At 37.1% G+C, this 72,089-nt stretch overlaps 3 protein-coding genes across 4 annotated transcripts; 1 reads left to right on the top strand and 2 right to left on the bottom strand.

Annotated features, from left to right (window-relative positions):
* Positions 1–3,852: 3,852 nt before the first annotated feature.
* LOC141836694 (uncharacterized) lies at positions 3,853–6,099 on the top strand. Its single transcript, XM_074724204.1, has 8 exons — positions 3,853–4,139; positions 4,203–4,264; positions 4,361–4,441; positions 4,531–4,604; positions 4,698–4,780; positions 4,867–4,970; positions 5,765–5,907; positions 5,972–6,099. Exons 1-8 carry the CDS (start codon positions 3,853–3,855, stop codon positions 6,056–6,058), a joined length of 921 nt encoding a protein of 306 aa, XP_074580305.1. The 3' UTR covers positions 6,059–6,099.
* A 10,860-nt stretch (positions 6,100–16,959) lies between these two features.
* LOC141836478 (uncharacterized) lies at positions 16,960–42,029 on the bottom strand. Of its 2 annotated transcripts, XM_074723981.1 has the most exons (11): positions 41,659–42,029; positions 35,407–35,450; positions 28,799–28,925; positions 23,979–24,111; positions 22,771–22,844; positions 22,246–22,581; positions 19,246–19,576; positions 18,805–19,060; positions 18,570–18,662; positions 17,905–18,369; positions 16,960–17,439 (listed from the first exon to the last, which is right to left on the bottom strand). In XM_074723981.1, exons 1-11 carry the CDS (start codon positions 41,831–41,833, stop codon positions 17,086–17,088), a joined length of 2,388 nt encoding a protein of 795 aa, XP_074580082.1. In that variant the 5' UTR covers positions 41,834–42,029; the 3' UTR covers positions 16,960–17,085. The 2 variants fall into 2 exon arrangements, with proteins under 2 accessions (XP_074580082.1, XP_074580081.1); XM_074723980.1 differs by having other exon boundaries at positions 22,246–22,844.
* Positions 42,030–54,865: 12,836 nt separating this feature from the next.
* LOC141835871 (putative lipoxygenase 5) lies at positions 54,866–58,543 on the bottom strand. The gene is made up of 8 exons (XM_074723265.1): positions 58,145–58,543; positions 57,769–58,049; positions 57,445–57,682; positions 57,001–57,324; positions 56,838–56,923; positions 56,642–56,749; positions 55,970–56,541; positions 54,866–55,888 (listed from the first exon to the last, which is right to left on the bottom strand). Exons 1-8 carry the CDS (start codon positions 58,509–58,511, stop codon positions 55,132–55,134), a joined length of 2,733 nt encoding a protein of 910 aa, XP_074579366.1. The 5' UTR covers positions 58,512–58,543; the 3' UTR covers positions 54,866–55,131.
* Between the last annotated feature and the right edge of the window lie 13,546 nt (positions 58,544–72,089).

Below are 72,089 nucleotides of genomic sequence, written 5' to 3'. Positions count from 1 at the left end.
TAGAACCTCGTTTTGGGGTCCTGGTGGGTTAAATCAAAGGTACCTAGACCATTAATAAAAGGGCTACTTGGGTGGTCGACATAGAGGAACGCTTTGGCGGTTCAGGGTTCGAGTTTAACGTTGAGGGGTACAGGACATAGACCACTGATGAAAAAAGCGACTTCGCTGGTAGAGTTACAGACGAGCAAAAACTGCCCTGCTCTAGTTACAGACGAGCTAGAAGGCCCACCGAAGGGGCAGAAAGGAGGGAACACCTTCCTTATTGAAGCTAAAGAGTACAACCTGTTGCTAAAGCAGTAATAAGCACACGAGCGGAGGTAGGGAGGTAACGGGCAGAAAACAAAGGAAAGAGTTAAGTACAAATTGGGGTACAGCCCAGGGGAAAAAACCAATTATAAGGCCTATGCCGCGCGAGAAAACCTAGTTTAGAGGGCAACGCGGGACCCCTAACATCAGCAGAATTTTAAGTAAATGGCTGAACGCCATTTACGTAATACCAGTAATTTGCTTTGATGGCCATTCAAATTCTGCTGATGTTAGGGGGCGGGGCAAAGGACGCAAAGGACGTAGACCAATAATAAATTTTAGGTCCTGCTGGGGCAAAGGACGTAGACCACTAATCAAAAGACAACTTTGGGGGTGTTCCAGATAGAAGGAACCCTTTGGGGGTACTACAGATATCCTCGAGTTAGAGGAACGCTTTAGCCATTAAGGTTTCCAGTTTCACCAGTGATACCTCTTCCTTGGGTTTCAACTCCACGTAAAATCGAGGAAATTTATACACCCATTGCTTAAGGACGTCCGGTAACCCTTAGTAGTATTGGGGGGAAAGAGGATTCGTTAAGAAGACTCTTTAACCCGGAGTAGGCTTTTGAACCCGTAGCTTTAACACTTACTAGTAGTAGGCTCCTTAAACCTTAGTACGCTTTTGAACCCTTAGTAGGCACTTTAGAGTTGTTTGATGCTTTTTGTTCTTAGAGGCTTTGAGTGTAAAGAGACTTTTCTAAGTGTACAGATACGACTATAGGATAGAAAGAGACCTCTGTCCTGATACCTCAGACTGACGTCCTGGGGCCGGTGAGAGGTCCCCCGAAAGGGCCAGGTAGGAGCTTAATTCTAGAACTGTCTATGATAATGTACGATGGACTGACAGTGTTGTGTTCTTCAGCCATTGCTGTATATATCTTCAACTACAATCAATGTCTGCCCTGCCATTTCTCTATCTATTCACATCCTCAATCTGTCCTTTCGCTAGTCGCTTTGTTTAGAACTATTGATAATTGAAAGTATAGTTCATCAGTAAAGTAAATCAAAATGTATCAACTTGATTTATCTATGATCAATATATCTAGACTGCCATTTCACTGTATCTTGGCATTTTCAATGTGTTCCTTTCGTTACTCACTTTGCTCAAGACTGCTGATAGTTGAAATTTTATTAGTAATGCAAAAAACATGAAATATTTTCTGTTTTTTTTTTGGTCTTGTATGTCATCTTCACAATGTTTCAAGTACTTTGTATTGTTTCTATATTTTTATCATTGTTGATCTAGACTACCAAGTAATCTATAAGATGTAATTATATGCTACATTGTTTCTCGGCAAAAAAAAGTTTTTTTTTGCCTAAATCATTTAGCATTTTTATGCTCTATGCCATTTTCATGAACATAAACTAATATACAAATCAGCTGCATTATACAAATTACAAATTGATGTCATATTTAATTGCATCTCAAGTTGATCCTTTAAAGCTTAAACAAAGCAGCTGCATTTATAAAATTACAAATCTGTGTCATATTTGACGACTGCGCGCGTCTTAAGTTTATCAGTTTAAACTTTTTAATTGTTGAAAAATATAGTTCGATCGAGTATTTAAATCTCACTAGCTACAAACTGTTTTATAAATTAAATTCCCATTTAAAAAACTCAACTTGGAGTATAATTGGAGAAAATAAGATCTGAAGCATCTTTTCGTAAAGGCCTAGAAGAAAAAAACTAAGGGAAAATTAATAGAGATCTTAAACATCTTTCATTAGAAGAAATAGAAGGAGCATGTAAATATCAATTATGATAGGCTTTTTGGTAAAGTGCTAATTAAACTATATATATAATTTGCTTCATTTGTCTAACTATTTTGCTTCAATAATCAATCGCACATTGCTATATCTACTGCACGCCGCTGCCGCTTCTGCCCACGCGATCGTCGCCGCCTTCCACCCGCGACATCGCCTTCTGCTCGCGTTGCGACTCCGCTGCCGACGATGTGACGCCGTCTGTCGATCCGCCACGACGCCCCTTTTCTTTTCTTCTCTGCTCGCCGCCGCCGCCGGTTGGTTGATTCTCCGCCGCCGCGTGGAGAAGACCAGCACCGCCTTCCTTGGGCAATCGGAGCTCGCCGTGAGCCGCTGATCGCGTGTGGCGATTTCTCCTTCAAGGCTTCGCGATTGAGAGCCTCAGTTTATTGGACCAGCGCAGCCTTTCTTTCTCACGGTAAAAGAAATTTCTTCTTATGGACTCGTTTTGTTTGCAAAGATAAGTTAGGGTTTCCATTGCCTTCTGCATGCTAGGTTTAGCCCAAAAAGTACCTAGATTGAGTTCTCCTGTATGTCTGTAAAATGTATTTAGTTTCTCCTGTACTTCGTTTTTGGGAGTACGACCTGTATGGATTGGGGGTTAGGGATATTAGAGGTTAAGGTGACGTTGACATGGGATTTTAATTTCGATTGTTTCCTTATAGGCTTAGATTTTGAAGTTATTATTTTTATCCGATAATATTTTGATTATTTAAATTATTTAATATTATGTGTAGATATTGGTTCGAGTGGTGCATGCTGATTTGCTGACACTCAGAGCTTGGTAGACACAAAAGTGGGTACATTCTATCTTTGGATTTTATAATTTTCCCTGTGCATGAATAAATAAACATTAAATAGATATATATAGTTATATGTGTTATAATTATTTTCGAAAAGGGATTAAAATGATTCTTAAAATATTGAAACCGAGTTAAAATGATTAAATCACTAAAGGGTAAAGAATTGATTTTATTTCCTGTTCACATATAGAGTTCATCTGGGGTAAAATGTAAACGGGAGCTTTAAAAATTCAAATAGATATTCTCATTTACTCTGTTTATTGATACATGTCTTTATACTGCTTGATCTTTTATTTCTTGTCACTACAAGAAAAATGATTTTAGAAGACACTATCTAATGAGGCATTTTAGTTAAAATGCATCAAAATGTAATTTTTGAGGCACTTAAAATTTGAGTGGCATTTTTGTAATAAAATCATGAGAATTGCAATTTTTTTGTTTTTCTTTTCCTTTACTTTTTCCCTCTTCTTACTTCACAGAACCCTATTATTACGGTAACAAAAATAAACAACACTCTTTTAATTATTATTGGCTGTTTTCTTTATCTATTTAAGTATTTTTTTTTTCTTTTAATATAAAAGTTAATCGTTTATCTATTTAATTGAACGATATCTAGCACGATTTAAGTGATGATAAAAATATTTTATATACTCTAAAACTAACCATTAATAGTCGTTAAAACTAATCGTTTAATAAATATAATTAAAAAATTATTTTCTTTTCCGTTTGTTTTCTTTTTTTTGGGGAAAGGTAAATATGTATGGATGAAATGAAAAGAAATACAGGAGCTGTGCTCCTACAAAGCAGTAATATCGCCCGGCTAGCTAATGAAACACTCGTCGCTGCCACTCCATCATTGAGTTTGCATCTTTTCCCTACTTTAATCCGTCCGCGAGAGTAAACAGAGCTGTAGCACGGCTCTCTTCGAAATTAGGGCTTTATTTTTCAAAATCGCCCGGTTCCTCTGGCTCAAGCTCCATGACTCTGGCGCTGGAGGCGACGGGCCTCGAGCGGCTGCCGGCGGCTGCGGAGGAGGAAGGAGAAGAAGAGGGAGTAGAAGAAGCGATCGAGCGGGAAGCGGCGTGGTGCTGCCAGTGGCCAGTGTTTAGGTTCGATCAGGTGCCTCGCCGGCTCTACCACTTCTGCAGTCAGTTCCGGGACGGTTCAAACCCTGAAGCTAACTTCCTGAAAGGGGTCAAATGGTCTCCCGACGGTTCCTGCTTCCTCACCAGCTCCGACGACAACTCCCTGCGTCTGTTCTACTTGTAAGTGCCCTCTACCTTTCTCTTCGACGAATTTCCATCATGATATGCCTTTTATCCAATTAGACCGGAGGATGCTTTTATTGCGGATAAGGTGGAGCCTTCTGCTGCTGGGATTGACGGGCAAGGTATGGATGTCGGTGCATACTAGGAACATGATCCACGAATTCACTTTGCTATTTTTTTTCTCGCGATTTGATGCTTCCTGGTGCTTGTTGGAGTAGATTCGTACGGTTCAAGTCTCATTGTGAGGGAAGCGGAGAGTGTCTACGACTTCTGTTGGTTCCCTTACATGTCTGCATCAGGTGTTAATCTTCTTACTGGTTTATTGACTTGCCGTTGGATGATTACAGTACTAAGGATAAATTCACCAGGGTCTAATTAAAAATTTCAGATCCTGCGAGCTGTGTATTTGCCAGTACCACTCGTGACCACCCAATTCATCTGTGGGACGCTAGTTCTGGTCAGGTGCTTTTCAATATATGAGCTGTTCTGCTGCTCCGTTTGACATGATGCGGACATGTTGTTGATTCATTTGTCTTTCCTGTTGATAATTGACAGCTTCGTAGCACTTATCGAGCGTATGATGCCATGGATGAGATAGCAGCTGCACTTTCAATTTCATTCAATACTTCGGGATCAAAGTATACATTCTGTATATCATATATAGAGGAATACTTCCATTTACCACCCCTTCATTGTTACAGAATCAAATCTTTTCTTCCTATAGGCTTTTTGCTGGATATAATAAATCCTTAAGAGTGTTTGATGTGCATCGCCCTGGTCGTGATTTTCAGCAATATTCTCTGCATAAAGGAAATAATGGCCCATCAGGTAATCTTTCTAAAATACTAGGACAATCTTCGGTATGTGGTTGCTTTGCAGGTAATGGCCCATCAGGTAATTCTTGTTGTTATATGTTTGTGTTTATCTCATGTCTATAACCACACATTTTCAACCACCTTTCAACCGGTCAGTAGTCATCATCTCTATGTTGTCTTACTAATTTAGTAATGATTGATTTTCTTATCAAAATAGTAATTGGTAGTATGTAGCTAATGTCTTTGATATTGCTCTCCTGCATCCAGATGAAATGAGTGTGAGCATGCTCATGACAAGTGAAAAGATATCAGGTCAAGCTGATAATGATCATAAATGACAAAATGTTAGATCCAATATCATCTAATCCTTCAAATAGATAACATAATGAAACAAACTCTTATTAAAGCTAAATATAATTAGTGAATTTCAAATTCGGACCAAGGTATGTCCCTTAGGTCATAACATTGTATGTTTTGACCATTAAGGGATGTGTGCGAGAGCTGGTTCAAAGAAGCTTCTTTGAGTCTAATTTTTCTTCTCACTCCTTTCCTATGGTTATATTTCACCTACTCAATGAACCTGAGTGATATTTTTCCTCATGACTTTTGTTTTATTAACAACATTTCAATTGATTAGAGATTTTAAGTCATCTGCCTATTCTTTTTTCGTATTTTTTCATGTGCCCCTTTCCTTTGTTTTTTATGGGGTCAATTTTTTGCCTTTTAATTTTTTTGCTCTTCCAGCGCCTATATTTCTAATATAAAATTCTTAAGCTGTCAATGTTTTCTTGTTACTTTATTCTTCAGGCATTGTATCTTCTATTGCCTTTTCTCCTACTCACAATGGGATGCTTGCTATTGGCTCTTACAGCCAGACCACTGCTATCTACTCTGAGGATAATATGGAATTACTATATGTACTACATGGTCAACTAGGGGGTGTTACACAGGTTAGTAGGACTATGCATTTACTTAAACACCTCTGACAATTGTTGATGGTAATTATATTTCCAGGTACTATTCTCAAAAGATGGATACTATCTCTATACAGGAGGGAGGAAGGTATATTGCATCGATTTGCATATACCAGTAATGTTGTAACTATGATTTGCAAAGTATGATCATCCATTGATTTCCAATATATTTTAAAGTGCAATATTCTTTTTTGGATGATAGTTTTGACTTTGCGATTAATGGATGATAGTTTTGTCACATTTCAATGTTTTAAAGTTAAAGTGCAATATTCTTTTTTGCAGTGGTATATACATGTAATAATTTTTGTCTTTTAAGACATTGTAAAAGTCATAACAAAAGCTAGCGAGGCACAAGCAAATGCCTCAACAAATAACAAAAGGGGTCCATAATAAAGAAGTGCCTCAACAGATAAATAATTGGATATTGAAGAAAAAAAGTGCCCCAATATATAGCAAATGAGTTGTTTTTTGTAAAATTTATTCGTGCCTCAAAATGAAATTTATGAGGCATAATAAAACGCCTCAACATATAGCAGATAAGATATTTTTTCATGCCTCAAAATGAAATTTAAAAGGCATAATAAAACGCCTCAACTTATGACAGATGAGGCATTTTTTTGTGCCTCAAAAGGAAATTTAAGAGGCATAATAAAACGCCTCAACATATGATAGATGAGGCACTGTTTTGTGTCTCAAAATGTAATTTAAGAGGCACAATAAATTGCCTCAATATATGGTAGGTGAGGCACTGTTTAGTGCCTCAAAATGTAATTTAAGAGACACAATAAATTGCCTCAATGTATGGCAGGTGAGGCACTGTTTTGTGCCTCAAAATGTAATTTAAGGGGCACAATAAATTGCCTCAATATATGGCAGGTGAGGCATTGTTTAGTGCCTCAAAATGAAATTTATGAGGCAAAATAAAACGTCTCAACATATAGCAGATGAGACACTTTTGGATGCCTTAAAATGAACTTTAAAAGGAACATTTAGTAACGCCTCAACAAATATCTGTTGGGGCGCTAGTATTTGTTGTGACACCTGCTTGTACGACGTTTTATCCTAACGCCTCAACAAATCAAAGTGTCACAACATAAATCTATTGAGGCACTTTTTCAGCGTCCCAACATACAATTTTTGTTGTAGTGTGTACTGTTAATATTTCATCCTATTGATACTTAACCTTTACATGTAAACTCTATTGTGATACCTTAAAGAATAAATAAGATTTAATTGGATTTAAGTTGGTCGTTTAGACCAAATCCAAAAGATATATACTGAGAATGTAACAATTATGATAACTGATGAAAAAGATATAACGTAAAATGAGATAAAATAAAATGATAATTATTAAAAGGTGTTAACTATGAGCCTAGTTTTTGTCACACCCCGCACGAACTAGGCTTGCCACAATGCTAGCTTCTCTCGCCGCGCGTGAACTGTAACAAATGTCAAAGCAAAATATAAAGTAAAACTAAATAACTTGACTATATGCATACCTCTGGAATAACTCCCTTAATATTATGTACATATCTCAACAATTAACCTGAAGTCAAAGAAAAGGGAGAGTGAGCACAAAGTGCACAGTGGAGATACGAAAGACGTGCATGAAAATATTAATAAAAAGATCAACAACATCATGTGTCTTTTATAATTTTCATGTCATTAGTCTTTTATTTTTCTTTTTTTATTTAATAACATCCGTTCCCATTATTGTCTTATTTTATTCGATCACTCAATACGATTTCTTGAATGGGTAAACGACATTCAATCTACTCATCTAGAATGTGTCGTTTAGAAAAAAGGTGAACAACTTGCCTTGCTTCCACCTAATACAAACATATCACATATTTATAATTATTCCTTAACATTCATCTTGTATTGTCTTTTGAATTATATTCATTAGTTCTCCTTAATTTCTCATTTTTCACCATTACACATTATAGTCTTATTTTATCTATCACTCAGCATTAGTTTGTTCAGTGGGTGAACCACATATAACATCCTCAACAAAGATGTGTCGTATAAGTAACGATGAATGACCTGCATTCCACCTAATATGAACACATCCTGTATAAATGAAAATCTCAAGGTAAGATACCTGCAGCTCATTCGAGAAGGATGCATCGTATATAAGAGTAAACGACCTATAATCCACTCGTAATGAAAAACATTGTATGTATGCACATATACATGCATAAGTTGGGTGAACAACATGTAATCCACCCAATACGAATTACATCATATGAATGCACATATACAAACACATAGATATATAGGATGAACGACCTGTAATCCATCCGAAAAGTGTCTCACATAAAAATAGGATGAACAACCTGCAATCCATCCCGTGAGATGCCTCACATAAGAATAGGATGAACGACCTGCAATCCACCCTATGAGGAAAATTTCATCTCAATTTATTCGAAGTTTAGGCACATGCAGAAAGATTCGAAGGCTCTTTCAATTTGCGGAGAAAAGAGTTCTATATTTATAGAGTTATTTCCCTCATTACTCTGATATAATTAATCTCAAATCTTCTATAATAGAAATAATTGAGATCCATGACACGAGAAGTATATTCACTTCTTAATTTACTTAATTTGAGAAGTCATATATCTTCTTACGAGCATCGAGCCGAAGCTTTCTCTCGTATTATTCAATTTTTTATAATAATATCATTTATATTATTTATTTACTTTAAATTCTCATGAGGTTTGAATTCTCTTTTAGGAAATTATCTTAAATTTCTCATATCTCTCAATTTCCAAATCTAAATGGCATTGATCTAATTTGATAAACAACACATTGTTATATCTTGAAATAATTAAAAAGGGCTTGGTAAAAAAATTAAAACTTATTGGACCTTTATGCAAAAATGCAAATAAAGGGATTAACATGATTTTTTTATTCCTTTCTTTAAAACCTCTATAACCCTAAACCCTAATATTCTTTTCTCACCCTCAAACTCCTCACGCCGCCGACCGCCGTCCTTGCTTCTTATCGTCGTTGTCGCCAACGCCGCCATCCTTGCTCCCTGTCATCGTCATCGTCGCCGCCGTACGTCGTCGCAGCGCTGCCAACAGTCCAAGCGCGAGTGGATATTTAATTGAGGTGGAGTTCTCTTGCTTGATCTCTTTCGATCTCCTTTCGTACATAAATAAACAATTTAATGAGATTCCCTTTTACCTTGATCGTTATATGGATTTGGAACACAATTAACAATTCAAATTTCCTTTGCTATTAATTTCGTGGAGACGGCTAAAAGTTGAGAATTTGGAGATCTTCCTTTGTCATGGAGTGACTCTTTGTCATTTCAGACCCTGCATGGGTGTCCTCGAGTTTTTCCTTTTGTAGCTTCCTTATCTGCTTCATTGTTCGATCTACGCTTTCGTTCGTTTTTAAATTTGGTAGTTCACCAAAAATGGATATGAAACATTGTTGCAACTGCATTTGAAGTTCTTGCCAGAGTAGAGCTATGTTTGAACTATTGTTGATTACTTATCTTGAGTCTCTAGTTGCACTGCTTTCACAGTCGTTCATTTATCTTTGGTTTTTGGAATGAAATTAATTTATGCAGTTTGTGAATGTCCTCCAAGACTAAAACCTTCCATGCTCCTTTGATTACAATTCAACAATTTCTTATCTTCGATTAGCATCTAGTGTTTTTTTTACTTGATCCTGCGAAATTTATATTTCATGAACTCATTGAATATTTAATGCGCAAGCTTGAAATTTTTTTTATGCCAGATACACCATCCAGTGTGAAAAAAAAAAGAATAACATCATTACTCTTATGAACAAACTTTCTGGTGATTTGTGAATTAACATATGTTTGTCACAGGCTTGATTTTTGAGATGTTCTTAATATCATGAACTTATGGAAGGCTGAATTAACTTTGTTCAGATCATATACGATCTATTGTTGGTTGTCCAAACATTTGATCATGAAACTTACAAAAAAGAAAAGAAATAACCTGAATTATTATGAGGAAATAAAGAGTAGATGAATATCAAAAATAAATTTTATTCATTAAATTCTTATAACTGAAGCAAGCTATATAATCATACGAGAGAGCTTCGACTCAATACTCGTAAAGAGATATATAGCTTTTCAATGCAGTTAACAATGAATGAAGAAATTCTCTATACATATAGAGCGCTTTGCTCCGCAGCTTGAAAGGAATCTTTGAGTCTTTCTACGCGTGCATAAATTTTGATCAAATTGAGATAAAATATTTCTTACAGGATGCATGGATTGCAAGTCAGTCATCCTATTTTGTTATGTGAGGTATTTTCGGGTGGACTGTAGGTTGTTCACTCTTTATATGTATTTGTATATATACATTCACATCATGTATGTCGTATTGGGTGGATTGCGAGTCAATTAGAGAAGGGTTTTATAGTGCAACATAGTGAATAAAATATTGCAAGGTTTATTCTCTTCTGATCTAGTTGTGTTGTTGACCAACAAATACTTTTTGTTGCAAAATTCAAGTGCAGGTAATTCCCTATTCCCATCTGGTTTTTCATAATGTTAAACCAAAAGACTTATCCTTTTTTCTCTCTTTTTCTTTTACTACTTCAAGCATTTGTTAGTGGGAGCATTATATTTATGCTCAAGGAAGAAAATGTTAAAGATGCAGTTGTGGTGCTATTAGATCACTGTTGTATGTTAATAACATCTTTTTCATCTTAAAGGTTTTGCATAACCTTAAGATTTTTTTTCAGACTTTTAAGGAATCAATGGAAAACAAAGTAAAGCAACCAGAGGTGTATGCATAATGGATACTGAAATTAAATATATAGTCAGTGTGGTAGTCTTTGTGGACCGATCTGATATACTTGAGAAGGAGGTAAATAACATATTTTTTTTCTCTTTTTCATTTTGATATCGTTCTTATCTGCAGAGTTAATTAAGCAACATAAATAATAAAACGAGTATAAGAACGATAAGAGACACATCGATTTATTTGGTTTATATATAATCCCTCGAGATTGTTATGTCTAAGGCTATGTACGAAACATCATCCACTAGTACTTTTCCTTTCCGAACACCTTCTGATGGCGAAGAAATATCTTATAAGTTTGAGATAACAAATGCAAACATAAAATATTAATAAAAATAATAATAACAAGCAATAAGAACGTTATTGGATCTTTTGGAAGCCCTAAGTCCACCGACACTATTCCTATCGCTTCCTGGATCACCCAGGCTGACTCAATTGCTAGTTTGATCCTCTTTGACTCTAGATCAAGCTAAGTTTTCGACTTTCAATCACCTGGATCAGCCCTCCGATCACCTGAAACTTGCTCAAAACTCATCCATTGACCGAATGACTCATAATCAATCAAACCTAGAGTTTTCGATTGATCGAACATGTTCCGATCACCCGAACTAGTTCGAGTTGCCCGGACTTGGTCTAGTCTCTGGACACATTATGATCTTTTCGAACCTTGAGTCTTCATCCAGTCTTCAACTTCATGCAAGTCAAAAATGCAAACATACAATATATACTAAATCTAGTGTCTAGTAACCTGATCTAGATCGGACCCGAGCTCGTAATTGGGTACTTGTTGACCCAATTGTCAGGCTAGAACAATAATCGATACGGTAGGGTGTTGAGCCGGTTAAGGTTTACATGCTTGGTTAAACGGTGATTAACCACCGGTTCAGTGGTTTTTTTATAATTGTTGTTATATGAAAATTTGGTTAAAACAATTCCATAGTCAAGACTCGAGCCCAAATCTTCTAGATGAGAGCTAAGTATCCTAACCAACTAAACTAAAACTTATTTACATTTTTATGTATTAGTTAATTATTTATTAACTAATCAATAATTTTCTTTTACTATATTGCTATTCTTAATAGTTGAGAAAAAAGTGAATAATTTCTTTCAATGATGTAATAGTTCGTTTATACTAGAAGGAAAGAATAAAAATAATTTCAACCGTTGAGAAAGGAGGTTTTTTTTAACGATTGAGATTATTTAATTTTTTATCAATAATTATAATTTAGTATCAGTTATTCTCCAAACTCTATAAATAAAGAGTTTATTCCTCATTTTTCACACCATCTTTTCTACTCTCATCTCTTAATTTTGAAATGTTGATCATTTTCAACTTCAATTCTCCAATTATAAGTGTGTGGACTTTGATTCTCATATATCCTAAGGGATACATAAGCAACTTAAATAAGTACAATAAGTACAAGTTATTTTTTTATGAATTTACAATTTTAATTTTTTTTATACAATAATATTGAACCGTTATGAACCGTGGCAAATCGTGAATTGACAGTTCTGAATCATGAACCGTAATCATCATGGACGGTTAAGGTTAAGGGTCGACCAACCAAGAACCGTCGAAGTAGTGGTTCTGAACCATTGAATTGTCGGTTCTGAACCGAGGTCGGGTCTAACTTGATTTATTGGGCTTTCACTTATGTGGAATTCACTCCTCCAAAACATCTCACTTGCTTGGAGTTCACTCCTCCAAGACTACTCACTATCTAAGTTTCACTCCCATAGGATTTTCTCTTTGCTCGGAGTTAACTCATCTAAGACTTCTCATTACCTAAGATTCACTTCCCTATGATTTTTCCTTTGTCAAGGATTCGGTCACCTTTGACCTACTTGAGTTTTTTCTTACCAGACATACAATCAACTTTAACTTGTTTGGACTTTCCCTCGTGCCTAGGTCAACCTTGACATGTTAGGACTTCTAATTTGATTGTCAAGCATCGGTCACCCTTAACCTACTTGAATTTCTCACCAACTATCAATTGTCTGGTCATCCTTAATCTGTTCATCCTTGATCTACTTGGACTTTACCACTCAAATATCCAATCAATTTTGAATTGCATGAACTAAACACTAACTTGATCAACCTTGACTAAGTTTATTTGGCTAACCTTGACCAGACTCCCCATTAAATATATTGGTCAAACAAATATTAAAATTCTAATGGCCAAATTGCATCAGCAATCTTCTAATTCTTGATTATCATCTTGTTGGAAAAAAATTACATAAATAACCTTTTTTTAAAAGTGATGAGTGATGTTGTGAAAGATTTTCAAACAAGTTATATATATATACAGGTTTGATATACTGCGCGACGAAAAAACGCGATCCCGTGCGTGATCGATCCACGCCGTCCACGCCCGATCGCGATCCCGCAGCCGTCCCCGCGATTGCACAGTGTTTCTCCTCGGACGTTCGTCGCTTTCCGACGTCCGTTCATCGCTGTCCGACCACCTATTGCCGCCGGACCGGACCATTGGAAGCGCAACTCGACCGGCGGTCCGGTGGGTGCCGGATTCCGGCCCCGATTAGGCCGGAATCCGGCCGAATTCCGGCCGAAATCGGCCGTCGACGCGCTGGTGGCCGATTTAGACCGGAATCCGGCCGGATTCTGGGCGAAATCGGCGTTCATCGCGTCTGCTGTGTTTCGGTCGGAATTCCGTCGGATTCCGGCCCAATCCGGTCGGAATCCGGTGCTGATGTGTGCGCCGTCGAGTTGCGCTTCCAACGAGCCCGGGATGGTGGCCGGCGGTGACCGGACGGCGAAGAACGGCGGCGATGAACGTCGAGAGGTCGGCGGAGCGTACGGGAGTCGGGATTTTTCGTCGCGCGGGATATCAAAACTCTCTCTCTATATATATATATATATATAGATTTGCTATTCTGGGCGACAGCCTCTTGCGCGCCCCGTGAGCGCCTCCATCCGAGCCGTCCATCCGTCCGATCGCCCGATCCGAGCTGTCCGATTGCACAGTGTTTCTCCTCGGACCTTCGCCGCTTCCCGCCGCCCGTTCATCGCCGTCCGACCACCGCCGGCCGCCGGACCGGGCCCGTTGGAACCGCAACTCGCAGGCGGTCCGGAGGTGGCTGGAGTCCGGCCCCGATTCGGTCGGAATCCGGTCGAAATCGGGGCCGGACTCCGGCCGCGGTCGACGCGCCGGCACCGGGCGCGTCGACCGCGGCCGGACTCTGGCCCCGATTCGGTCAGAATCCGGCCGGATTCCGGCCGACAGTGGCGCCAGGCACTGTTGCCTTGTTTCGACCGGAATTCCGGTCGGAATCCGATCCGATGCCGGTGTGTGCGCCGTCGAGTTGCGCTTCCAATGAGTCCGGGATGGCTGCCGGCGGTGACCGGACGGCGATGAACGGCCGCCCGTGCGCGGGGGTCGGGGGATGCTCACGGGGTCGCGCACAGTGCCGTCGCCCAGAATAGCAATTATATATATATATATATATATATATATATATATATATATATATATATATATATATATATATGAAAAATGATATCCTGCGCACTTTAAAACACGTGATTGTGCACGACATTAGAATCGGAGCGTTGGAAAAAACTCTAGATGCCTGGAACAATAAATATATATATTTTTTATATGTTATTTTAAATTTTTTTGTATGTTAATACTATAACCCAACTCCTAAACTCTAAATGAAAAAAATCTTAAATGGCTTAATCGTAAGCCAAAAGAATAAATAAAAAATAATTTTTATTTTAAAATTTTTTTATGTTTAATACTATAACTCCAACCCCTAAATCTTAAAAGAAAAATCTTAAATGACTTAATCGTAAACTTAAAAAAATAAATAAATAATATATATTTACTGTTCTAGGCATCCGAAATTTTTTCGAGCATCCCGATTCTGATGTTGCACACAGTCGCGTGTTATATATATTTGAATAATTAGCAAAATACCTATTCTCTAAATATATTTTTTTACTTGAAATTTTATTTTATTTTTATTTTTATTTTGCCAAACAAACATAGAGGGAAACATGTCTCTAAAGAAGAGGAGAAAATTCCTCATCGTTCCTCGTAAAGAAGATGAAAAAGATGAATCCTAAAGAACTAATAGTTACTAAAGATGTCACTAAAGGTAAAAATAGATGACCAACCAACCCTAATTAACAACCACCTGTGACTTAACTTTAATGAAATATATGATATTAATGGGTTGCTCTTCTTGCTAACATCAAAGAGCAAATCAAAATTTGTGCTTAACAAAGTGGATGAAGGAAAAGAGATGAGTGATGTTGCCATTAATACAAGGGTAATGGAGATTAAATGAGAATGACCAAATGCAATATCACAAGGAGGAGATCTAGGAGGGTTGTTAGTAACTCAACTAATGCAAATGGTACTAAAGAGAAAAGAGAAACCTATGTCGAAGGAAACAACAATGATGATGACCTCTACACCAAGGTGAAGAAAGGAAAGGCATTGATAAGCATGAAGTGTGGGACTAATTAAGGTGCCTAGTGAAAGAGGATCCACTAGGGTTAGGATTAGTCGCGATGTAGTTTTAGAGTGCCTATGCAAGATAGTCATAGCTTTCACAATGGAACAAAACATATAAATTTGATAGAGACAAAATGTATACAGATGGTGGAACAAACATAATTTTTATGAGAATGATGGTGATTTTAGCTTAACTATGAGTTAATGACTAATTAGTTTTGTACAAACTACAAAATATGTTTTGTTTTTTCATCTTTATTAGCTTCCTTTGATGCAATGATACCATTATTTCTTAATCAAATTATTTTTTGCTGCATTTTGTTTGTTATTGAAGAATTTAATATAAACGAAAAGTTATATATATGAATTATAATTAAAACAAAATAACACTATTTGAGGTGATTATAAAGATTAAGAAGACAAATGCAATTATTTTGATATGAACATACAATCCATCTTGCACAGAACTGTGTTTTCAAGTCCTCTATTATATCAAGGTTTAAATAGTTAGGGTTTCAACTTTTGTAGATAGTACAAGGATTCATCTACTGTTAATGGTTATATATAGCTATTTACTTTAAGATTCTAACTTCCAATTATTTCACCTTTATTCATATATACTGTACATTTCTGGATATGTTTTTTGAATGGGCGTATCCAACATTTGACATAATGTAGTGCATGCTTTTATGGGTCACAAGCTTCTGTGTTCATTTCAATTTTGGATGCATGACTAGCCACAATGTGTTCTTGAATTCTCAACTTTGACAAGTAGGAGCTCATTTAGTAATTTTGGCTAATGCAGGCACAAAATCGACAAATTATGACACATTGATACATCAAATCTTAGGGAGGTTGTTACAAGTGATTCAACTAGAAAAAAAAAAAAATTAGATGCACGGCTCATCACAATGGATTCTAGGGGCTCAATGATGTGCTTGATTCTCAATTTTGTGCACTGGAAGCTCTTGTAGAAATTCTAGTTAAAACTGCTATGTGAGCTCAAAGTTATCAAATTGATAAATAGTAACCCACATCGACCCATCAAGTCTCGAAGAGTCGAATAGTATGTTTGTTTGTAAAATTAGAATACTATCGACTCATAAGCCTTAATTAACCTCCCTTCTCTCCCAAAAAAGTTATTAGGTTTAGGCCTATACAACCATCTCTCACATCATTTATCCCTATATGATCACACTTTATAGGTTAAGATTGGATTCAATTTATCCAACATAATTTTTTAAAAATATTAAAATTAATTATTAATTAATAGCAACCCAAAATCAAGGAAAAATTCTAACATGAGATTCTCACTGCCTGCCAAGCTATAGCAAGCTAGATGATGTGGGAGACCTCCAGCCACCAACAAAAGATGAGAGCATCAAAAATTTTAACTCACTCAGTGTAGATCTCTAGTATCACAACCATCAAGCTCATACTTGCTGTTCGATTGTGGTAGCCCAACTCACTCAGCTAGCTCACTTGATCAATCTTAGCCCATTTAATTATCTCTTCCTGAACATCCATACTTGTTCCCATCTAACCCAAATTGTCCCACACAATATGCCCATCTCACTCAGCCGGTAAGGCCAACCCAACCAATTCAACCTACCCTATCATTTGACACCCCCGACATATTCATCCTGCTCAAGTCACTCAGTTAATCCTATACAACCTCAGTAAGCCATAGCATTTTCCATCTCAACTTTCACTAACTTTATGAACTAGAGTAGATTATACTCTGGAGTTGCATATCAATAATGCGTAAGTCTGTTACTGTATTGTTTTAAATATACCTGACAGTCATTTAGCTAAGAAAATTCCTTCCAATTACAGACAATTGCCCACGCCTTCCTTTGAATGAGGCAGATAGTGCATCTTCAAAAGTTTCCAGTCCAATTTAGATGACCAAGACCAAGCTGTGACTGTTGATAGGTTCCAACCTGGGGGCCTGGAGCTGCCAGCCCAACCCCGACACCTCCACCAATGGCTGGTGAGACCTGATGGTGCAACAACTGATGAGGTGTTGCTATGGACGCTGGTTGAGTTGGATGGTACAGACCAGGGTACTGGACATGTGGAATCTGTGCTGCAGCACTGAATGAAGCATGGCCAGCATGTGCAGCGGGCATAAATGCAGCATGTGGTGATTGTGCTGGTAAATTGTAGTAAGGAGCCGACTGCAAGTTTGGAACATCTCTGGGTGTCTGAATCCATAAATCAGATGCCTCTGCCTGCAGGAAATAAAATAACGTTAGGATAACCATGTTTAGAAATAAAAAGCAGTTCAACTTTTTGAACAAGATTTAAGCATTCATAAAGCCCAGGGAGAAATTAGTACAGTACTGAACATTGCACAAAAAAGTCTAGTGATAATAACATGAAAACTATCTTTAATGCCTCTATAAGGTGAAAATCCTGTATTGAAACCATTGTCCAGACAAATACTTGCAGACAATATAAAGATGTCCAGAAAAGTGTGGCTTCTGTTCACTTGAGTTGATTAGACTGCGCTATAGAAATGCCATTAGAGACACAAGGTGGCGAGAATACTTCATATCATATCCACAATAAAAACATAGTCAAAGCATATCCAGAAAAGTAACGAGTTCAGCTTGTAAGGGTTATGGAACACTCTTGCCTTCCTCTCTATTACATCAGTGAGATTAAAAAAAAAACATGAAGCTTTCAAATAATACCTGTTGATTCAGCACATAGAGACTGTTGTCTTTATACTTGACCCTGCTGAAATCTTCAATGCCTGTTGTACTGCCAACAGCAACAGGAGAACTAATACTAAAAGCAGAATTGCTATAACTGGTATAGGCAGTAGGGCTACCAGTGGGAAGTGGTTTATACTGTGGCTGGGCATATTTCATGGTGTCAGGAGAGATCTGAGAGCTTCCTCCTGGCATCAGAACAAAATTATTTCCATTTGGCGGGTGAGGATATGCAGGATTGCTAGAATAGTTTGGCATTGCAATTGGAGGAACATAGATTGGCGAAAATATGTGACGATATGGAACAAAGTTAGGGTAATGTGGCATGTGAACTTGGGGATACATCTGCGGAAGTGACTGCTGAGGCTGATGAACAAATTGTTGCTGCTGTGTGACAGCCACATTGGATAAAGGACTGAAACTAGCAGCAAGTGAGTTCAGCACCTGCAGAAGAAAAATGCAACCAATTAAATAAAATTAAACACAAAAGAATAGAGGCAAACACTAGTAAACCAGAAGCACAATGCAATCAGGCATCCACGCAACAGCAATGGCAAAACAGGGCATCAACAAACCAAAAGGTATATTATGTAGTAATTAGCAATCTGACATAAGTGAGACTTGTCCCACACATAAAAACCAACCTCGGAAGATGAAGCCAATTCGTGAATGTGTGCATTGTCTTCCATAACTGTTCTTAAAAATGGCGCATCATAACCATTTTGATTGTCATAGGCCTGTTCGAAGTAAAAACAAAATAAGTTAGAATATCGCCACAATAAGATCAGCTATTCTTACTACTAAGTGTTATGAATCTCTATTTCAATAGTTATCAGCCTCACAGTTCAAACTAGAAGCAATCTATGTTGCCAAACTTACTCCAAAGTTCGACAAGCTTTCTGGATTTTTTAATTGTTGTTCTGAACTGTAAAGACTGCCACTTTTGACTAATCCAATGTCTGCATAACTTCCAATATTTTGAGTTGAAGACTCGTTTCCAGTGGGCAGTTCCTCAGATTCTGCAACTGATGCAGGATAGTCAGATTGAGAGGTTCTAACTTGGACGTCCATGGTACCCCCATTAATAACAGTAAAAGTGTCCTCATTAGAGACAAGTGGAGGTGAAGCTGATGAACTGGCAACAAATTTTTAACATTAAAACAGAAAAAAATGTAATGATAATTAAAAGCACGAGGCAATAAACTGCAACATAGCTTCATGATTGTTAGCAGTTTAATTAGGAAGAAAAATCTAGGGAAATATTAATCAGTATAAAGTCAAAGATGAGTTCAAAATGAAAAAAATGAGAGATGGTAGAACCTCATAGAAGGTTCATCAGCAACTTCATCTGCACTTTGAGATTGGTTATACGTATATCTGTTTGTGTCAAATCCAACTTCAAAACTGCCAAATGTCAAGCGTGCAAGTTCCGATTCTGGAACTTGTAAATGTTGGGGTATGATTACGTGTCGATTTTCTAGGATACTAAGTTTTGACAAGTTCTTAGACAGTCCAGTAACATCAATCACCTTTGAGCTAATCGAATTATCAGCAGAAGATGGAGCAGCTGAATCTGTTCCATATGTAGCTGGTACAACAATATTGGGTTTTCTAGTAGATTTTGGCTTCCACTCCATGTTGACCTGCATGGCTGCAAAGTGACTGTCAAAGCAAGCATAAAAGTATATTATGACAGAATCTTCATGCCAGAATGCTACATAGTTAACCAAAAAAATTAGCATATGTAGTAGAAACAAACTACTAATCATTTAATAAATGCTAAAAAAGAAGTCAGGTTAAGGGAGTATACATTGCTCGCTTACATTCCAGCTCTAATCATGAAACCTCGTCACCACTCTTGATTTTTAGCAAGCTCAAGATTGATTATTATCTTGCGACTGCACCCAATTTGCCACTAGCTTAAAACAAGTGTCTCATCCATCTCTTAATCTCAATCTAGACAGGCAAGTATGGATTAAGAGCGAATACACCTGTCTTGGTCATTAGTGGTCACAAAAACCCTTGTAAACTCAATTTGAAGTTGTTTATGGTACCAACCAAACCAGGAAAGAAAAAGAATATTAAATAGCAAATAATGTTAGAAATAATATATCTACGTATTTATCATAAATCTTATTTTTATTCTTCATAAGATTTTTATTGTTTATTTAATTCTATTCAATAAATATAAATAATTTTTATAATCAAGTAAACATTCACTTATATATAAATAATCCAATATTATATTATATACCAAAAATATTGTTGTATTTGACCAAATATTATCAATGATCTGATATTTTTTTGAGAATAATAAAAAAAAAACTATTGATATTGTAATAAATGCATATATGATCGCTAATCTAGTTATCTCATGTATGAAACATGATATGCATCCTTATTATAATTAGATATCATTTATCATCTCATAAACAAAAATATTTTACTTTCTTAATTATGCAAATTTCACTGATCCTAGCACCTGTTGTGGAATTTGCACTACAAAGTCCTAAAACAAGTTGCTTCAAATTTTTCCTTCCAAGTAAAAAATATGGTCAGGACCCACATCCAAAGGACAGTTACTTCTTGCTACCATAACTGGAAAAAAAAAATTTGAACTAGGGATGTTATAATTTTACAAATAGCCACTAAATTACACAATTTTGAGATCATGACTCCTCTTGATCTTTCAATATGCTCTCACTCTCCTCAGAATAGTGCTCAGATCGGAAGCATGACAAATGGCACCGGCAGTGACTGACAAGTCATGATAGAGGCTAATGGACAAAAGTAGCACTAGATCCTATAAAGTGGCATTCGCCTTCTCAAGCTCAAAAATCAAGTTCAATTTTAGGAAGAGTAGGGTGGTGGTATAGATCGAAGGCACCTATAGTCCCTTGGAGATGACTTTTGGAGATTGATAATGCTTGGATCGCCAAAAAAAAGGCTTGCCCCCAAGCTACTTAAAGAAATAGAGCACGGCTGCCGAGTCCATCTACAGAGACCACATTGCACCTTTGTGGACAATCTTATTTTCCCCCTCGATGAAGTTAAGTTCTTCTTGATAGGGGAAAATGATTGATAGGGGATAATGATGCAAAAAAGAAAATAAATTGAAGAAAAATTTGAAAACTTGGATCCAATTTAATTTTAATTTTTAATATTTGGTAAATTGTTGAGTTATTGATAGTTTATGGTTGTCATATTTTTCCTTTTAGTAATTAATGAAGTATTTATTTTCTAGTGTTTATTATGGTTGGGAGTATAAAAAGTAGTCTAAAGTTAATGCATTTTTTTATCTATCAATTAATAAGAATCAATTTTATTTCTTTGTGAGAGAGTTATCATTTTGAGGGTGTTTGCTTTGATCATCCACTGTGATATGTCAAATCTCCTCCCTCTTAATAGAAGTAAATGTTAGAATATTACTCATTTTCTTTCAACAATTTTGCTTTTACATCTTGAGTAAAAAGTAGAACCCTAAATCTTTTCTATTCTCTACACTATCCAATTGCCAATTCTCATTGTCTCCATAAACTGGAAGCCAATGAATAGATTAGTAATTATTAATCTTCAGGATCATCTTCCTTTTCTCTATCAAGAGAGCAGATGTCAAGGGTTCACTGTTCTTTCTTGAAATTCTCATCCCTTTTAGTTACTAGAACCACATCTCTTTTTGCACAATCCGTCAGCTAATTTTCCATTCTTCAAAAAACCACATGCATCTGTGGTGGCTTGAATTTGGTCTAGAGCATCATGCCACTAAAGTGTCCATGTGGCACCAAGATTGTATCTTCACCAAGCTGGATGTAACTAATATCTTCATCAAACATTTAAACAGTATGTTTTGAAACGACATTAATATATATAATCCAATTTGAGGGGCATTAGAGTAGATAATTTTTTATTTTTTTATAATCCAAGTGTCCAGGCTTCACCCAACTAATAGGTAGGCAGCTTACCCCCTGGTTCACCTACCGGATAAATCCAAAGCACAACTTATGCACACTTAGAGGCCAACATCTAGAATATTCGACCCTACAAGGATTCAAACTCTGATCATCTTATTTGTTCCCCTAAGTGTTTTCCCACTGTACCACACCCGTGGGGACTTAAGAGTAGATCATTTAGTTTGCATGGCTAGTTAAGTAATTAATGATTATGTTGTGGTATATATGGATGCAATGAACTCGTCTATTGCATATACTGCTGCTATCTTTCTTATAACTTGATGAATTAAAATACAGATATTAAGCATCATGCATGCATCTAACCATGATACAAGGACGACATTAAGAATGCTAGTAACAGAAGATTTACCTTTATGACTACCAACTGACTGACGATGCACCTTGCCATTATGTTGGTTACTTGGAGCAGATTTACCCATAGTTGTGTTGAGCACAGTAGGCACTGGAGTAGAGACTTGGTTTAACTGATTGCTCTTATATGCAGGAATTGAATGACCAGGTAATTCTGTCTGTGGAGATACTTCCTTTCTCAGTAGAGAAATTGAAAAGGAATTCGTAGAAACAGATGACTGAGAAGCCCCATAATTGGGAGGTTGTCTCTGAGCACCAACAGCTCCAACTTCACGACGAATAGCCCCAACTTTTCCAGCTGATAAAGAGTTAGCAGATGGGACATGCACAGGATCTGAGAAGGAAGAGTACAAACTGTCACTGGAATTGCTTGGTGGGGTTTTAGAATGAGCCCTATAATTATTATCGAAATCCTGTGTCCTGGACAAGAGGGCAGTTGTCTTTGCCTCTCCATGCTGACATGCCCCATGACTGGCACTTGAGCCTGTTTCATTGGCATTACTAGGTGGATCAATAGACTTGCCTGAACCTGCTGATATGAGTTGTCCTAACTTTGGTGCAACAGAAAGCTGTCCCTCCAATCTATCTCGGGCATTACTAAAAGTGATAACATGTAAAACAGGAAACCATGTAAGATTTAACACTTTTTTCACATAAAAGAAAAAAAGAGCGTACACAGCTATTGACTTCAGTATCATGGATGCCTTGAGCAAAAGCCAACATAACACAAAAACTGAGAGAAAGTTGCTCAAATTGTCACATTTTCCTGGAAGGCTCATGGTTATAATTTGGGCAGAAAAAAAAAAGAATCATCATGCAAGAAGACCAAATATAGTATATCAACTATCTTCTTCACCCATACTTGCACTTGCCACAAAAGCTCATTTTGATGATTCTCAATGTATAAAAAATTCTCACAGACTCTTTAACTACCCTTGCCATACCCCTGTTGAAGCAGACTCCACCTGGTACGTCTATTGAACGAGTAATAAAATTTCATAAACTTGTGTCGCATCTATTCAAGTCCAAAAAACTTAAGTTGCTTCTAGCATGCAAGCAAGTAATCCCCAGCCATGTTCATCACTTTGTTATTTCTCAATTCCCATCCCAAAGAACATCAAACAAAAATAAATTTATGAGAGAGGAAAGAAAGGCCATTATCAATCACCAAATTATTTTGGTCAACAATGACTTGTGCAGAAATTTGAAAGCTGGCAATATTTGTCAAATTAGTGAATGTGCGAACTCTTGATATGCCGTCAAATATTATGGCACATGTTATTCGTATTCTATTGGCTTTTCAAACATTACCAAACCAAAATTTTGGTGATCTTCTACATCACTCATGCCATTTCTTAACAATTCACAATTACTGGAATTTTTATTGAATGAAATATCACTAAATTGACAACCTCAATGATCCTTCAAGCTCTCATGTTCTACCTTAGCACGTCATCAACAAAATGTGTTCGTCACTATTATTAGGAGTCATGTACATAAATCTATCCCTCCATTGAGCTGTATATCACTGTTCTCCAGTGATATATTCAAATTTAGTGTTCTACTCTGCCACCATCTTCAAGTCGTACAAACACTCAATATAATTATATTACAACCACCAACCCAGCCCCTAAAAAACCAATGAAGGTGGTGCAGCCAATGATAATAATGCACTTGAAGGATGTAGTTGTAATTTAGCCTCTCCGAAATCCAAAAATAAGGAAAACAAACCTCTTCTCAGTGGCACTTGACAAAGTGTTTCCAATGCTAGAAGTTGGCTGATCAATTGTTTCTTGTACAGCATCCTCTTTGGCATTTTGGTTGGCACGGTTGTCTCTAACAACACGAAATTGTCTGTTGATTCCTGCATCGTTGAACAAAACTCTCTAAAAATTTATACATCATGAATATGTTCCACAGAATATAATGGGCAATGGAATTCTGAAAGACAAACCCCAAACAAATATACAAAGCCATTTTCTACAGTTCAGAGATTAAGAAACTTATTAAGAACACATTTCTATTTACAGATTGTGCCTACACTCTTCTTAATTCCCACATGAAGTAAGATATCATTTAAACAAAAATAATGAAAAAATAATCAAGTTTCAACAAAATGCATGGCGACATTTTTGGATTTGGAATATCATAACTATTTTTTGTGTTTCTTCTTGTCCTCTAGAAGCACTAGTGTCTTTATTTTTTTCCTTTGTTCTTAAATGAGAAGTAATCTGCACAGTGGATCTAAATATGTGTGATGCACTTGAGTTGATCACACCCAAAAACACTTGAAAAAAACAGGGGGGACAGCAGTTAAACGCTTACAGCAGCAGCAGATAAGCTTTAGCTGTAGAAATGCTATGAAGTCAGAGGAACAGTATGAGCACCCTAAAAACAGGAAAAAGAAAAAAAAAATGACAGTAGCAACAGCAACAGACGTGCAGCAAGAAAATAATAGAATAGAAAAAAATTGACTAGTTAGAACTCTCTGGTTCATGTATATGCTAAATAAAAGGTCCCATTTTGAATAAGGAAGATGGAATTTACACATCTTAAACAGAAATCAGACCTGCAATGCAAGCAGTTCCAGTCAGTGACTAACTATTGCTCAAGAAGAACCAAATTAATGTATTCTTAGGACTGGACTTCAACAAAAGATATGTCATATGTTACTTAGACTCGGGACAAGTGACGTCGGACGGGATAATGATTATCCAGCGGACTGTATTGATTCCGTTGATTCAAATGTGAATGCTGGAAACAATCTTCTAAAACTTAATGATTCGAAAGAATACCAAGAAATAGAAAAATAAATGACACTGTCGAAAATATTATTCATTAACAACTTCCTAACATCAACTAAACAATTACTTTAATGGACCCAAAACCTTAATTTGTAAAAGATGAAAATTATCAAAAATATTCTAAAAATAAAAAACAACTCAAATTTTACCAAAAATGAAAAATATCAAAAATAGTAATAAAAATCTTCGGATCCTCCCGCATCAGTCGCTCCGGATTGAAAAAACTAGTCCTCGAGTTTAGACTAGTGTCAGGTGGTCGCCCAGGAGGAAGATCATCTGACACTAAATCGGTAAAATCTACTAGCAGCTGATGAACTTTGAGAAGCCTCATCGATCCGCTGATGTCCTTTTTGTGCTTCCTCTTGAACTCCTACACTAAGTAGCTCACCATCCTAGTGTCGAAGTCTTCACCATCAAGATGCATGTTGTTGGCGATCGCCTTCACCTCGATAATGCCCACTTCAATGGTGAGAAGAGAAACATCGAAAGTCCTACCTCCGAGATCAAAGATTAGCACATTCTTCTTGCCGGAGTTGCTCCCCTTCATGTCAAGGTCGTTGGCTATGGCTGCTGCCATTGTCGCCATGGCTGGAGATGATGATAAGACAAGACCCCAATAAATATTATTACCAAGGTTAACAGCACATAATGATCATGAAATTTTATGGGATTCTACTATTACAACTATCGGATTGGATTGCTTTCCTCCATCGGGCAAAAATAATGGTGCAGCAATTGCATAGCTTGCTTGTTGGCTCCAGAGTTATATTTCTGTGTCAATTTCATCCACCTCATCATCGTTATAAACTGGATCACTGACTATTTCGATGTTGTCGTCCTTATCTCTCAAAAAAAAATTTATCCAAATTAAAATAAAAGAACTTACGACCTTTAAGATCTCGGGTACTACAATCACAATGTGAGACTTCCTCAATCGGAACATGTCTATCACTACCTCGATCACGTACCTCACGATCTTCAAGATCTTGCGCTACTAGATGCTGGAATAACTCCGTGATTTGTCTCTGTAGATCTTCTAGTATCTCGTCTCGAGTGCTACAATTATGGTGTAAGGCTTCTTCAACCGAAACATGTCTGTCACGATCACGATTACCACCACGACGATCACCCATGGGATCTAAGAGCTCCAAGACTAACTAACGTCGGACAGAATAGCAATTATCCTATGGGCAAGATTAATTCCGTTGATCGATTGCAAATGCCAAAATCAATCTTCTAAAACCTGTTGATTTGGAAGAATACCAGGAGATAGGGAAATAAACAGCACTATCGAAAATATTATTCATCAACAACTTCCTAACATCAACTAAATAATTATTTAAATAGACTTAAAATCCTAACTTGTAAAAGATGAAAATTATCAAATATTCTAAATACCAAAAAACTCAAAAATTATCAAAAATAATAATAATAATCTTCGGATCCTCCTACATTACAAAGCAAACTAGCTATATAAATCTCATGCCTTATAAATTAGCTTATTCCGTTCATGATTGTCAAGGTCTACTGATGACTATATGGATTGCCAAGTTAAAACAATATCAGAAAAGTTGTCCAATCATGCTCAAAAAATTAGTTATCACACAGAACATCAAGAAATTTGCAACAACCCAAGGACCAAAGAAATTACCTAGAAATGAAATAGATTCCACTAGAAAATATATGAAAAACTTTAAAATTTGAGCAAATCGAGAGTGAAAATGGATGGATAGGTTGAAATTTGGATGAATTAGATTTGATATGGAACACTCAAGTATTTAGCAATGTTTTTGTCAATCCCAACTTGAATCTAGCAAATGAAACTATGAAACGCAACTAAGAAGGAAAGATATTCTTCACTATCACAAATTCCAACTTAAATTTCTCAACCTCACCACAACTCGATATTGTCACAAAAATAATCATCAAACTTTTCTCTAGTTAGATGGGATGGAGCCCCTCATCTATCTCTTTTCCTCTTTCTGAGTAAATTGAGCAAAATTACTATTAGTTGAGAGAAATCTCATAAATCCATTCACTTTCAGATGTGATGCAAATTCAAAAAAGCCTACTAATATGAAATATTAACTAGTAAACTAATATTATCAAATATTATTAATAATATAATATTATTTAATTTAGACTAATAAATAATTTCTAGCATTATTTAAATTTTATACAAATAAATAAGATTTTTAACATTTGTTGTAATACATTCTGACTTTATTATTTATTATAACACATTTTTGATTTATTTCTTCTATATTAATAATATGATCTAATTTATTAAAAATCTCATACATGCACATTTATCTTAATGATCTATTATTACCTAATAGCTCTAAAATATAAATTTATCATATAATAATAATAATATGATATTATTAACATTGTCATAAAGGGGGTATCCCGGTGCACAAAATTCCCACCAATGCAGATCTCAAGAATGATCTATTGTACACAATCTTACCCTGCATTTGCAAGAGGTTTCTGTGACTCGAACCTGTGAACTCTAGTTCACACGGTAGCAATTATACCATTGCGCCAAGGTTCCTCTTCTAACATTGTCATAATAATATGATATTATTAACTTGATGTAGCTACTAAGATTGGGACAATATATTATGTATTCTAATCCAACTTTATTAGTTCTAATATTTACTAATGTAATGTGAGTTATTAATTATATGATGTTTGATGAAACATAATGTGCACAAGTGTTATGATTGAACAGAATTTGTTGTCTTATAAAGATATTTTATCTTTTAACAAATCTGATTTTGGTTTTTCAATCATCCAATTCTGATACCAATACCAACTTGACAATCATGATTCAGTTCTGCACTACTTGTAAGTGATATAACTAATAATTTAAACCTCCTTGTTGCTTATTTGCTAAATATAACTTATGAAGTTATGACTTATTAATCGTGATTTAGCGATTAATAATTTAGGTGTGATTGTGAACACTTACTGAACAGTTACAAGGTATAACTTATAAGTTCTTTGTTTCTTTAATAGAATACATATCTTAAAATTTTTAATAAAAGATTGGGCCAACTTATAACCCCACCACCTTAGATGGTTGACATCTTCACAATTTCTTCGTGTCCAAGCCAGATATCTTGACATTCACCTAGAGTAGGATGAAGAAGAACTATTGCCAAACCACTTGCCTCCTGTCCACTTATTCAAACAGACTGCCACCTGCCAAGTATGTGACTGCCACAGGCACAAACCGAACTGCTACAGCTTGCCTCTGTCAGCATTGTGTCATTTCAATCAACCAGCAAGGCAACATGTTTCAGCCACGCTGACTGAAACTACATTTTATTTAAATTCATGCCCATGAATAACATGTTCTAAGTGCAAAGGAGAAAGGTTCTACCTAGTCAAATGAATATAAAATTAAAACAAAGAACCAAAACTTAGATAAAACCTAGAAAGCTGAAAAACAAAGCTCATGATATACCACTTGAAAAATAATTAGGATCATGACCCATCCAAGTAAAAATATACCAATGTTCTCTGTATCAAACATTTAATAAAACAGCAAGTAAACAAGTAGATGTAGAGGACTGCAAGCCATGATATTTCACCATAGAAAAAAAAAACAGAATAAAAAATTCATTTGCTCTGCCTAAAAAATTAGAAAAGAATTGTTACTTCATAACAAGTGAATTCATTTTGCCTATTACACTCACAAAACCAAAATAACAGAAGCTCAGAAATTGAGATATTCATTACTTGGTAGGGATTTTTGAATATAATTTTCTCTCTGCAAATTCAGATCCAATGATGTAGACGGTTTTGCCCATTGAAGATTAGGTTCCACGTGTTTTCTTGTATCAGATAAGCTCTTGGAACCTGTAGACTGAGGTCATGATAAATGTCCTAATGAGTAGATGAAATTTTATACGAAGAACAGAAAAATTAGAGTCAAGTAAAAAGATATGTATTCCACGTACACTAGAATGAACCTAAGCATAACTTTGAAAAAGTTATGATTTACATAATATACATAGGATTTCTTACCCAGCCTATTTAAAATGCAATGCCAAAGAATTTCATGTATTTATTTCTTCAGGGAAAAAAAAAGTGGGCTTGTGTGCCATGGGAAGGATGCTTAAGAACAAAAAAACGTAGTGAAAATAATATGAAAATATAACAATAACCAAGTCTTTATCTTACTAAATGGTTATATAAGTCCTCTTACGTTATTGAGCTCAATCCCCTACTATATCATCTATATTTAAATAAATTTTATCATATTTTATCATTGTTAATTATGTCTTCTTTGGTCTTTCTTACTCAATTAATGTGCATTTATTTTGATCTCACATCACTTAATTGAGAAATTTATTAATCACCTAAGTACATATCAATATCATCTTAAATGCATCTCTTGGAGTTTTTCTTCAATAGGTACCATCCCAATTTTCGCTCTAATGTTTTTAAATTCAACCTCGAATGTTTACATATCCACCTTAACATTCTTATATCTGTGACTCATCTTTTGTTCATATGGTTATTTCATAATTCAACATTTAGCTTCACATAATATAGCAAGTCTAACCGTCATTTTGTAAAGCACTTCTCTTTAAGCTTTAAAGGTACCTTACGACCACAAAAAACACCTAGCTTCCTCTTCCATTTCAACCATTTTACTTATCTTATATAAAACATCTCTATCAATCACTTCATCCTTTTGCAAAAACGATCCTAGATACTTAAAACTTTCAATTACAGGCAACTCGTTATCTCCTATCTTAATAACTATCTCGGTGTGTCTACTACTACTAAATTTAAATTTCATATATTTTATCTTTAATTTACTAAGCCTAAAATTTTTAACTTTCGAGCTTAGCTTTACTCCTTCACATGTCTCATCGACTAAAATAATATTATCTGCAAACAACATGTACCATAATAACCTATCTTGGAAGTGTCTAGTGTATTCATCCATAAAAAATGTATGAACTTATTTTTTATCGTTGATGCAATTTTATCTTTATAGGAAAGGTTTCACTCAGTCCACTTGGAGTATTCACTCTTGTCATTACATCCTCAAACATATTCTTAATTGTTTCAATATATATTATGTCGATGCCTCTCTTTTTTAGAATTTTCCACATAATTTCTCTCGAGATTCTATCATAAGCTTTAATACCATATGTAAATCCTACTTTTCTTTATACTTTTTAAACAATTATTTAAAAAGATATATAGCTTCTATCGTCGACCTTTCAAAGATAAATCCAAATTGATGTTCAGTCACCTTGATCTTCTTCCTTTATCTTCTTTATATCACTCTTTCTCAAAGTTTCATGGTGTGATGCACTAGCTTAATATTCCTATAACTCACACAATTTTATACATCTTATTTTTTCAATATTAGGTTTAATAACTTTGTAAGTCATTAAAAACTTGTTTCCCTAAGCACTTTCATACATCTATTAAAATATCATCTGGTCCAATCGATTTTCTATTTTTATCCTATTTAATGTCTGTTCTACTTCTAAAATTTGAATTCTCTAATAAAAAATTAAATTTTTATACTCCTCTGACCCACTTAAATTTTTTAAGATAAGTTAGTAATCTAAATCTTCATTTAAAAAATTAATAAAAATATATCTTTCATCACTCTTATTTTCTCATCTTTCACTAGTACCCTATTAAATTCATTTTTAATACATCTTATTCGGGTAAGATCTTTTATTTTACTCTCTCTCGCTTTAGCTATTCTATATATGTCTCTTTCTCCTTCTTTTATGTCAAACTGTTAATACAAGCATTCAAAAGCTTCAATCTTGGTTCGCTCACTGTTTTCTTAGTCTTTTTCTTAGCTACTGCATACTTTTTAAAGCTTTCTTCATTCATACAAGCGTACAGTAACTTATAAGCAATTCTTTCTTTCATTTTCTCCCGTACTTCCTTGTTCTTCCATTAAAATTCTTTATTTTGTGGTGCTCATCCTCTTGACTCACCAAGCACGCTCTTGGCTCCTATTTACAAATTTAGCACTATTTTATCTCATGTTGTATTTGAATCATTACATATTTCTTTTAATACTTGTGCTCTATCCTCTCCTTATAAATATTTTGTTTCTCATCTTTTAACTTCTACGATTCTAGGAGTTATGCACATTTTCCTCCTAGGCGTGTAACTTTTACTTTAGGAATGTCTTTGCAATCTTTACACATTTTTTTATTCCTCTTCCTAACCATAAGAAATTCAATTTGCGACTTATTGTTCTCACTTTTGAAAGTAGGTGTTATTTTCTCTTCTTGAAAAACGTATTAGTTATTATAAGTTCATATAATATTGCGAAATTCAATATAGTTTTTTCTTCATTTCTTATTCCAAAACCACAATCCTCATGCATTTTATCATATTCCCCAATTCTTCATTTAGATCTCCTCCTATTAAAATTTTTATAATACCTTATTTAGATCTTCACAAAACTTAAGTTTGGTATCCTCGTCTAATCCTATTTTAGATGCATATGTTAATTATATTAATAGTTTCTATCATTACTATTATCTTGAGAGCTATAATACTCTCTCTTCAAAACTACTTCGTCCTTTAACAAACTATTTACAACAATATCTACTTCATTTTTCATTTTACTCTTTCATGTGTATCCTAACTTAAAACTTGAATTCTCCATCATCTTTGTATTCTCCTCTACCCATTTTGTCTCATGTAAACATAAAATATTAATTCATCTTCTAATCATCATATCTACTACTATTACTTCCTTGAGTGTTCCTACATTCCATGTTCTAAATCGAAGACGATCAATATTCTTCAATTGTCAATTCTTATCTAACAACTCTGCCCATAACAAATTAAATCCGTCATTGTTGGTCTCAAGCCCGGATAAAGAAAGGTTGCGTTAGATTGTCAGTCAATGTCAAATTAAGACAAATGTTCAATGAATAAATCCATAAACTATTGTGTTAATGCTAGATTATTCCCTAGAAGGTAGCAGGATCCAATTATTATGTCTCAACAAAGACCGTTACATCTCTAGAAATTGGGTGTAGTGATAAATATGCAAGAGTTCATATTACAAGATCTAACTGTAACATATCGACAAGGACCGCTAGATCTCCATGAGAATTTGAGTGTAGTGTTAAATAGGCAAAAATTTTCTAACCATATTTTGGAAAAGAACAAATATTATAGTAAAACTAATAATCTAAGATTTGGAACATGAAACATAGAAACCCTCACTGGTAAAGTAATGGAGGTAGTAGATACGATGATTACGAAAAGAATTAATATTTTGTGTGTCCAAAAAACAAAATAGTAGATGAGAAGGCAAAGATGATAAAAAAAAACTTGAGTTTTAAGTTATAGTACACATGAAAAAAGTAAAACAATAAATGGAGTGGGTATTATTGTAGATAGTTCGTTGAAAGATGAAGTTATAGGAGTATTTAGAAAGGAGGATAGTAGTAGAGAAAGAAACTATAAACATAATTAGCATATATACATCTCAAATAGGATTAGATAAAGATACTAAATCAAGATTTTGGAACGACCAGATGAAGTATTACAAAATCTAAATAGGTATGTCAGAGTGAAAAAATGAGAAATATAAAAGGATACATGAGTGTTATAAGTTTGGAACAAGAAATAAAAAAAGAAAAACTATATTAAATTTTGCAATAACATATGACTTTATACTAACTAATACATTTTTTAAGAAAAAAGAACACTCGATCACGTTCAAAAGTGAGAATAATAAATCGCAAATTAACTTTCTTATGGTTAAGAAGAGGGATAGAAAGATTTATAAAGATTGCAAAGTCATCCCTGGAGAAAGCTTAACTACCCAACATAAGTTAGTAGTGTTGGATATATGCTTCGAGCATAGTAGCAATAAAAAAAATATACACGTCTCCTATAATTAAGTGGTAGAAGTTAAAAAATAGGAAGCAAAATTTATTTAAGGTAGGAGTACAAGTATTAAATAAAAAATACGGAGACTCTAATACGATATGGGATAAAATGATATAAAAGTTGAAAAAAGTAACCCAAAGTATACTCAGTGAGTTAAAGGGGCATACACCACCAAATAAAAAATCTTGGTGATGGAATAAGAAAATACAAAAAAAGAGAAGGAAAATAGTCTATAAAGAATTATATATTAGTAAGAATAAGAAAAACTTCAAAAATATACAAAAGCCAAGAAATAGACTACGAAAGTAGTGAATGAAGCTAAGAATGAAACTTTTAAACATTTATATCGAAAATTGAATAAAAAAGAAAAAGAGATATTTTTTAAATAATTAAGTGAGAGAGAGGAATATAAAAGATCTTATCCAAATAAGATTATATTAAAGATGAATGCAATAGGATACTAGTAAATGATGAAGAAATAAAAGAGTGATAGAATAGGTATTTTCATCAACTTTTTAATAAAAATTTAGGTGACCAACTTAGACAATTTAAATAGATCAAATAAGTATAAAAATTTAAATTTTTATAGTAGAATTCAAACTTTAAAAGTAGAGTACACTTTAAATGGGATGCAAAATGAAAAAGTCATTAGACATGATATTTCGATAAAGGTATGAAATTGTCTAGGGAAATAAAGTATTAAATATTTTACAAAATTATTTAACATGATATTGAAAATGAAAAAATATATATGATCAATGGAGAGTAAATACTCTAATACCTTTATATAAGAATTAAGAAGACGTATAAAATTGTGAAAACTATAAAGGTATTAAATTAATGAGTTATATTATGAAATTTTGAGAAAGAGTGATAGAAAAAGGATTAAGAGAGGAGACCATAGTGATCGAAAATCAATTTATATTCATGTCTGGAAGGTTAACAATAGAAGTTATATATCTTCGCAAGTGACTAATTGAAAAGCATTCGAAGCAAAAGATCTATATATGATATTCATTGACTTAGAAAAACTTATGATAGAGTCTCAAGAGATAAAAAAGAGAAGTATTAGCATTACACATATTGAACTAATTAAGGATATATATGAAGATGTAACAACTAGAGTGAAGATTTTAAACGAATTAACTGAAGCATTTTCAATAAAGATAGGGTTACATTAAAGATCAGTTCTAAATTTTTATCTTTTTACATTAATCATGAATGAACTCACTAGACACATTCAAGATACAATACCGTAGCACATATTGTTTGCATATGATATTGTTTTGGTAGATGAGACACATGAAGGAATAAATGTTAAACTAGAATCTTGACAGAAAATACTAGAAGTGAAAGATTTTAGACTTAGTAGAGTAAAGACAAAATAAATGAAATTTAAATTTAGCAATATTAGACGTAATGAGACAATTGTTAAAATAGGAGATGACGAGTTGTCTTGAACTCAAAACTTTAAATATTTAGGATCATTATTGCAAGACGATAGAAGGATTGAGAGAGATATCTTACATATGATAAAATACCTCTAATACAAACAGGATGGTTGAATAGAGAAGAGCGTTGGATGTTTTATGTGATCATAAAATACCTCTAAAACTTAAAAGGAAGCCCTACAAAACAGCGGTTAAACCTACTATGTTATATGACATTGAATGTTGGACTATGGCTCGAATACATGAACAGAAGATGAGAGTTGCATAGATGAGGATGTTAAAATGGATATGCGGACATACGAGGATGAATAGAATAAAAAATGAAAGCATTAGAAAAAAAATCAAAGTTGCATCTATTGAGAGAAAACACCGAGAGATACGTTTAAAATGGTATGGACATATATTTAAACGACCAATAAATGCTCCAACTAGGCGATATAAAACTATGACAAATACACACATCAAATAAAGAAGAGGAATACCAAAAAAGACTTGATTAGCAACAATAAAACAAGATAAAATTTTAAATATAAATAATGATATAGTACGGAATAGAGTCCAATGACGTAGAAGGATCCATATAGTCGACCCCATCTAGTGAGATAAGACTTGGTTGTTGTCATCGTCAATTCTTATATAATCTAATGTGTGAGAACTTGTGCATATTTAATACTATACCTAAGTTTTCATGAAGACGTAGCAATCCTTGCTAAGACATTGCAATCAAACCCTACAATGCATTCCTTCCGAAGAAGGACCTAGCGCAATATTTTTTGATAGATTCATACATAACTTATCTATGCTTTAATGTTGGCTGAGACCCTAACGTAAAATGAAATTATGTAAAAGCTCCAACATGCCAGTACATTACTTTGTGGAGGTATATAAGCAATGAAACAATTGGAGTCATCCTATTCATACATTTTCTTTGTTATTTCTTAGAAATTTGAACCAAAAAATGTTTACATATATGTTATTAATGTTGATGCATACCTCTTTCTTTCTGTCCCTTCTCCTTTTTACCTCGTGAAAAGGATCTGTTAGGTGAATAAATAAAGAACTTAAGCAAGATTGAGAAGAGATTGATAAATGAAATGATATAAAATAACACAATTATTCCAACACAACTTCCACAAAATTGAGAAGAGATTGTTAAATGAAAAGAATAAAATAGCATAGTTATTCCAACACAAGTATCTTTAAATACTATTTGCATTTTTCAAGGATGAGACATGAAAGATTCAGTAATCAATTAAGCTTAAAGCAATTAAGTATGTAGGCTACAAATCTTCAATCATGTCAGCTTGAGAAAACAATTTCATAAGAATATGAATAAGATAAACCTATTAGCCAACTACATTGGAGCACTTTCATGAATAGACTTTAATCTAGGTGTAGTTTTGTAGCTACTCCTCACCCTTAGTGTGAACACATAGGAAGTTTGAAAACTGTTCTTTCAGACACTACAATTTTCATTACTACCCACCAAACATAACAATAGTTCATTAACGCTTAGAATTATAATTTCTATAACTAAGATGCCATATATTTTTCTCTAGCTAACATAGTTAGAGCTTGCAGGAAGATGTAAAGAATTATCTGTTGTAGCTTAAAGTTATATACTTTATACCACTAAAAATGTGATAAACACCCTCAAGTAATATTAACACCAAGAGAAGTGGGATTGTAAGTTTCAGATGAAATGTACTTGTCCTTATTTGGACCTGCCAACTCTTTTTCTTCTAATATTTTTTATTAATATACTGTTCTTCAAGAATACATGATTGTGGAAAACTAATGTTTCGTTGTGACAAACTCTACAACTTGGGAATCAGTTGTTACAGGTTAAAGGACACAATTGTAAAAGTTAATTTTCCATATTCACACTTTCATTTAATTATTTTCATCAATATCTTAGCGTCTACAGAACAATTTCAAGTCTACTTCATGACAATGTATGTGTGTTAAAATGCAAGTTGTCAACTATTAGAAATTCCCTTTAGAGTGTTTGGTAAAGGAACAATGGATGTTGATAAGATTATCATCAAGTTTGATCTAGCTGAGGATCATATAATCCTACTACATAAATTGGCCTAGTGAATCACATCAAGGTAAGGCTAGCAATTTGTACTATGTGGTCATTATAAAAATATATATAAAATGGGCTAAATTAAGTTTTTAACATAATAAACAAAGTAAAACTATTTGAATTTTCTGATATCTGACATGTATATATCCTTAAAATTTTGTTGAGAAATCTTGGCATTGTCCATGGACAACACCTTCAATTGAAGGGCTTTGATCTACGACTTCAAAACACACTACAATGATGAAACTTGCGGCCTTTGTCCCTTGAATTAAATACAACCACCTGTTCTCTACAACGGCCATCCAATTTTTGTCCATAGGATCCCTCATATTGAAACATCATAAACATAGATTCCTGCCAACATTAAGAGCAATATTGTTATGGATCTAGATGTCATATATCTCATTTCATAATTTTTTTTTTGTGTCATGGAGGTGTCAATTTCCAATTAGTGGTGTGGGATTCAGGGCGTTAGGTATTAGATAGTTGAGTATTAGATGCTTCTATGACCTCTTTTTACTTCCATCCATGCCACGGAAATCTATATGGGAAAAAATTCAGTAGAACTATTTAGCAAAGCTATTCCCGACCCTTGTCACCAGCAACTTTAATTAAATTAATCTAACACCACTAAACCTTTTAATCATATGGAAACAACTATATCATCAAATAGAATCAAATCACAAAAAATCAAGGTTCACAAAACAACAACTAAATATTATCCCACTAGATGGGATTGGCTATATGAATTATTCTATGCCATCGGACTCTATCCTCTACTATATCACCATCTATATTTAAATAAATTATCTTATTTTATTGTTGTTAACCAAGTCTTCTTTGATCTTTCTCGTTTAATGTACATATTTGTCATAGTTTCATATCGCCTAACTAAAGCATTTATTGGTTATCTAATTACTATACATATCATCATAAATGTATCTCCTAGACTTTTCTCTCTAGGTGCAACCCCGACTTTCTCTCTAATGTTCATTCTCGTGTGTCTACACATCCATCATAACATCATCATCTCTGCGACTCATCTATTGATCATGTGCTCAAGTCATAGTCCAACATTCAATTTCATTTAACATAAAAGGTCTAACTGTCGTTTTGTAGAACTTCCCTAAGTTTTAGAGGCACTTTACGATATAAAAAAAAAATATCTGACGCTCTCCTTCATTTCAACCATCTTACTTGTATTTTATATAAGATATCTCTAAATTCTTTTACAAAAATAATCTTAAATACTTAAATCTCTCACTTATTCATCATCTCCTATGTTAATAATTATCTCATTACATCTAATATTGTTAAATTTAAATTTTATATTTTATCTTTACTCTACTAAATCTAAAACCTTTCACATCCAATGTTTCCCGTCAAAATTTGAATTTAGCAATTACTCCTTCACGTATCCCATCTGTCAAAATAATATCATCTGCAAAACAATATCATCATGGCACCGTATCTTAGATATCTCCAGTGAATTCATTCATGATTAATATAAAAAAATAGGAATTTAAAGTTGATCCTTAATGTAACCCTATCTTTATGGGAAATAATTTAATTAATCCACTTAGGGTTTTCACTCTTGTCATGACATCCACATACATATACTTAAGTATTTCAATATACACTACGCAAACACCTTTCTTTTATAGAATTCTCTATATAATTTTTCTTAGAACTCTATCATAAGTTTTTTCTAAGTCAACGAATACCATGTGTAAAACTTATATTCCAGATATTTTTCAATTAGTTACCTAAAAAGATGTATAACTTCTATTGTCAACCTTCTAAATATGAATCCAAATTGATTTTCGATCACGATAGTCTCCATTATTAGTTTTTTTCTATGACACTTTCTTAAAATTTCAAAATATAATTCATTAGCTTAATACCTCTATAATTAGCACGATTTTGTATGTCTCCTTTGTTTTTATATAAAAGAACTAGAGCACTTAACCACTGTTTTCATTTTCAATATCAATTTGAATAATTTCATAAGTGATTCAATACTTTATTTCCCTAAGCAAATTCCATACATCTATCAAAATGTCATCTCGTACAATTATTTTTTCATTTTACATCCCATTTTAAGCATGTTCTACTGAAATTTGAATTCTACAATAAAAAATTAAATTTCTATACTCCTCTGACATACTTAAATTATCTAAGTTAGTCACTTAAACCTTCATTAAAAAATTGATAAAAATACATCTTCTATTGATCTTTTATTTTCTCATCCTTCAGTAGTGCCATATTGCATTAATCTTTAATGCATCTTATTTAGATAAAATCTCTTATCTTTCTCTCTCTGACTTTAACTATTCAATAAATATCTCTCTTTCTCTTTCTCTTTCTTTTATATTTAGCTATCAATATAAGCATTCAAAAATTTCATTCTTGCTTTACTCACCACTTTCTTGACTTCTTTCTTGACTATTGTGTACTTTTTTAAATTTTTCTCATTCTTAGAAGTGCATCATAATTTATAGAAGATGCTTCTTTCTTGACTTCTTTCTTGACTATTGTGTACTTTTTTCAATTTTTCTCATTCTTAGAAGTGCATCATAATTTATAGAAGATGTTTGTTTTCCCTTCACTCTCTTTTGTACTTTCTCATTCCACCATCAAGATACTTTACTTGGTAGTGCACGTCCCTTTGACTCACACTCTTGGCTATCCTTTTCAACTTTAATGTCATTTTATCCCAAGTCGCATTCGAGTCATCATGTATTTCTCTCAATACTTAATATTTTTATCCTCTCCTTAAATATATTTTGTTTCTCATCCTTTACTTCCACCACTTAATTCTAGGAATCATACACGTTTTCCTTCTATTGATACTATATTTGAGGTGCAAATCCAACATTATTAACCTATATTGGGTAATTAAATTTTCTCTAGGGATATCTTTGCAATCTTTACAAATCTTTCTATCTTTCTTCCTAATCATAAAAAAGTCAATTTGCGATATTATTCCCACTTTTAAACCCTCTTTTCTTAAAATACATTAGCTAGTATAAATTCATATGCTAACACAAAATTTCATATAATTTTTCTTTCTTCATTTCTTGTTCAAACCCATAATCCTCATACACCCTATCATATTTCTCATTTCTCACTCCTATATGCTCATTTAGATTTTCTATTAAAAACATTTCATTTGGCGAAATTTTTTGTGATACATCATCTAGATCTTCCCAAAATCTAAATTTAGTGTTTTCATCTAATCTTACTTAGGTGCATATATGCTAATTACATTAATAGTTTCTTTCGCCACTGCTTCTTGAGAGTTATAATCTTATCACGATCTATCTACAATAATACCTGCTCCATTTTTTATTTTACTCCTTCCTATGCATCATAATTTAAAACTCAACTTCTCTATCATCTTTGTCTTCTCTGCTACCCATTTTATATCTTATAAACACAAAATATTAATCCTTCTCCTAATCATCATATACATTACCTTCATTGCTTTACCAGTGAGTGTTCTTATATTCCATATTCCAAATATAAGACAATCAATTTTCCTACAATATTTGTTTTACCCAACCTATGGTATGAGAGTTCTTGCATATTTAACACTATACCTAAATTCTCATGGAGATATAACGGTCCTTGCCAAGACATCACAATTGAACCCTACAATATGTTCCTTCTAAAGAATAACCTAGCATGAATACAATAGCTTGATGGATTCATTCATTAAGCATTTGCCTGAGTTTGACATTGGCTAGCAACCCTCAACCTTTTTCATAAGGGCGTGGGAGGCCAAAACTAAATAAAAAATATGGCAATGGTAGAATAGCAATGGTTAGTACTAATACTTACAAGAACTTATAAGTGTTAAAACATTTTTTTCCAACATACATCTTAGTTAGGTTGTAGGAGTTTAGGATGAAAATTGAGTTATGGGTTGTTCTTCCAATATATACCATAAGGAAACCTTTGCAATGAAATAGTATGAAGCACCATGATTTGCAAATCATAGTATAGGTAATGAGCATTAAATAATAAAGCATAGAGATGGAATGTTGCAAAAAATGTGTGATTATAAGTAGAGAGTATAATTCACAAGCAATCAGGAAAGTCTAGAATATTAGAACTTTAGAGAGATGATAAAACGAGAAAATAGTATATTAAGCTTGTATGCTCAAAAAAAGTCTATGGGTTTCATAGCTTAATAGGTTTGCTTAATTATAATCGAAGATGAAAGGGCAAAGAAACACCATAGAGAACTCTAGTTTGTATGTTTAAAAAAATATGTAACTAGGATATGATTAATGCAACCACCTTATGTAGAGCTCAATAAAAATAAAATCATATAGCTATCCAAAATAACTAGGAAATATGCTTTTTCGTCTATGTTAATGATCCTAGAACTGATTCTACATATAAACAAGTATTCCATTGGTTAAACATATGGCACTATTCACATATGGCATTATTCACACTATCGCATAGATACCAACCTTAGCAAAGCCTCAGGCTCAATAAATGAATAGATGATTATAGTTTTTGACCATGATAATTCAGGCTATCAAAGACCAATTCACACTAACAGGATAATAACTAAGATATAATGATCCAGTCTAGTATATGCTATGACTTTTGCATACACCAAAATATGAAAATCAATATGAATTGAACAATTATACAAATATAAATTAAAAAGAAAATACTAGAAGATGGCATCTTCATCTAACTATCGACAAGCTCCCTCTAACAACTACACACTCCCCACACACCTTAAATGCAGGCATTAATCTTTTGTCATCTGCTATACTTACTGCATATACAGTTTGGCAAGTCATCTTTTAAAATATAAAACGAACGAACAAGGAAGACTAACATCTAAGAGCCACTATATGCAAAACTGATGATGAAAATGGCATGAGACGAGCAGTAAGCAGACACACATTGCCCTTGAGCACGTTGATAAAACTAGATGCGTAAACCCAACTTTACTCCTGTTCACTAACTCTTAAAGAATACCGGATCTAGAAACATCAGTTCAACTGTAATGAAGCAACCAAACAAAAGAAATACATAGCAACCGGTGTCAGTCAGTTGCGCGGACCACAAGGCACAAACTTTGAAAATTCAATCAGAAGGCGAAGAAAAAAGGAGCATCGAATGAGTACCCTGATAGAGCAGCCTCTGGGCGGTTTCATTGGGATCCATGTTCGTCTCCTTTAGCATGGCGTAAATATCAGCGTCTGAGTGGTCACCGACGATCTCCCTTATGGACCGGATGGTGCTCCGGATGCGAAAAGGAACAATCTGACTACCGCCGTCGTTCCTAGGCGCCAGGACCATCTCTGTCAAGGTCAGGGGAGAGGAAAATGAAGCACGGCAACGCAGATGCAGAAACCCTAGCGGATGCTAACGGCCGACGTGCATCAAACATCAAACCAAGAGAAAGGGGGGGGATCGGACGTTGGGAGCAGAAAGGGGGCGACACGAGAAGAAGGGTTTTGGGATGGCGGAGGAATAGGAGACTTGGAACCCTAAAATTGGCGAGTCGACGCAATTTGGCCTGTAACTCCAAGGGGGGTATTTTAGGAAAGAGGGCGGCGAGGTCGGTGCTGACTGACTGCTGCTGACGTGTACATCGACGCCAGACGATCGTATTTAGTGTGTACGGAATATGCAAATGCCGATCAGATAGAAGTATCGAAAGAAATTTGGAATTTTTTTTATTATCTTTTCTATTTATGTAAAATATGAAAATTGATTTAAATAATAGTTAAACATACGTTTAATCACGTATTTAATATCCAAAGTAAATAAAATATAAAAAAAATAAGCAACAACGAATAGGTCAATTTCACATCCCTGTGGTCGATCAATTTTTAATATTAAAAAGATTTTTTTTACTTTGATTTTTCTTTTCTTTTAAATATTTCATCAAAAATTTACGGATAAAGATGATATATTTTTGGACCAAATTAATTATAATTGTTTGTTTATTAGGGATGAGGATGCCAATAAATATCTTCCTCTCTCCTTCCTTTGTAATCATTATCATAAATGAAAATATATCTTTATTTACTAGTCTATCAAAATCTCTCTTAACTTTTCATGTTTAAATTTGAATTCCACCATCAAACATACAAGGATATATTTAGTTCAAGTTATCATATATGTTTAAGTTAAATATCATAGATAATCAAGTCATCAACCAACGAACCGTTAACATGCATGTTTCTCGAATATAGTCATCGGAAAAGATAAAGGAACCTGAAAAATACTTTAAAAGAGGGTTAAAATAGCATCGGAATCCCGATAAACCACTTTGACGCTTAAGTTAAGGTTTTACATAAGGAAGGAGTTAAGGACTTGAAGAAATTAGAATTAATGTGTGCATCCCTATGTCCATGGGTATAGGCCTTTTTTTATAGAGTTGTTAATATCCGTTTAAGATATTATTCTGAAATATCTATTTTAGTTTTAGAAAGATTTTGATCGTCTGTGTCTTTTGGGGATATTTTTTTATTTTTCGGAAGAAATAGTCTTAAGCTCTCATGATTGCATGAGGGATCGATTCTTGAGAAAAGTAGGCTCTAAGGTTGGAACCTGAGGCCAGAATAAGGTTGACACGTGATACTAAGTAAGTGCTAAGGTCGGAGCTCGAGGTCGGGACTCGAGGCGGAGATGAGGTCGCACGTGATGTCGAGCAATTGCCGAAGTCAAAGCTCGAGGTCAAGACTTGAGGTTGAGATGAGGGTGACATGTGATGTCGAGCGAGTGCTGAGGCTGAAGCTCAAGGTCAGGACTTGAGACCAAGATAAGGTTGACACGTGATGTCGAGCGAGTGTCGATGCCTGAGCTCGAGGTTGGGACTCGAGGCCGAGATGAGGTCGGCACGTGATGCTAAGCGAGTGCCGAGACCGAAACTCGAGGTCGAAGCTCGAGGTTGAGGTGAGGTCGGCACATAATGCCGAGCGAGTGCCGAAGCCAGAGCTCGAGGTTGGGATTCAAGGCCGAGATGAGGTCGATATATGATGCTGAGCAAGTGCCAAAGCCAGAGCTCAAAGTCGGGACTTGAAGTCGAGATGAGGTTGGCACGTAATGCCTAGTGAGTGCTAAGGCTGGAACTTGAGGTCGGGACTCAAGGCTGAGATGAGGTCAGCACATGATGCTTAGTGAGGGATGAAGCCGAAACTCGAGATCGAGACTCGAGGCCAAGATGAGGTCAGCACGTGATGCCTAACGAGTGTCGAGGTTGGAGCTCGAGGTTGGGACTCGAGGTTGAGATGAGGTCGACACGTGATGTCGAGCGAGTGTCAAGGCCGGAACTCGAGGTCAGAACTCGAGGTTGAGATGCGGTCGGCACGTGATGCCGAGCGAGTGCCAAGGTCAGAGCTTAAGGTTGGGACTCGAGACCGAGATAAGGTTGGCACGTGATGCCGAGTAAGGGAAGTCGGGACTCAAGACTGAGATGAGGTCGACACGTGATGCTGAGTAAGTGTTAAGGCCGGAACTCAAGGCCAAGTGAGATTGGCATGTAATGCCAAGCAAGTGCCAAGGTCGGAGCTCGAGGTCGGGACTCGAGGCCGAAATAAGATCATCACATGACGCTTATTAAGGGAAGTCTAGACCCGAGGCCGAGATGAGGTCAATACATGAAGGCGAGTGGGTACAGAGATTAGGTCCTACACCTTAGGGACAACTACCATCAGGACCTGGGGGTGTTGGTATATGAATTGCCCACCTCTCAAATATTTCTAATCTTTCTTAATGATTCTACTCCTTCCTGTTTTACTGTCATGTGATGTTTCAACAGCAACCACGTGCCAGTCCAGAGACTCCACCATATCACAAACCTTCTCGATTAGTCTAGTCGAAGAAGGCGTAGTCCGACTGACAGACTTGAATGTTTTAGATCGTTCAGGACACATTTTGCTAACCAAATTATAGACATGGTTCCGAGATAAGCTATCGTATTAAATGCATATGATACCCAGAATCACTTATCAACCTTATCATTAGCATGTTTACTGGTGGCATTAAATGACAACATATGCTATCTTTCTTGAGCCGCGAGCCCACCATGCCTTGATGAAGATGTGCACAAGTGATATTGATGTCGTGTATACAAATTGAATGGCATAGATGCTCCCTTTTTATATTTTTGAACATCTAACAACCGAGTTTGAACCTTTGCACTTTCCGAGGCATTGTTATGTCAGTCTTGGATAAGAGAGATATTTCCTTGTGACATGACCATTGGGATGGGATTCAATCTTTCTTTAGCTTTATTCGACAATCCTATGGGAAACCAAAACAACCCTAAGGTATATTTGCCGAAGTGTATGTGTTGTTTAAACCACATCATTTCTTATTCGCCTCCTCTTCCTTTTGCGCCTTCTTCTATCTTCAGTGTTCGGCGACAACCATACCCTAGTAAGTTTTAGTATTATTCCCCCTTCTCTTTCCCTTCTTCATGGTAGTTGACCCTGCTCTGATTTTGTGGTACGAAACTGAAAGATCAACGTGTACCTATGGTGACATCATAATACTTAGAGAGCAATATGGTATTCCTTCGGACAATCGGATTTAGATTCCAGCACTAGAACACTGTCCGCATCAACCACCACTAGGCTATGTCACCTTCTTCAAAGGTCAATTGACGGGCGGTCTTAGATTTCTCATACCCTCATTTCTTCAAAACTTGGCTTCTTAATTTCAGTGTTCCCTTGCCTAATTTGCTCTAAATTCATACCGCCTAATTTGTAGCGCACATATCATCTTGCAAGCGTATCAAGTTCCCTTAGACTCGGTTACCTTTCACTACTTTTTCTATCTGAAATGAGGAGAGCCCGAAGTAACATATTGGGAAACAAGACCAGGCTGCAACTTCTTAGATAAATACCCTACTTCCCATAAGGGATGAAAGAATATGTATTTCTTCATCAAACTTCCTCATCCTTATACTTGGCTCACCACTTGCATCCCAAGATGCCTCCTCAACTGGACTTGGGACAGAATAAGTTAGAGTCTACTTATATTTATCCACTGTGGATATCTTCTCCGGACAGAAATTCGACGTGAACGTTCTGGTGAATAATGAAGCCCTCCTGTACCAAGCTGATTTGAGCTCAAATGTTATCTTTTTAGAAGAGAGACTGAGTAAGAATTCTATTCTCTATTATACTTTCATTTATACTAACTATTTTTTTTATTTTATGTAGACCGCACCATATTGAGTGCTTCAGTTAATAAGGTTTTGAAATGGGAACCAATAACGACTGATAGCTGGTGGATTTCAAAAGATGTAACAAAATCTTCAGCTGCTGAAGTGTCTAGTGGCCAGCCAATGGAGGTCGAGGCTTCTAAGACCTTGACTTCAGAGTCCATAAATTCTTCATTGTGAAAAGAATTTCCTGATCATCCTTCCAACTACAATTTCTAAGGAGGATAGAGGAGCAATCCCCGAGGTCTACCCTAAGACTCGATCGAAGAAAAGGAGTTAAATCCATTTACAGGTCTCTTCCTCAGAAGCAGGGGTGATCCACTATTTGTCTAAGAAGGATCTTCCTATGGCTAATGTCCTTGCTAGCTCCTTAGAGGGAAATCCTCCAATGGCCCTATTACCTCGAGATATGCATCTCAAGAGTTGTACCAAGCACATAGGAAGATTTATAAATTGCTCATTTGACTTGGAATAACTCGTAAGACACATAGGAAGATTACATTGTGGTTAACAAGGAACCCAAAGGAAGTGTCAGATTTAGAAGAAATCCAAATTGAAAGTTCAATTAAATGTGATATTTTGAAAAATATATTTGAAAAACTATAAGTTAATTGTTCATTTTGACTTAAATCAACTTTTGAGACACATAGGGAGCTTACCTTGTGGTTAATAAGGAGTACTAAGAAAGTGTCAGATTAAGGGAGAGGTCCAAAATCAAAAGAGCAAATCAATTTTCAAAAACTACTTTTTATAAATTGTTTAAAAACTATTTTAAAAACCCTTGAAAAACTATTTCAAAATCATGGTTCAAAATTATTTTTAAATTACTTTTTTGATTTAGGTCAAACTCTAAGACACAGAGAGGTTTCTTTGAAGTAAACAAAGAGTCCTAAGGATGTGTCAGGTTAAAGGGGAGATCCTGATTGAAAGAGTAATAAATAGTTTTTCAAAACTATCTATTTTATATCACAAAAATACATTTCAAAACTGAAAACCTCTTAAAAAATTGTTTAAACTCTTTTGAAAACTTCCTTTTAAAAATTTATTTTAAAAATCTTATTTTAAAATCTACTATGGTCTTTCAAGAAATGTCTAGACTAAGTTGTGACCATAGAAAATACTTTAATTGTTGGTGCAATATAACACTCTTTTTGATGTATAAAAAGGGGGAGAAAGGAACTTAAGTGAAATAATCTAGAATTCTCTTAGCTACTTAAACTTTGGCCTTATTTAACTTAAGAAATTGACAAACATCAAAAAGAGAAGATTGTTGGTGTAGGGAGCATTAGTTTACCTCCAGTGTTTCGATGTTTGATAATATACTTAGGTTTGATCAGTTTGACCAAGAGTTGATCTAAACAGGATAACATTTGGATGTGAGTAAAGTTTAGTGAGGTCAGTTTCACCAGAAGACTAGCAAGAAGTCCTAGTCAATTGGACCGAGCAAGAAAGTCCTAATCAAGTTGATCGGGCAAGGAAAAGTCCTAGTTGGAGGCTAGGCAGGAGAAGTCCTAGTTGAAGGCTAAGTAGGAGAAGTCCTAGTTGGAGGCTAGGCAGGAAAAATACTGGTTGAAGGCTGGGCAAGAAGACCCGGTGAGTGAAGCTGGGCAGGAAATCCTAACTGAAGGTTAGACAAGAAAAAGTCCAAGCAGGTCAAGGATAACTGAATGTTTGACAGTTGGTTAGTCTACCGAGTGACTAGACCTAACTAGAGGTTAGGTAAAGAAGAAGTTCAAGTAGGTCAAGGGCGATCAAATGTTTAGCAAGTAGGAAGTCAACCTAGTGACTAGTCTTAACTGGAAGTTAGGCACGGATAAATCTAATAGGCCAGACATACTATAGGTAGACTTAGGTTGCTTGTTTGTATACATATCTCGCATGAACCAGGAGCTGGAAACAAGACTGAAGAAGTATAAGAGGAGCAAATAGAAGCAGCCGAACCAAGTCTGAAAATCAACTCAAGTCAAACCTGATTAATTGATTCTGGGCACCCAGTTCATACTTTGGGCGCCAGAACTGTCTAGGCACCCCTGTAAGGTCCACTCAGATCAGATGGAATTGGCTTCGATAAAGATCGATGAAATCAGATTAGTTTGGGGTGCCTGGAAAAGGATTCGGGCACTCGGAAGTGTCTTTATAAAGGCCTCAATGTGCACCACAAGATGTAACCCTACTTTTCATCCATCTTCATACTGCGATACTACTGAACATGATCGGAGCCAAGTTCGTGCGACTAGGGAAGCTCCAAGAAGGGTGTGTTGCACTCAAGACTTCGGGATCGACCTCTATATGAGTGTTTGATTATTTATTTAAGTATTACTTTCTGTACTTATATTTTATATTATTGGACTGTAAGACTAATTTCTCTGCCTCCTAAAAAGTTTTAGAAAGGTGACTATTAGTGTTGGTGTGGGGAGCACCAGATGATCGAACCTTGATTTTGATGATGGTACGAGGTTTAAGTTAAGTGTGTGTTGTGTACTAACAAGCTTATCAAGTGTGCAGGGAGCATAGGAAAAGTCTTAATTGAGGCTAGGCAAAGCAAGTCCTATTTGTGGCTAAGCAAAGACAAGTCCTGGTTTAGAGGATCAAGCAGAAGTCTTAGCAAGGTCAAGTGCACCAGGTGCAAGTCCAGGCAGGTCATGAGGACCTAGAAGCATGACATAAATCTAGGCAGGTCAGGAGGATAGGATGCTTGGTAGAAATCTAGGCTGTTAGGTGGACCGGTAGCCTAGCTACAAATTTTGAGGGTCGAGGATCATGGCTAAGCGAAAAGTCCAACAAGTTTAAAAGACTTGTTGGCAAATTAGATAAATTCTCTCGAATGGAGTGGGTAAGGGCGCGTTCCTAGAGTGGAACAGTAGGCGTCGATCTAACCTAGGGTTTCACTGGAAACCTGAAGTTAAGACCACTTAACAGTTCGAAAACTGTTAATCCAATTTTGTTACTTTGATTTTTGGACTAACTTGTAATGTAGACTGGAGAGGCGAGAATTTTGACTCTGGGCGACTCTATCCGGAATCCAGGCGACCGAACGGTCCAGGTGTCTGGAAGATGAATCCAAGTGATTCAGGTTCGGATAATCGCAACGACAGTCAAATTTTATCCAGAACCTCCACATCAGCACAGAGTTGACTAGAAGGGGAATCTAGGCGACTAGAAGTACTGGGTCAGCAGCGTCAATGGCGGATCGGCGGATGGAGTAAGGCGCCTGGAAAGCCTTATAAAAGAGCTTCGACAGTAGGCTTCTAGACATGAATTAAAAAAGTATTCCATAGCAAGCCGACGGCAGTCTACGCGTGATGGATCACCCTAGAAGCCGTCATAACGATTTATTGTATGCTTTAATTTCTACGATAAAATTTTTATCGTGATTCTATTTTATAAATCGTTACAACTCCTCTCTAAAAGGAAGAAGTTAATTAGTGGATTGTCCATACGTAAACGAACAAAGATCATGGGTCTTAGAGTAGCAGCCTATGGCTGTGAACCAAGTAAAAAAGATTGTGTTCTTCTTGTGTTCTTCTTACTTTGTTCGTAATTCTTATTTTCCGTTGCAACATTCTCTGATTCACAAACGAACGAAAATATTCAACGAGTTTACGAAAACTGAGCAAATGCTAAAAAGATAGCGCTATTCACCCCCTTCTAGTGCTCTCTACGATCCTACAATTAGTGGATAAGCACCTTCCTATATATAGGCCTTGGACGTACTAACCATATGGGTTAAAAACCAAGTAAAAATCCATGAGTCTCCTATCTTATTATTTAATATACGCTACTAGTCTCTATGATAGAACAAATGAACGACAAGCACTATTCACCCCTTTAACACATGCATTGATCCTACACGGTCGTATGCCATACTTGGAGATAAAGTGCACATCGGAGCAACTATAGGGAGTCCAGAGCCAAACATGACTTCGTCGTACTAGCTAGCATGGCGATGTCAAGCACTACTATTTCTGGAGTTGCAGTCCAAGGAGCAACACGGTCATGGCATTCTGAGCCATTTTCTCCCTAATTAAATTGATTCGGTTGGAGACCAAGCCACCCTCAAAAGCTATAAAAGGAACCAAGGAGCTCTAGCCAAAGAAATTGAAGAATATAGGGGTTTGTGATAGAAACTCTCATTGGGAGAGCTATCTTGTAAGGAAGGGGAGATCAATTCGCCGCTAAGGTGCGATTGAAGTTATTCTGAAGACATCATCGAGTTCTTTCTAAACTTAATTTTTATTTTTCATTGTAGAGTGATATTATTAACTTGTAACTCCATCATCATAAAGTAGTCTCCTTAATTCTAGGATTTGAGAGTAACTTGATTTTTTGTTAGATGAAATAATACATTAATCTTTGTTTTGTTTATGATGCACATGATTTGTGATTGGTTCTAGTTTATTTTCTCTTCATCCATTGTTGTTGCTGGATTCAACTTAGATAGTAACCTCATCGGGATATATCGAGAGGTAAATCCTAACTGTAATCATTATATATAAATATACGATTGATATCGGCAAACCCTAATCTCCGACCTCTAAAACTGACTTGAGAGTTTGTATCACGGAGTAAAGGTAGCGTCTAAAGGTTCATGGAGCTCTAGTGATCGGAGTTTCCTAGAAAGCAACATTAACACTCTATCACAAAAGTAGTTGACTCTCTCGAAACTTTCACAATTTGTCATAGAGCTTAAAGGGTCTATCCTAATCCATTTTATGAGTTGCGATAAGGATAGATACATCAATATTTTCGTGCTTTTCTTCACCCCATATACTTATCTAATGACCCCTTTGGATGAATCCTTTCATAATCATATGTTGAAATAAAAGATATTGCATTTGTTAACATTTATCATAGTGAAATTGAAATCCTATAATTGCCTTCCAAACTAGCATTCTCATCGTTTTCTCTCGATCATTTTCAGTTCTTCAGCACAACATAACTTTTCTCGATTCTCTAGATAATCACCTTCGCGAGTATTTTGGTACTCAACAACATAATCCGATGATATTTTTATTATTTGATGATACCGTGCATTTGCGGTATGACCGACATTAGGTACTCATGTCTTTGTAAATTTAGTCGTAAAAGTTGTATTTCTACTAATCAATGACATAAATTTAACCTCTTTTTGCATGGATCTATACCCTAATCTAGTTTTATTGTAAACAACTCTTTGGACTTCTAGAATCATGTCTAAGTATGTAAAACTAGAAGAAAATTTTTCTAACGTGCTTCTCAAATCTTCTACTTGTACTCTCATAGTAGAATTTTTTTTTTAGTTCTTCAACTCGAATGGAATAATCTCCCTGATGTTTGCAAGTAAAGGATGAGATAGTTTCTTCCCTAATTGTTTTCAAATCAATTTTCAATGCTTTTACGTTACTTTTCAATTTGCTAAAGTATTTGTTAAGCATGCAATAGTGGTATACAACTTATCTAGTTTTGAAGAGGTTACCTCGTCATTACTAGATGATGACTTATACTTGAAGATATCCCATTCTCATCTTGGCTTTCTTCTTCTTCATCCACAATTGAGTTGCTCTTGACTTTGTTTAAGGACATGAGTGTCAAATGTCTTGTTGTCTTTCCATTATCTTCTTATATCTTCCAATGAGCTACGTACAAGAAGTGTTAGCCCAAGTACCCTTTAGTAACTTCTTCTTTTTCGTCTTGCCCTCTTATTTTTTTATGTGGACAATCAACTTTAAAGTGTCCCTTCTTATTACACTTAAAGCAAACTACTTCAATTTTTGATTTGGATTTTATAAGAGAGTTATCCTTTTTGTTGCCATTGAAAATCTTTTTAATGTCCTTTTTGTTGTATCTATGACTGCGATGCATCATTTTTCACACAAAGTTCATCATTTCACTAGATGAGAACTCTTCATCGTTGTAGCTTGCTTGTTTTGATTCAGAGGAAGATTCTTTCTTCTTCTCCTTCTTCTTGGTCTTTTCTTCTACAACAAAAGTCATACGTTTCTCTTTATGGCCGATGTTAGTTTGTTCATGTAGTTTTAACTCGCAAAATAATTTATCTAATTTAACAATTGACAAGTCCCTAGATACCTTATAGACATCTACCATGGATGACAACAAGGGATTTCTAGGAAGGGTTTTAAACACGTACTGATGAAGCCCCAATTCTCCATATTTTCTCTAATTGAGTGGAGCCTATTTAGGAGTTTCTTGAACCTCCAGTGAAGTTGGCTCACCATCTCACCTTCCTTCATTATGAAATTTAGTATTTGGTTTATGAGAAGGTTTCACTTGGCAATTCTGAAATTTTTAGTGCCTTCATTTAGCTCTATCAGTTTATCTTAGAGTTTCTTGGCACTTTTGAATAGACCAACTTTATTTAGTTGGGCAGGAGGCAAATCACACTATAGAGTTACAACAACTTTTGCATTTGCTTACACCTTTCAATTTTGTGTTGCAGACTAAATTCTAGAATCTTTAATCTCGTCTTCTAAAATTGGTGGTGTGAAACCCTCGATGATGATGAGCTACATGTCAATCTCCATCATGAGATAGAACTCCATGCAGCTCCTCCAGTATGGAAAATTATCTTCATCAAAGAATGGTGGACATGTGGTGTTGTAACCCTCATGCATAACCATTTTTATTATCGATACTTACTCATTTGACATTTAGCTATCCGAGGTAACCTTGCTCTGATACCATTTATTTGGATCGATGTGAGTTGCAGTAGGGTGAATAACTTTTGTTGCGTTAACACAGAAGCATAGTAAATTTTCTCGACATAAAGAAAGAAACATAACACAACACAACACAAAATACCAAAGTTTCACTTTGTTCATAGCCTTCCAAGGCCACTGCTCCAAGGCCTAATTCTAGCGCTCTACCACCACTAGTATTTTTCTCTTTGTCAAACAAAATCCAGAGGTAAAGAAACCTCTTACAATAATTGATCACAAATTATAAATTAAAGAAACAATGAACAAGAAAGAAGAGAAAGAAAATGAAGAACCTTGAGAGACAATCTCTAGATTCTTCTTTCACTTTGGACGTACTGAATGAACAAGTCTTTGAGCATAAGTCGTGAGAGAAAGGGTAAGAGTGGAGACCTGAGCAGAAGACAAAACCTCCTTTTATAAAGCTTTCAATCGAGTATAGATTTTGCACATTTTCTCGACAACAGTCAATTGCTTTTACCTAGCAATCGACTAGAGTAGGTGTTAACTGTTGATTCGGCAGTTGAACGATCACTAAATTCTGATTTGTGACTGATATCATTCTAAATTTTTGAATAACAATCGACTATTACTGTTCATCAATTGACTGGTTGCAATTAATCAAGTGTAACAATCGAACTGTAAATATATTATACCTTCAACAGTAGCAACAATCGATTGATGCACATGAACAATCGATCGATAACAATTAGTCAAGTTGATTAGTCGATCTAAAAACTTTTCTATTCGCTTCTTAATTGACATCAATTGATATATCAATTAATCGAGTTAGACAGTCAATTGAGATACATTTCATTTTCTTCATCGTCTTATCCTGGTGGTCGGTGGGAATGGTCCCTGGGGCAATGGTGCAACGGTAGGACATTTGGGTTGTGACCTAGGGACCCGCAGTTTGATCTCTAGCTACGGCGTATTTGCAAGAATTTTCTTCCAAATGAGGAACGCATCAAAGGATGCTGGGCATCTGGATTAGCCGCCGTATGTGCTTCCCGATTTACCCTGGTGGTCGATGGTAAACTTTCGTGGGATCGGACCAGCCACCCCCAGAGATTGAGTCCATGAGACTAATTGAGATTTATCATACCTATTTTTCGGAAAAAGACTTGTTCATTCAGTACGTCCAAAGTGAAAGAAGAATCTAGAGATTGTCTCTCAAGGTTCTTCATTTTCTTTCTCTTCTTTCTTGTTCATTGTTTCTTTAATTTATAATCTGTGATCAATTATTATAAGAGGTTTCTTTACCTCTGGATTTTGTTTGACAAAGAGAAAAATACTAGTGGTGGTAGAGCGCTAGAACTAGGCCTTGGAGCAGTGGCCTTGGAAGGCTATGAACAAAGTGAAACTTTGGTATTTTGTGTTGTGTTGTGTTATGTTTCTTTCTTTATGTCGAGAAAATTTACTATGCTTCTGTGTTAATGCAACAAAAGTTATTCACCCTATTGCAACTCACATCGATCCAAATAAATGGTATCAGAGCAAGGCTACCTCGGATGGCTAAATGTCAAATGAGTAAGTATCGATAATAAAAATGGTTATGCATGAGGGTTACAACACCACATGTCCACCATTCTTTGATGAAGATAATTTTCCATACTGGAGGAGCTGCATGGAGTTCTATCTCATGGAGTTATTTTTAATGAATTATTTTATTAAAATAAAATTAACAAATTATACTTATTAATTTAATGAATTATATTAAAATATAATTGAATGAAGGGTAATATAATAAATATAAAACTAGTTATGTTTTATTCCCTCCAAATAAATAAAGTAAACTAAACAACATTAGGTTATGTTTTATGCCCCATAACCTTGGTTATGTGATTACCTGATAATCATATAACCAAGGTTATATATCATAACTTGAACCAAACACACCCTTAGAGTTATTGGGCAAAACTCTCAACTTGCTTTAAGATTTATCACATTAATTAATTGCTACACAGAAGAAGCAATTTGCTGTCAACCTTTTAGTTTGATTTAGAATTTTGCAAACTCTAAACCTCTAAATAGAAAATCTTATTTTGTTATATAGTACATTATCAATTGATGTTCTGTATCCTTGACTGTTCTTAGCCATTGTAATTGCTGAGTTCGTCTAGACTCCGTTTATCCGAGATTCTTATTTACCTCGTGTTAAAAAATTCTATTGCCTAAACTTTTACATCCAAATACATGAATTATCCAAAAAAAATAAAAATGTAAGGGAGACACCTCACAAGGTGTAGTGTAGGTAAAAATGAGAAATAATAATTAAAATAAATCATTGACATCTATATTATATAAAAAAATACAAGTGAAATTTTTAAAGGAAAGAGAAACCCCACCCTCATTGCTTGAGACGATTAATGTAGAAAGGTCATACCCACGTCTTGTTTTATTTTTAATCATTCACACGTGAAATCTGTGCGTCAAATATAATCATCAATCCGAAAAAGATTTAGTAAAAAAAGTCCAATGAGATTCCTTTCAATATAATGCACACGTTAAGATTTTGCTTTGATGCAAATGGCAATGACAGATAATACATAGTCAACAGATCGAGAAGTCACTGGTGGAGCTGCTCGACACCTTGTGAATTTTCACCATGCAAAAGGAATCTTATCAAAGAGGACACCCACCTTAATAAAGTAGGAGCACGTGATAAATGCTTTGGTTTCAAGTGGTACCGTCCATTAAATAAAAGAATAAATGGGACACATGGGTCAAATCGTGACGCTGTTGGGCACACCTCGGCACGTGATCCCCGGTCCCGAAGTCGGCGCCATCAGCTCGTAGGGCAGCACCCCGGCGCCGCAGCGGTTCCGCAGGTCTGGGTCGGCGTTTCGCCGCCCCATTTCCGCCTCGGCGCGCCGCACCTCCGCGGCGAACTCGTGAAACGCCTCCACCATCTCGGCGTCCCCTGTCCACGTGTACGGATCCGGCCTCTCCCCCAGGTACTCCTCGTCCACCGAGTGCGTCGACAGCGTGTCGATCACCGTCATGAACGTCGTCGTTTGCGTCAGGCTCGGTAGGGACGAGAGGAAGAACTTGGCCGGGTCGGCCAGGAAGTGCTCGTACTCGGGGTCCCCCTCGGTGGGGACGAGCCGCCGGAGAAGGGGCGGGCGGTTGGGGATGTAGCCCCCGAGCGGGTATTGGCCGAAGTTGAGGGCGGCGTGTTGGGCGGAGCAGAGCCAGACGAGGGTGGTGAGGAAGGAGCTAAGTTCTCCGGGGCTCGACAGCCTCGGCCACCACGGAGCATACCGCACGTCGGCGTGCCCCACGTTGACTGCCTCTGCGTACCAGCTCTGCAGCTCGAAGTCCGACTGCACGCTCTCCGCGTCCGGATAGTACGCCGTCACGTACCTCTTCACCCACGCCTCGATTGCAGACCACAGAAGCAGACCGTCGCTGGCGTACGGGTAATCCTCGATCACCAGCTTCAGGCCGTGAGGCTTCGTCGAATCCTCCACCGCCATTCCTCTGTTCGATGTATCGGAATTCATTAGTTACAATCAAGATAGTGGGGCGCCAATTGAATTGAAAACTGCAGAGATCACTTGCCTTCTGATAAGATCAGCAGGAAGTGTTTCCTGATCGATCCGCCAGTTTTGGCGGTAGGCGGCGGCGCCGATCTCCATGCAAACCGGGCCCGGAGTGAAGCCGGACTCGATGATGCCGCCGCCGCTGATGAGGATCTGGCGAGCTAGGGCGTTGACTTGCAACGTGTACCTCATGTGGGGCTTCAGCAGCTTGTAGATGGGATGCATCGCGCTCAGCTGTCGATGGGCGGCCACTATGAAAGGTTCCATGCACGCGTGCGTCCTCAGCCAGTGATTTACAAGCTGGTGAACGCCGGCGTCGTTGGAGCATACGTGCGCCTTGGCCAACTGCCACAGCCAACAGCTGGTGGCGTCCGCCGGCGGCGTGAACACCCGCTTCGCCCTGCTGTCGCCGGCTCGCGCAGGCGGAAGGCTCAACTCGATGGCGATGGGCTTAAGAGTCTCCTGCTCCGAGAGGAAGAAAATGGTGCGAGTTCCGTACGCCTTTCTTCCATCTTGCGCATTGATCCGATCAAGGAAGGGCATGTAGGCATCATGGTAGTCCAAGATGAAAAGTTTGTTCGCCTCCAACGCCTATACGTCGTTGCAAATAGCGCAGAACAAAATCCCATGTGAGTTGAGGAAATCAAGAGAACAAAATAGGCACCAAAGTGATGAATCGAGTTGAATTTACCTGTTCAACAGACAGTCCATCGAGATGTCTGATGATGTGTTCTTCTCTAATGGCGGATTCCGGTGGCCCGTAGATGGCTGGGTCTAGCTTGCTAATGGGAGGGAAGGCCTGCAAGAAACAGAACAAATTAGATGCCCATAACTTGCAACACTTCCGTTTGGGGAGTATACGATCGAGAATGGACGAAACGAATTACCTGAAGCCGTTCGATGTTGACAGGGTTGATGCCGGCGAGAGTCTGACGGGCGAACTCATCGTCTCGTAGCCAGGCGAACTTATCCTCTGTAATTAAGAATCGGGATGAGCTGCTGAATAGTGTCGTATCTGAAATACACAAATGGAGTGGAGTTGCTAATTACTCGTGATGATGTCGGGCGTATCGTATCTGAGTTTGGCCTCGCTCAGGTCTTGGATCTTGCCGACCAACGGCAGCTTGTGGAAGAGTTGGTCTTGTAAGGTCTGCTTCAGGCGGAGGCCTTCCTTGAACAGGTTGTCCACCTCGTGGAAGGCTTTGAAGTCGTGGCTCTCGGGGGAGATGGAAGCGACTAACAGCGGAAGGAGATTGTGGAGCACAGCCTTTCGGGCTCCTGCCATTATCATCTCCACCTTCCCCTCCTCGAACTGGTCGTCGCGCGGAGCGTACATGGGCAGCGGATCCTCCACCCTGCACTCCGCATCTTTGTCTGCAAATTACACACCGGCGCCGTTAATTTCATCAGTCTGTGCTTAATTGGTTGTTCTATCTAGATCCGTCTCTGCTCGAAAACTGTGATGAGAGCAAAGATAAGCAAGCGGAGTCGTACCAGTGATTGTCGGGGCTCGCCCAGTCCTCAATCTTCTTGGGTAGGGCATCTTATCCCCTCCGAGGACTGGCCGTGCGAACTCGATCCCCTTGTCGGGGTTGCCCAAATCGTTATAGACGTCGTAATCATAAATTCGATCGGTGATCTTCCTCTCGCCCTTGCCGTCGCCCCTCAGCTCCTTCAATTCCTGCTGCCTCAGCTCCTTTAGTCCGGCCGGCGTCTGCGACGGCAAATAAGGCTGCGATGGAACAGAGTTGTTGGTTCCCAGTCGTGACAAAAATGATTGATTGAGGGAGGGGAGGGAGAAAGGGAGAGATGTCCCACCTTGTTGGAAAAGAAGATCCTCTTGGTGGGGTGGAGGCGGGAAGGCTGGACCCAGGAGTTGCAAGGAAAGTGGATAGGGCCACAGGCAAAGCCTTCCACCACGATGCTCTCCAGGAAGAACTCCCTCTGGTGGCGGTTCAGCACTGTGATGGCGCCTGCCTCGTTGAAGCTGGAGTCCACCGTGAACTCCGCCGTGTACACCACCCGCTCCGTCTTCGCGTCCTTCTTCTCAAACCAGCCCCTCAGCTCCGCCTTGTTGCTGCTCCTTGGCTTCCTCGTTCCTGGTTTTGCATACAAGAAAATTTAGAAACCCAAGATGCATGATGGCTTTGAATTCGTCCAACAGATCGTCGCAATGGAGAAATTGGAGGCCTACCTGGGTCCATCTCGGTGCTCACGAGCTCCAGAAGAACGCTAAGACCCAATTTGTCGCACAAGGCATCGACCTGGTTAGCGATCGCGCCACCGAGGTCCTCCTTCTTCCTCCTCACCGTCACGGCCGCCCTGACCTTAAACTTCACCGCCTTCTCTTCTCGCTCAACTGTCACGAACCTCTCCTTGACAACTACCGCCGCCACCGGAGGCTGCACCGCCCTGCAGCTCCTCCTCCTGCGCTGCTTCGGAGGAGGGGTAAGGGAGAGCCTGCTCTGTTCATCACGGAGGAACAGCGGCGAATTCCTAGAAGGGATCAAAGAAGTCTGTTGGAGAAAAGAAGATCCTAATATCTTTGAAGAAGCAGCCATTTTTGTTGGCTTCTCGGCTGTTAAAACGTCAACAGTTGTTGTTGGGGGGAAGAGGAAGAGGGGGAGTGGGGTTTTATAGTGGACGGAAGAGGGGCAAAATGGGAATTGCACACACTCTGCTACTCGGTCTCGCACCGTCCACACGTTTTTGGGATTTCAAAATAACATGAAATTGCAGCTTCGCAGCAATGGCCTTCCTTTGTACTTTTTAGATGGACGGTGATGCCCATAACAGACCCCGTTTTACCCAAATTACCCTCCTCCTCCCACCCCACTAACACTAACTGCATATTCATTACCACTCATGGACTCCACCTTCGGTCTCTATCCCATCTCATTTACAATTCATGTTTGTTGCAAAATATATTTGTCTCATCTCCACCTTGTCCTAGATTCTTAACTCCTCTTCCTCTAGTCTTGTACGTCCATATTTAAACTGTTGTCGATGCCATTTTGATCTTCACTAGTTGTATCATAGAAGATCTTCACTATTGATCTTGTCCTTGAAGGCCTTGCATTGATATTTTTAGACCTTTCATTACATTCATTGTCCCGAGACCTCTCATCCCTACTCTCTCATTTTACTTTTATATTTTTCTAGTATCTCATGCATGGAAGTTGATCAATATTAGTCTAGGGCCTTGAAGCCTTAGAACAAAGCCTAACCTCCCGTTTTACACTGACATCTCTCTTTTACCACTTATGCTTGTTGTACATATTTGATTATGTTTTGTTCAATAGTTATTGGTGTTTACCTATAAGACTAGTAGATATTGTTTGAGGATATTAGCTAGTTAGGCAAGTGTAATTGGACATAAGCTACATACTTTTCCATGGCTTGGTGGGTAAAGGATGCGGTTGTATCACTAACATGCATATGGCTATCACTAAATAAAAAACCATCATTGGTGATCGAATTCGCAACAGAACATTAACATCATCGCTAATTAGCGACGGATAATAGAAATAATTATCCGTCTCTAATTAGCAACCGAAAATATAATTTTATCATTAATTAATGACGGATAATTATTTTCATCACTAATTAACAACGAATTTATATTTTTTTGTCATTAAATTAGCAATGAATAATTAATTCCATCTCTAAATTAGCGATTGAATAATTAATTCCATCGCTAATTTAGTATAAAATTAGGGTTCTTGATTTCTCCAATCACTCTCTCCTCTTCCTATCTCATCTCCTTTGATCCTCAGTGTTCCTTGTGTGTGCTCTCCGATGTGATCCTTTCCAATGCGATCTCTCCGTTGTGAGATAAAACTCTCCCCTTTCCTCTCCCCTTCGACCTCGACGAGATCGTAAGCTCTCGTCGAGGTCACGTGCGCTCGCAAGGCTAGCCATGACCTCATGTTGTGCTCGCAAGGTTGATCATACATTGCGCTGTGCTCACGCTAGCAGGCCTTCCGTTGTGATCATGAGGCCTATTGTGCCCTGTGCTTGCGCTAGTCGACCTCGTGCTGTGCTCACGAGGCCGGCTACGCCTTGAGCTCGCGACAACGGCTGCAGGCCTCTCAACCTTGGCATCCTGTGAGCTTAGCCCTGTCCTCAACCTCAAGCCTGGTCAGGCGGTCGTGCATCCGTGGGCGATCGATCGTACAACCTTGGTCAGGCGTTCGGGCGGCATGCAACCCTCGCCAAGAGATGGGGTGTGTGTGCAACCCTAACCAGCTGGCCGTGCAGCTTTGGTTGCCATGTGTGCGTGTGGACCTCTAGTTTTTATTGGTGTAGGGAGCATTAGATGATCAGACTTTAGTCTTGATAATGACAAAAGGTTCAAGTTAAGTGTGTGATATTTACTGATGAGCTGATCTAAGTATGTAGGTAGCACAGGAAAGTCTAGTGGAAATTAAGCACAGAAAAGTCCTAGTGGAGACTAGGCAGTGGAAGTCCTAGTGGAGATTATACAATGGAAGTCCTGACTAGAGGCTAAGCAGACATGATCTGGAGGGTTAGGTAGGAAGACCTAGTCTGGAGGACTAGACAAGGAAGTCCTGGTCAGGAGGACAAGGCAGGAAGACTTGGCAAATCAAGTACACTAGATGGAAGACTAGGCAAGTCAGGTGGATCAGATGTCTAGCGGTGGAAATCCTAGGGGTCGAGGATCGAGGCTAAGCAGAAGTCCAACAAGTCTGAAGGACATGGTTGGCAACAAGTAAATTCTCCCAAGTGCAGTGGGTGAGGGCACATTCCCGTTAAGGGGAACAATAGGCGTCGATCTGACTCCAAATTTCACTAGAAATTCAAAGTCAAGACCAAAATAGTTGTTAAACTGTTTCACTTTTCTGTTAATTTTTATTTTGTACTAACTTGTAATGTAGGAAAGGAGGGGCTGGAACTTTGTGTTTCGGACACCTTTATCTAGATCCAGGTGATCGGACTGCAGGCGCTCGGATTGGTTCCAAGTGACTAGACGTCAGTAGAATGGGGCCAGCGAAGCAGTGAGGTGGCGGAGTACCAGTGGTCGGGACACCTCAGCCTCCAGGCGCCCGGAGTGGTTCCAGGCGCTATGATATGGATACAGCATTGCAGAGTCAAAGTTTAATCCGGAACCTTCACGTCAGCATAGAGGCTCCCGAAAGAGATGTAGGCGCCCAAAAATGCCGAGTCAGCAGCATCGATGGTGGATCGACGGACAGTATGGAGGCGTTCGGAAAGGCTTCCAGGCGCCCGGATACCCTAATAAAAGAGCTTCGAGGGAGAGCCCTTGAAGTATCATTCTACACTCAAGTGATGATCATCTGCACGCGAGGCTTCAACCAGGAACGTCATCGTAATGCCGAAGAGCTGCACCAGAATTCATGATCATCACTCTGTCGGTACATTTGTTTGTGCTTAATTTCATTAGGTCGGTATCCTTTGTTACCAGTCTTATACTTTTGTACATCGCTAACTCTCTTTCGTAAGAGGAGAGTTATATAGTTGATTGCCCGTCAGAAATGATCCTTTGATCGTGGGCCTTGGAGTAGCAACCTGTGGATGTGAATCAAGTAAATCTTTGCGTGGTCTTTCCTTGTGCTTTTTCTTTTTTTGCTGCCTTTTATAGTTCTCTGATCTTAAGAATTTACAAGTACTTTACGAATTTTGAAAATGCAACATAAGTGCTATTCACCCCCCTCTAGTGCTCCCAACGATCCTACAATTTTTGGATAATAATTATAAAAAATATTGTATGTTGTTTGTGCACCCCCTATGTTTGGGAATGTTGAGTTAATAATGTTTCGTGTGCAGGTCTCTCCAGTCCGTTTGCTATCTTCTTTTTCAGTGCAATTGTGCTTCTTTTGAGGTTCATCCTTAATGTTTAATTTTAGTTTAAGTATTATTGATAGTATTATGTTTGAATGATTTAATTAAGTTTAATTTAAACTATTACGGCCAAATACCATAGATGATCAAACCACCGGCCAACGAACTATTGATGTGCACGCTCTTCGAAGATAGTCATCGGAAAGGACAAAGGAATTTGAAAAACACTCAAAAAGAGAGTCAGAATAGCGTCAAATATGAATTTTAGCAAGCTACTCCGATGCTCAAGTTAGAATTTTGTATGAGGAAAAAGATTAAAGACTTGGGGAAGTTAGGGTTTTGTGTGCATACTTGAGCCCATGGATATAGACAACCTTTTATAGAGTTGATCCTCGAATTATTAGCGTCTGTTTAGGAAATATTCTGAGATATTTTTTTATTCTTCGGGTGAAACAGTCTTAGGGTTTCCTAATCTTAAGGATTAACCGACTTCATGGGCCTCGCATGAGACTGAGTAAAGGTTGAGATCGGCGCCCCTTTAACTGATAACTCATCATGACTTTACCCTCCATATGACACGTGGAGGTAACAGATTTGTGTCACATCACAAGCATCCCTAATTAGTCTAGTCGAAAAAGGTATAGTCTGACTAATTGGACTATGTTGAGTTGTCGTCAGGATACCTTGATGAGGTGTCATCACTCTGCCACATATGGATGAAGTGACCATAATAGGATCTTGAGCTTGGCACTCGATGTAAGGCTAAGTCGCAAGCTCGAGGCTGTTGGCGATCTGGATCTCCGTCCTATGTTCCGGATTCTATCCGCTCCGAAAAGCATAGAACCCCACAGGACAAAAATTTTATCCCGCCAGGATCAATTGACAAAGTCTACAAAAGACTAAGTCAATCGATCCTTCAGGATCGCCGATTCCTAAATTACTTTCTACGGTTTCTACGACTAGTTCTAGTACGAAAATTAGACTGCGGAAAAAATAAATTCATACCAGAACCTTTAGATGACCTCGGAGCCTTCCGCTGTATTCCTAACTTCTTCCTGGACGTTGGGTGGACAACGGACCTCCAGAAATAAAGGAACTGCAACTATCCGGATGATGCTTTGGATCGCCTTGCTTCTTCTCGCAGCAACTTCGCCTCTTCTTGTCTCCCACCTTGGATCCGGCCACCAATGCTTGGAGAGGGTTCGGCCACCACAAGGAAGAAAAGAAACTAGACGAAGGAAGAAGAAGAAGAGGAAGAAGAGAAGGAAGGGGCGGCGGCAACAAGAGGAGAAGGAGGAGAAGAGAGATTTCCGAAATCGTTTCGATCTCTCTAGCCTTTCTTATTTTTCTTGTGCCGCCCACCCCCCCTCCTTATATAGCCTCCACGCCCAATGCCAAGTCTTGGCCGCCCCCTTTAAAATTTATTCCAATTTGGATTGATTCAATGAACCAATTCCAAATTATAGAAACATCTTAAATCTAGGCCCTTGGATTAGCTTGCTTGGTTTCCAACCGTTAGATCTTTTCAGAATTATTTTTAAAAAATAATTCCAACCTTATCTAGATGTGGCCGGCCACTTATGGATAGGTTTGGTTCAATCCGTGAACCAACTTTATATTAAAGAAGAAAATAAAACCGAACCGAAGAGATCTCATCCGTCGGATGCAACTTAATCTCATCTAACGGTTACGATATAATCTTCTTTAATATAACTTAATCCCTTTGATCCAATGGCCCTGATCTAATGGCTTGGGCGTGTGGTTCAATGAACCATCTCTGGTTCACCTCGTGAACCGGTTCTTCCTTCCAAAGAGAATTAAAACCGAACCGGAGAGATCTCGTCCATCGGACGCGACTTAATCTCATCCAACGGTTCTAATCTATTCTCTTTCAATCTTCTTTATTTATTTCGATCCAATGGATGCAACTTGATCTAATCCCACGGATACAAGCTGATCTCATCCATTAACTCATCCTACGGTTGAGAACTAATCTCATCCAACGGTTGAGATTAAATCTCATCCGACGGCTGAGAACTAATCTCATCCGTTTGATTGCATCCTTTTGAAGATGTCTTTAGGCTACAGTGGGGACCTCGAGGAGGTATTGGATCTGGCCTTCTGATGGGTTTCGGATCCCGTATTCAACCCCGAATACACACCTACATCCATCAACAACGATCCATTCCACTAGAGGATCATTATTGCACTACCAATCCAATCCCCAAATTACGTTATGGGTTCCTTCTTATTATTTTATGCATTGCTCCCCGTGTTTAAGATATCGTATGTCCGTCAATTATCTGAGTTCACTGACAACTCAATAATCAACATCTAAGACCTTGAATAGTACCACTCAACCTTATTGTCAGTCGGACTAAGTCCACTTGCAAGATTTGACTTGACAATCCTTATGAGCTCTTCAAGGGGACATCATCAACCCTACTGGGACACGGATTCCTTCTATAATCAATGGCACACCGTATAGATAGTAACATCACCCAACTTACCGAGAATATTTGATCTGACGGAAAGATCTCACCCTTTGGTAAATCAAAGCAATAATTACTAAGTATAGGTGCCCATTTATTACATCGGGATTAAGAGTGCATAATCATAATAACAGAGGTCTTGTTCAATTTGCGAGTCAGTGTAAATCGAACAACCTCAATGGTCCTACTCAATACACACAAAGTGCACTAGTGTAATTCTACAGTCAAGACAGACAGTCACCGAATTACACTACAACCGTTCCCGATGGTTTGTCCAAAGCCATCTTGGTTGTGAGCCTTAGTTTATAATTCACAAGGGACCGATAATCATGGTCTTCTGTGTCTCACAGACACCAAGTTATCTACAATGTAAATTAAGAGGACTTTATTGCAAAATACACTATTGCAATCATTTGACCAAAACATGATACTTTATTTCATAAATGTTTATATACAAAAGAGCTAGTCTTTTCAGTATACTTCCTAACAGTGTTCCAGCTTGTCGTAAAGCTATATCGTGAGTTCAGAGCTCCATGCTTATCGTAAGAGTATGTTGCTAGCTCGGGGCTAAAAATTCCATGATTCTTGAGTACCCATGGAATCAGAGAGAGAATAGCTCGATATGCAACTATGTTCATGTTAGAAGAGAATAATAAGCTCGATCTCATGACCCGAGTACACATGGAGTCGAAAAAAGAGAGTAGCTCGCTCCATGACTATATGCGAGTCGGAAGAGAATAATATGATCGATCTCACGACCTCCGAGTACCCATGGAGTTGAAGAGAAAATAGTTTGATCTGCGACTATGTTTGAGTTGGGAAAGAATAATAAGGTTGATCTCATGACTTCCGAGTTCCCATGGAGTCGGAGAGAGAATTATTCGATCCGCGACTATGTTCAAGTCAAAAGAGAATACTAAATTCAATCTCACGACTCCTGAGTACTCGTGGAGTCGTAGAGAAAATAGCTCGATCCGCAACTATGTCCGAGTTTGGAGAAAATAATAAGTTTGATCTCATGACTCCCGAATATTGGTGATGTCAGAGAGAGAATAACTCGATCCATGACTATGACAGAGTCAGGAGAGAATAATAAGCTCGATCTTATGACTCCTGAGTACCCGGGGTGTCGGAGAGGGAATAACTCGATCCGCGACTATGTCCGAGTCAGGAGAGAATAATAAGGGAGAGAATAATAAGCTCGATCTCACGACTCTCGAGTACCTGTGGTGCAGAGAGAGAATAATCCGATCTGCGACTGTGTCTGAGTCGGAAGAGAATAATAAGTTCGATTTTATGACTCTCGAATATCCATGGTGTCGGAGAGAGAATAATTCGATCCATGACTATGTTCAAGTCAAGAGAGAATAATAAGTTCGATCTCACGACTCCCGAGTACCCAAGGTGTCGGAGAGAGAATAACTCAATTCACGACTATGTCCAAGTTGGGAGAGAATATTAAAGGAGAGAATAATAAGCTTGATCTCACGACTCCCGAGTACTAGTGGAGTTGGAGAGAAAATTGCTTGATTCGCAACTATGTCCACGTTGGAGTACCCCCTGAAGCTGGAAAGAGATCTCAGAATAGAGATTCTGAGAGATATGTAACGCCAAGGAGAGCAACAGGCTTATTGGAGACCAAGAGATTACATTTGAAGAGGTCTTTCGGATATGTCATATTCATATTAACTGTCACATATAATATAGGTAAAAAATAAGGCCTCTATATACTCTAATTATGTTCTCATATGTTTGTAAGGTGCATTTTTAATGAGCATATATGTCATCCATCTCACACTTGTAAATCAGGATGCCATTGCCATTTTATTTTCTAACATTCTACTATGTCAACCTTATAAGATCGAAGAGAGCGTTAGAGGGGAGGGGTGAATAGCGCTATCTTATAGCGTTTTCTCGATTTTTATAAATTCTTTGAGTACTTTCGTTCGTTCGTGAATAAGATTAAACAAAGATCAAGTTGCAGCAGAAATAATAAGAATCACAAACACAAGAAGACACAAAATTTTTTTACTTGGTTTACAGTCACATGCTGCTACTCCAAGACCCACGATCTTTGATCGTTTATGTATGGACAATCCATTAATTAACTCCTTCCTTATGGAGAGGAGTTGTAACGATTTACAAAATCAGAAATATGATAGAAACTTTATCGTACTTAATTAAATGCATACAAGTAAATAGTTACCAAATCACCGGAGGTTGAGATGTAGACTTGAGGTGCAGAACTCCAGCGTTACAACAGCTTCCACGGTGATCATTCGCGCACAGACTGTCGTCGGCTTGCTATAGAATGACTTGAATTTATTTTCTGAGACCTTCTATCGAAGGTCGTTTATAAGGCTTTCCGAGCATCTGAAATCCCTTTCCAGGCACCTCCACGACGCCCGCCGATCCGCCATCGACGCTGTTGATTCGGCACTTTCAGTCACCTGTATTCCCTTTCTAGGTGTCTCCGTGTTGACGTGGAGGTTTCGGATGAACTTTGACCTCCACTGCGTTTATCCGAACCCAGGCGCCTGGAACCAATACAGGCGCCTGGAAGCTGAGGTGTCCCGACCACTAGGACAACGCCACCTCATCGCTTCGCTGGCCTGGTTCGTTGACATCTAGTCACCTGGATTCATAATCCGGGCTCTTGGATCGTCGATCGCCTAGATTTTGGATAGAGTCACCTGGAATCAAAGTTCCCGCCTCTCCAATCCTACATTACAAGTTAGTGCAAATACCAAAATTGCAGAAAAGGATTAACAATTTTTGAACTGTAAAGTGGTCTTAATTTCAGGTTTCCAGTGAAACTCTGAGTTAGATCGACGCCTACTATTCTACTTTAGGAACACGCCCTTACCCACTCCACTTGAGAGAATTTACCTGATTTACTAACAAGTCCTTTAAACTTGTTGGATTTTCCGCTTAACCTTGATCGTCGGCTCCCAGGATTTGCTGCTAGGCCTACTGGTTCACCTGACCGCCTAGACTACCACCACGCATCTGGTCCTCCTGGCTTGCCTGAATTTTTGTCATGCATCTGGTCCTCCTGACTTGCCTGGACTTGCACCTGGTGCACTTGATCTTGCTAAGACTTCTGCCTGATCTTCTAAACCAGGACTTACCTTTACCTAGCCTCAACTAGGACTTGCTTTGCCTAGCCTCAACTACGACTTCCTGTGCTCCCTGTACACTAGATAAGCATATTAGTACACAATACACACTTAACTTGAACCTCATGTCATCATCAAAACTAAGATTCGATCATCTGGTGCTTCCCTGCACTAACAATCTTCCTCTTTTGATTATGGCAATCTAAGTTTCAAGTTAAGAAAAAACTTATAGTATTCAAGGATTTAACTCATGATCAACATTCAAATCATGCTTGAAAAAATAATATTTCATGTAATGTGTAATAGCATGAATGTGCAATGACCTATCTCTCCTTACTTTTCAGGACTCCCCCTGAATTCATACTTGTTTTGAAATAAATAAAGTTTTTAAAAAACTTTTAGTTCACTCCTCTTGAACTTGACATGGTTAGTTTTGATCAGATTGATACAAAACCATTTAAATCATTAAAAAATATTTTAAAAATTTCTTTTGATAATCTTTCAAATAATTTTAAACTTTTTCTTAAAATAAATTTGAACTTAAAAACATAAGTTCAAAAAATATTTCTGAATTTTTAAAAGTAAATTTGAACTTTTAATAAATTTTAAACTTAAAAAAATTTCAACTTAAAGAACTTGAAATCTCATATTACTCTTCCCCTTTGACATAATCAAAATGACTAATGGGTTTGAGTCCAAGCATGTTATAAATAAATAAAATACTTAGACAAAAAAAATTATCCGAGGGGCGAGTGTCCAATTTATGTTTTAGCTAATTACTAAACAGTAGTAGCTTGACCCAGTTAGTGAAGTTCAAATGTATCATTACATTTAGCTTATGCTTAAGGACACTTAACTTGATTCAATGTTTAAAGCCCAAGTTAGGTTAGATGCACTGATATAAGCATCTGAGACTCAGGCTAGAATCTTATGCATCTCACACCATTCTAAGTTTCACAATCACAAACAAATTAACTAGTTTGCTTTGTGAGATGCTCAATCTAGATCTATAGGTACATGCTTTCTAGGGGGATGATTTAAGTCTAAGGCTAAATTATTCTTTTCTTTTGCTTTGAAGCCAAAATTTAAAAATAAATTTTTCAAAAATGAAAAACAACCTTTTTAAAACATTTTGAAAAACTAAATAATAGTAGTTTGTAAAAAGACGAGATTTTAAAAAAATTAGATTTTCCCTCATTCTATCAAGCATAGTCAGAATATTAAGGACTAAAATGCAAATAAGCAAACTCAGATGATAATACTAAAATGTGTATATAATGTGCATAACACTGTTTATAAGTCAAAACATGTCTAAATAAATATATGTCTACTGAGGGGGTGGTGGTGGTGGATGACTCATGTTCCAAGCCCTAAATATATCCATCAATTGGGTCTGTCTGTCCATCAAATCAGCATGTTGGGCTAGCATCCTCGCGTCCTGAGTATCAAGTCAACTGAGCACAGTCTGCTGCAGACCCTGAACGGTCTCCTCAAGTTTGGTCAGTCGCTGATTAATAGTAAGTGGAGGTGGAGGTGAAGGAAGCTGGAGCAGATCTTCTGAGTCTAAGTCGTCGTCATCCACATCGATGGCTGGTGGTGGTGGTGGTGGCTGGGGTTGTGGCTAGGGCTCTCGTCTCCAGGAAAATACCCAATCCTCATCTACACTAACCCCAGCTAATGAAAAGTTTCTAACTCCTAGTATGTCATACTCACTAGGTGGTTTGATATCACCATCGGTGACATCAAATCCTAGTGATGCTAATAATGCAGTCAAAATATGACAGTAGGGCATGTGAACCCTCCTGCTAGTGGTAACTGTGGATGAAAAAATGATGACATGGTACATATGTAGACTAATACCTACATCAAACCTATGGATCAATGCATAAAGTAAAAATGTATGGAATAGTCGCATCATAGCGACGTTCCTAGTAGTCAGGGGTAAAATACATGTGACTAATATCCTATACAGGACACAGTCTTGTACTCTAAGTCTGATAGAGGAAAACTGGGTCACAGTAGGAACCCGCTCCTCCTCGACAAAATACATATGCATGAGGTCTAAGGTAATATGAGAGTAAGGATCCCGAAAAGGTACATCCCTAGGTGGGTAGCATGCAAATGAATACTGTGATGGGCGGAGTCCTAGAAAATCTCTAATGATGGCGGGTGAAATGAAAATATCTCTCCCCCTAATGCAGGTGGAGTAGGTCAGATCATCGACCTGAAGTAGGTTATTATACAGCTCGGCACACAGATTCGTGTTAACCGGGCTAGTACAATAAACTAGTTGCTGAAGGCCATAATGCTCTATGACAGGATGTGTATGTTTTGCGTTAGATTGTGTTCTAACGCATTAAAACAATGCATATTCATCGAGTTTTGGTACAAGAAAATCTAGGATTATAAGTTCTTTGTGATCCTAAATTTTTAGAAATACCATCACGTTTGATCTTTGAAAAACATGATAATCGATCATCAGTCGATTGATGAATTATAACAATCGACGATGTATCCGAATTAACAAATAGAATGATTTTTAATTGATTGAGGTGCTCAACTGGTCTTACTAGTCGATTTCCATTAATGGGCAATCGACTGTTAGACGTAAATTGAGACACAGATTAATGTTTTCTAATTGATGGGGGCACTCGACTGATTACATTAATCAACATCTATACAGTGTCAATCGACTGCAATGACTAGAATTGTGTACAGAATGTCTTTTAATCGATTGGTCAGTTTGACTGCATCCATTAATTGATTATTGTTTTATAGTAATCGATTGTTGGCATTGAAGTCGAGCATATAATCCTTTTTAATTGATTGGACGATTCAATTGCTTCCATCAATCAACTGTTATTTTACAACAATTGACTATTGGACTTAGGATCCCACACAAAGGGTTCTATAATTGATTAGGGCACTCGACTAATCGTATCAATCGACTGTCATGTGACACCAATCAACTATTGTGTCCAAAGTCACGTACATAAGGTTTGGTAATTAATTGTGACGTTCGATTGATTTATTAGCAGTCGATTGCCATTAAGTAACAATTGACTGTTATGACTAAACCTGAGTGTAGAAGGTTTATTAGTCGATTATTTATGTTTGATTAGGTTTCCTAGGATTTTCTTGAATCTATTTATACATATATTACTAAATTGAACTAGCACCATCACCAAAGTGAAAACTATTAGCTAGATTTAATGCATGTTATGCCAATAAATGTATATCTATGTTAAAAGTAATTAGCCCAAAAGAAAATTACTTTTAAGTTAGATATATGTTTAAGGATAGGTCACAACTAAGAAATAAATTTTGTTCAATCATGTGCATAATATGTCTGCTCAAATGAAGGCTTATTACGTTGCCAATTAAGGTAATTGTGAGCTATGGACTAAGACATATGCATATAGCTCTTATAAAGTGCCAATTATGCGCATAATATGTCAGCCCAAAGGAAGATACATTATATGGTTAACTAAGATTTGAACTATAGATATAGAGTACCACTAACAAACTACATTCTACTCCAAAAATGAAATATAATGTTGTATTTGATATCTCACTAAGAATCCATTCATATGTATATTTTATGTTGCATAATTCACTTATATATTATCTATCTAAGTTCTTGGCTTTGATGTAAGCTTATAGTGTTTTTCTCTCTTCTAATCCAGTGCAATCAATAACAACTAATATCAACAACAACCCTACACTTACTAGATCAAAATTTTCCCAATGGAAGGAATATGTTATCGTTGTCTTGGGCTACATAGACTTAAACTATGCATTAAGGCACGATTGCCCCGTGATGTGGGTGATTTGTACCTATATTTTCTATTGTATTTTACATATATTTCTTACATTACATGAGCACATTTGTATTAACTTCTAGTATTTGCATTCATTTTCATATTTATAGTTCGGAACACTGCGCTTTTGCTTGTTGTATTAATAGAGCATGAAGATCTTGACTTTTGGATGCATTTATAGATAGAGTAGTCTCATTTCAACACCATACATGACCTACTCGTGGCCCTCACCACGACAGCGTACCATCTTTGGAGGCAGAACACGAATCAGAGCACAAACAGGACATCTAGCATTGAACACAACCTGACCGTGTCAATCAACACGACCGTGTTAGGCCTTCCATGTCCACCATGATTAGGTTGTGGTGGCCCACATGACCGGCGCGCTATGTCCCTTGGATGATTTGAAAATACTATTAATTCTGTTAGCTACCCCAATTTTATAGGAAAATCTATAAGGGTTCTCCTACCTTTTAGGGAACCTTGTCAAGACTTTAAAACTATAAATATAAGCAAGGGATGGGGGCTAGAAGGCATCGAGGGTTACCTAAGGATTGAGGGTTGGACCAAAGGTTCGAGGGATTCTCGAAAAAGACCCTAAGGATTGAGTGATCCCATGATAGGGGATTGAGGAGGAGGCCGCTTCGAAGACAAGGAGCTATGACACCAATGACCGATATCTCTGAGTAGTTTTCTTATTCTAAGACTAGGAAGTAACTTGATATTTTATTAGACAAAATAATGTATTGATCCTCATTTTGTTTATGCCACATATGATTTATGATTGGTTCTAGTTTGTTTTTCTCTTCATCCATCATTGTTGCTAGATTCAACTTAGATAGTAACCTCATCGAAATAGATTGGGAGATTGTTATATTTGAGAG

The sequence above is a fragment of the Curcuma longa genome, chromosome 10 (genome assembly GCF_044706935.1).
Source record: "Curcuma longa cultivar G26 ecotype Majalengka, Jawa Barat chromosome 10, ITB_CL_G26_1.1, whole genome shotgun sequence".
NCBI classification, from domain to species: Eukaryota; Viridiplantae; Streptophyta; class Magnoliopsida; order Zingiberales; family Zingiberaceae; genus Curcuma; species Curcuma longa.
Note: the sequence above shows the minus strand (reverse complement) of the source record. Positions and strands in the feature narration are given on the sequence as shown.

What these genes read in the sequence shown, in the direction of transcription:
- LOC141836694 (XM_074724204.1), top strand. Translation starts at nt 3,853, where the DNA reads ATGACTCTGGCGCTGGAGGCGACGGGCCTCGAGCGGCTGCCGGCGGCT. An exon ending in CCCTTACATGTCTGCATCAG is followed by an intron (nt 4,442 to 4,530) that starts GTGTTAATCTTC and finishes TAAAAATTTCAG; the next exon opens with ATCCTGCGAGCTGTGTATTT. An exon ending in TTCAATACTTCGGGATCAAA is followed by an intron (nt 4,781 to 4,866) that starts GTATACATTCTG and finishes TTCTTCCTATAG; the next exon opens with GCTTTTTGCTGGATATAATA.
- LOC141836478 (XM_074723980.1), bottom strand. Translation starts at nt 41,833, where the DNA reads ATGGTCCTGGCGCCTAGGAACGACGGCGGTAGTCAGATTGTTCCTTTT. An exon ending in TATTCAAAAATCCCTACCAA is followed by an intron (nt 24,112 to 28,798) that starts GTAATGAATATC and finishes TCAACGATGCAG; the next exon opens with GAATCAACAGACAATTTCGT. An exon ending in TCTATGTGCTGAATCAACAG is followed by an intron (nt 17,440 to 17,904) that starts GTATTATTTGAA and finishes TATTTCCTGCAG; the next exon opens with GCAGAGGCATCTGATTTATG.
- LOC141835871 (XM_074723265.1), bottom strand. Translation starts at nt 58,511, where the DNA reads ATGGCTGCTTCTTCAAAGATATTAGGATCTTCTTTTCTCCAACAGACT. An exon ending in TACGCCCGACATCATCACGA is followed by an intron (nt 56,924 to 57,000) that starts GTAATTAGCAAC and finishes TCTTAATTACAG; the next exon opens with AGGATAAGTTCGCCTGGCTA. An exon ending in CCTGCTGATCTTATCAGAAG is followed by an intron (nt 55,889 to 55,969) that starts GCAAGTGATCTC and finishes TACATCGAACAG; the next exon opens with AGGAATGGCGGTGGAGGATT.